The 72,089-nt window shown below is 39.8% G+C and overlaps 1 protein-coding gene and 1 long non-coding RNA gene across 4 annotated transcripts; one reads left to right on the plus strand and one right to left on the minus strand.

Moving 5' to 3' along the window:
• Positions 1-22,853: 22,853 nt before the first annotated feature.
• Positions 22,854-32,771, minus strand: nr2f2 (nuclear receptor subfamily 2, group F, member 2). Of its 3 annotated transcripts, none has more exons than XM_075469814.1 (3): positions 32,394-32,771; positions 27,561-28,088; positions 22,854-25,556 (listed from the first exon to the last, which is right to left on the minus strand). In XM_075469814.1, the coding sequence occupies exons 1-3, from the start codon at positions 32,431-32,433 to the stop codon at positions 25,282-25,284; spliced, it is 843 nt and encodes a 280-aa protein (XP_075325929.1). In that variant the 5' UTR covers positions 32,434-32,771; the 3' UTR covers positions 22,854-25,281. The 3 variants fall into 3 exon arrangements, with proteins under 3 accessions (XP_075325929.1, XP_075325927.1, XP_075325928.1); XM_075469812.1 differs by lacking the exon at positions 32,394-32,771 and adding an exon at positions 29,074-30,323 and having other exon boundaries at positions 27,561-28,106; XM_075469813.1 differs by lacking the exon at positions 32,394-32,771 and adding an exon at positions 29,074-30,322.
• LOC142383945 (uncharacterized) lies at positions 31,477-34,611 on the plus strand. The gene is made up of 2 exons (XR_012770010.1): positions 31,477-31,568; positions 31,985-34,611. It is a non-coding gene; the product is annotated as an uncharacterized LOC142383945 (long non-coding RNA).
• Positions 34,612-72,089: the final 37,478 nt, after the last annotated feature.

Consider the following 72,089-nt stretch of genomic DNA (forward strand, 5'->3'; position numbering starts at 1 on the left):
CAGGCTGTTCTTCACAAGATAATAGAGCATTATCACAAAGCAACAAAGATTTGCTTCCTTGTGGCTGACCTGGTCTGTGATAATTGAAAATAGCTTCATTTTCACTCTGCAGGTAAACAGAAAAAAGTACATTGATGGTGGAGGGTTCTTTTTTGTATATATATTCAAAACAGTGATCATTTTGAGGTGGGATGAAGTGAGTTATTATCATGATTTGAATCACTGAATAAAAAGCCTAAAATAGGTGTGCATTCATAGTTTTATATTCAAAACCGTCTTACTTACAACTTGTTGAACTCAAATTGCTGCGATTCTTTTACTCGCCTCAGTATAAAAGTGATTGTTTCGCATTAAAAGCAGATATATATGATCAGAATTTTAGCCCATGCTTTCCAATTCAAACATATTTGAAGTCAACAAAACAACAGGTGTTTTCCCCCCAAAATGCCCCCTCTGAGTAACTGTCCTTTTTTGGTCATGTGAATACCCTGCAGCTCTGTCACTGCCAAGCTGACTACCATCCAAGCCACAAAGTGCCAGCAGCATTGCAACTCATTTAGTTTGTGGCCCAGAGATGCAACACACAGCCCTGATCCTGATTACACATGATCAAAGATGAGTTCTTCAACAATTTGATTATGTTTTAGGGCTTGAATAAGATAGACATGCCTGCTGCTGCAGCATCCCTCTGAAATGACTAATTGAAAAGACTTTGGAGCGTTTGGTTGGTTTAATGCAACAATTGCCATTTCCCTCAGGTTGACCTCAATCTTTGGAATAGGACTACAGTATGTGCTGCATGTAATTACCTACAGTGAATTTGATTATCAGGAAATATGGTGCATATCAAGTGATTCTCTGCCCTAAGTAATATTATTCTGTATAGTTAGAGTTGGAAAACGATGACATGAGAACTTCAGTCAAGACAAAAGGCAGTAGCTAATGAGACTGGTTAGTGATTCAAATTTATGGAAATTTTATTAATTACAGACACCTATCTTTCATCTGTACCATTTGGTGCTGAAGTAATTAGAATCAACAATAGCAGTCCCTGCAGTGGAAAAAGCAAACAAGATCAAAGAAAGTGGAGCAGGCAGGAGAAAGTCCCACATATCCTGAACTTGGCCTGGCCGTGGGCAACGCGGCCTCATTAAAGCCGGAACATGTTGATCATCAATTAACCTGCTTTGTTTTGCTTCTGATTTGTGAAAGCTGCACAACAACACTTCTCCTCTGGCTCCTCAGTGATTAAAGTTTGCGCCGGAGGTGAACAAGATATTTCAAACGCGTTGCCTTTGTGACACAAAGGCACAACTTTTTGAATGGCTGGTTGGAAACAAAATTGACCCATCGCTGCCTTCGCTGCATAGCAAGTCATCTCCATTTTGAAAGATTTCGTGTATCCTCGTGACCCGAATCTGTTGTTATTGTTTTCAAGCCAATGAGAGAAAACAGGGGAATATGAGTCATTTGACTGTTCTGTTTGCAGATTTTTGCCACTCCAACAAACTATAGTCTGAGAAATAATGAACATATTTACAACATGTTATGGATTGCGTCACCTCTATGAAATGGAAATGATGTAAACATTACATTCGTGAATGTTGATTGACTTTGTTTGATCCGATTCCCTGGTTCAAAGGACAAAATCTTCTGTTTTCTCGTAGCAATTATTTGACTTGTTTGATGCCTTTCACGACAAAGTGTTCAAATCTTAACTGCATCACATTTTCTGTGCCCAAGCTAACTTCTTGTTTTACTTTAATCAGGCCACATCATGATTTTAAAGCTTGTCGTGAATGATGCCCCTGTATTTACGCAGTTGAAAAAGAACAAAAACGTGTTTTTCTGAATTAATCATTCATTTATGATGTGAAAGTTCTGGGTGGCTCTTCGAATGTTCAATGCAACCGCTAACCAAGATATTAAAGTTTTTTAATGACTCAAACTTTGAAGTGAAGATTAACTCAAAGCTCAGGAGCTGATCACAAAATCTCACAGCTGACAAAAAAAAACCATCAGGCAACCCCACATTCTATATAGACAACAAATAGATGGCCAGTCTTAACTTTTATTATGTGCAGTGGAGGTCATATTTAAAATGAGAGATTAGCTGCTCATCACAGTATTGGTGGATTATCAACTACCTGCAATGAAAGCAAGCCCTGGCTGTGGGTCGATAAGAGTTTGACTGCATTTCAAATTAATTTTCTTGAGCTTAGAGAGCTGCCGTCCTATCTTGTTATTGATCAAAGCGTTAATCCATAACCAAGCTCATCTTCTCCCCACGGAATGAGCAGTAAAATATAAAACCATCACTGCGGGGGGCTCTTGACTCTGTTTAAAAACTGGAACCGACCTATGAAGCGATTTAGACTTCATTATTTAAGAATTTGTTCCCAGACTGTTTCACTCGTCCATTTAGTTTGCATTGATCTGCTTGTGTTTATTGTTCCTCTCACAATTTTGGGCCAACATTTATTCAGCTCTGTATTCCTTTGGTCCGGGCCATGTTTACATGATGATAGATTGATTTCCCAGACAGCAGGAACACTTCACACCTCAGCTGCCTTCTTTGTTTGTCTTTTCCAACAGAGGGACCTCCACTGTGGATGAAATTTAGCTCGAACCCCTGACCTCTGGGTTCAGCGTTTGTCTCCAGTCCAGTGACCACAAACAACTCCTGGATTGCTGTAAATGTCAGTGCAGCGTGTCCCCGCCCTCTCCCCTGTGAACCACAGAGCTGCACTCAACCTTCACTAACAGGACACTTTCATGAGGGCTCCATTATCAGTTATACTGTGTTTGATAACCCAGATATCCTTCTTAAAATGGCTCTTTAACCTGAACAACTGTCATCAGACAACGGTGTGTCTCTTTTTTCTCTATAATGATTCAACTATTTTCTATTCAGCTCTAAAAATCACAAACACTTGAGATCCAGAAACTTTATGTCATACAAAAGTAGAAACTGTTATTTAGACGTTTTAAAGCTGGACGAGTTTTTAAAAAATAATGTAACCCATTTGGCACACAAAGTAGCCTGTACAATCTATCATAAGCCTCCAATATAATAGATTGTAATTCATGCTCTGAAGACACTGGTTGTAATGCACCCCATTTCGAAGCACTTTGGCTTGCCCTTCCCCCACCCATAAACACGCACACTCCCTTTCTCTCCACCCTGGGCCTCCTGAGGTTGGTGTCTCTGCGTTAGGACTCTATTGTTGCCTACTGCTGGATAATGCCCTTATTAATTGTACCTCTTTGTAAGGTGTCAGCTGTAGCCTCAGATTGAGATGGATGGATCTCTGGAGTCTGCTCCCTGGCCCTCCACAGACTCTGTATCTCTGCACAACACGCAGATGCAACAGTGAGCGCTGCCACATATGACTAAAAGCTGTGATAAAACAGCCGTTTTAATTATCCCACAAAAAATGGATAAATAAAAATGAAATGTCTCCAAACTGAAGGTCTTGTTTCTCTCATTGCTAAGGTGAGCTAGCATGTGATGTGCTTCAGTAATCTGACTTTCTGAGCCTATCCATAGCAGTGATGAAATATCTTTTTTTCTTATTGATTATTTCAGTGTGTGGCAGAAATGCTGCTTAATTAGGTGGATTGGAGCCTCGGTGAGATCAACTGCATTAACATCAAATCCTCTCCCTCTCATTAAAGGAAACAGAGTCAGTTTAATTAATGCATATTAATCCCCACTGATGCTCATTTTAGCTTGAAGAAAAGAGTCTGTGTTCGTCCATTTCTAAAAATGTACGTGCGATCACTTCCTGAATCGACATAAAACCTCATTTTCAACAGTTTAACATCTTTTTTCATCATATGTACATTTATTTAATTGAATTGTAAGTGAGGTAACAAGTGCGTTATGTGTTAATAAAAATGATCTTCAACATTTCTGCTGATGTTAGTCGTTAGCACTAAGGGATAAAGTGTAAAATGTGCAACAAAAAAAACCTCTATTTGTATTTGAATAAATACAAAATCTTATTGAAGACATCTGTATCAACTTTGAAACATTTATTTAATGGAAGAAACACGTGTTTGACATAAAATACAACATGTCAATATTTCTGGGAAGAAATATATATTTATAAACTGTGATCATTTTCACAACAATAATTTAATCTGTAGCTTTAATTCCCCTCCCGAGCAATTATCCATGCTGCTCGCTCTCTTAATATGGCTTTATGAATATCAGCTTTAACAGATCCAATCATCAGCGGTTGATGAAGTTAGTATAATGAGTTGATATTAAGCCTCCCTGACAGCATGTACTGTAATAATTTCCCAGAACAACATCTTCATTTCACAGAAAGGATCTTGAAGAAGCTTTTTTGAGATGTTTGAAGTATTTCTGCCAGCTTCTGCTAAATTATAAGCGTTTAAGGCTATTTAACTTATTTTACTCAGTTCCTCAGTATAATCACTCAAAAGTCCCCTTATTACAATTCAGTTGACAGTCTAAGTGCAGAAGAGCTAGACGTCTTCTTCTACTGCCACCGGAGATACCTATGTGCTCTTGAGCAGGGCGCCCCACTAAAGTCGAGCCGTCTTCATGCTGCGCCTGTAATTTGTTGACGTTCCTGAATTGCAAAGGAAATTCCAGTTCATAACATAAATTAAAGTTGGAAAATGGCTTTGGTTCTTAATGTCAAATATTGTCTTATTATTTCCACTGTGTCCACATCCTTTAAATGTTTAAAGGAAAATTTAGCAAAACAGAGCACGCTAATCTTTTTCATTGCTTCCTAATTAACAAATTCCTTGACACATTCAGATTTTTCAAAGCCCTGTATCCACTGGTTGTTTCAGAGACATTACAGTGGCTGCACAAGCAGAAGACTTAAGGAGGAGAGAGGAGGAGGAAGAAGAAGGGTGGGGGGGGGGCACGGAACAGAAAATGGAGATCCATTCCCTTCAGATCCCATTTAGAAAGGCCCTGCACATTTTTAAAGTGTCAATTGTTTTTGGCTCTTGAAGTGTAGATGGAATGTTTGAATTCCAGTATTAACTGTAGTGCCTGCTGAGTTAAATTATGGTCCCTGGGCTGCGGGGTGGGAGTAATCAATAAGAATACACGAAGCAGTGTGTAATGTGTCTGCTCCTAGCAGCAGGGACACTGTCCCCCTTACCCTGTCCCCCAGCAGGTTAGATAAATATGATACTGAAACAGGGCACACTGGATTATATGATATCAATGTGGAATCAGGGAAGTGCTATTACACTCCCCTAGCCCACTGTGAGTACTATTGACAAGGTTGGCTTTGAACACAGTAGTGTATTGCTTACTCTCCCTCTCTCTGTTTCGTTTCTTTTTCTCTCTCTGCATAATGTGAAGAACCCCAGGAGGGGAGGATCTATATTTTACTTAGCTGTGATTCAAATGGCTATGTTATGCCTGCGCTTTGAAGTTGGGTTTATTGCTTCCACAAGTTAATCTGTGATTGGCTTGCTGTGATCATAATTTCTAAATTTCCACATGGTCTTTACTTTTTTACATTGACAGCCAATAACTTAATGTACAACCAATAAGCAATTGATTTGATTGTTAATGCTCCACAATGTTATCTTCAACACATTTCCCTAATTATAGGTGGGTCTTTGTTTCTTTCCCATTTTGACCCCATCAAATGTCCAGCCAGTTAAGTAATGTGCAGATGTTATTGGTTGCCTTCTCACCAGTTGCTCATATACAGTAACCTCATTTCACCGCTCTGCAAGACTATTGATTAACTCTCCCTTCTCCGTGGTGAAAGATCAAACCTGGCATGTCTAAAAGGCCATTATCAGTGTCCACTTCAGATAACCTGCTCCGACCTGATCCAGGTCATAACCCCTATGCCCTCTCAGGCCATCCAACCCCCTCCTCCAGGCATCATTATCATCCTTGTGTTAAATGACATGCAGGTCAAGAAAACTGCACACGTGTCACATGTGAATAATCCATGTTGCTGCGAGACACCGTCTCCGAGGTGACTTGCTCCTGCTGCGCCAAGAGTAGATGCCCAACGTTTTAAACATTTGAGGATGCTGGGGTTTCTTCAAACGAATAATAAAAAATAAGATGTAAGCGCAGTTGCTGAAAGTTATACGCAAGCTGATGAATATCTATTTTTTAACAAAATGCCCTCAAAAGTGTAGTTTAAAAAAAAAGAACATAGATTGATAAAAGAAAATTCAAACTAAATGTTTATCACTCTGCTTTCATTTAAGTACTTAATTTGGAGTGTAACTGGTGTGCCTGTGTCTGGATTTGTCACACTGTTCCACATTCAGCGTTCTAAGAGGAATCTAGATATTTAAGCCTTTTAGGGTATTTGTGGCTCTGTGGTTGCTTTCACATAAAAGATTTGGCACAAGCTAATTTGCATGTAAGGTTGGAGTCAAGCTCCTGGTGGAAGTTGTGCAGCATCCTTGTCTCTTAGCAACACTCTCTCTTGTGGTGTCTGTGTTGAAATGACTGCTCATTGGCACTCATCTTTCACCAGGAAAATTCTTAATGAAATGTCACCTAACAACCCGCATCTATCTCTAACGCCAACACTCTTCACTCTGGGCCCTCCTGGGCGTCAGAACTTTTACCCTGAAATTCATAAATCACCACATTGTTTGATGACACAACAGGAAGGGATGTCACAGCTCTGTGTTCACTCAGCCCCTCAGTAACTTTCATTTTTGAGGGGCTATAAACATGTTTATGAAGAGCTGTGGCTAAATTAGCAAGTAATTGGAGACACCTGCAAAACAAAGAGGAGGATGGAGGGGTGGAACGTGTTAAAGGAAGGCCTCCACCTATTGGTGAGGATGACATTTAAAAAGAGGGGATTTGGTATATTGAGAAAATGACTTTTGTCCTGTTCCATGGCGACAGGATCCAGATGCTGCCAAGAGATGTTAATAGAGGGTCAAATTTTGGACAATGGTATCCATCATTTCTTTCACAACTGCCTCCATCCTCCAACCTGAATGCCTTCTCTGGTTAAAAGAAGAGATGTGCTCCAAATTACTGTTTTTGGCAAAGTCAGCCAGCCATAAACTATACTGTAATTACCCCTCTGATGATGATTTCTATCATCTCGGCCACCTTGGTCACATGCGGTCTTTGCCCAGCCCATTTAAACCTTCCGTGACAGGTCAGATCCGCACATCTATCGCCCACTCCTTCACATTTTCCTTGTCCTCTTTTTTTTCTTCTCCCTTTTCGTGCGCGCAGGTCTTTTTCTTCATCATCATCCCCCTCCTGCACGCCGGCAACATCCAAGTCATGGCAGGTGCTGGGCAGACATTAAACCTGCTGTTTTCTGTTTCCAAGCACGCCGTGTTTCGCGACTTATTTCCAGGCGGAATCTGGCTCAGAGGATGTCCGCCTGAGGAAATGTGTCTGCGCGCCGGGAACTGTTTCAGCTCCCACCGCTGCCTCACCGCAACACACCCTGGAACTGGCTCATATTATTGCAATTCCGAAAACAGAAATTATTATTATCAGCATTATTATTATTGTTTTTATAATAATAAGTATTATGTTTAACATCATTCATTCTGAAAATTTTGTTTCCCGATTAAAGTCTGATAGATTAGAATATGGACTTTTTTTATAATAAATTAATACATCAAATAATTAATAGAAATAAACAAAAAACAGTAAATAAAAATAAATTCTTGATTTTTTTCTTTTTTTTCTACAGAATTGTTTATATGGGGGCCATACGCACGAAGTTGACACAGTAAATTCATCCCTTCGTTTGACTCAGTTTGCATTCGGATAATTTGATTATTTTAACATTGTTTAACGCAACTAGACATCGGAGGTATGTCCCTCGAAGTTATTATTATGAGTATTATTATTTTTTAACTGATAGATTATTTTTTTAGACTGGTAAATGAATTGCTCATTTTTAAGTTTTCAAGACAGCCGATCTCGTAACAACCTTTTATCCCCGCTTGGCCGCTCTCTAACCGACATCAGCATCACCGGTGACAGAGGAAGACTCTTGCTCCTCTCCACCTCCTACTCTGCTGTTTCCAGCTGCTACAGGTCGTGCAGCTCTGTCGCGCGGTTATAATGACATCAACACAAGCAAACGACTAATTGTCACCCTTTAATTGCCCCTCAGTTTGTGCTTTCTGGGCCACGGGGCTGTGTAAAATTGTACCTATGAACTGTTGCAAATCACAAACCCGCATGTGAAGCGTATGTACTGGAGCATGAGCGTGTGAGAGACAGAGGGATAGCACCTACTCTATCTGTCCATCTCAGGATCATGAACACACCAAGTAGGTCTAATTTCTGGGACATTCAGCTGGGATATGTCTCAATTGGGACTGAGATCAGAGGCTGTGATTGTCTATTGGTTTAGATTGGGTTGCTCAGAGCAATTCTGGGAACTTTTATTGCACTCTACAGATTGCAATGATGGAGAGCCCTCGATGTGGCAGCACTGATTACATCAGCCAGTCTCAGTGTCTACCTTTCATCTCAGGTATTTATTCGTTCTGTGCGAGCCTTAAATAGCTGCGGCCTCTATACGTATTTGTCATTGTCCATATAGGGACGAACGCTCCATTACTGGCGGTAAGATTAACAATCTGATGGATTCGTTTCATCCATTTATTCATTCAGACACTGCTTTCAGGCGGAGTTGGCGTCAAAACATGATATATTTTCTCACATATTTGTTTTCACATGTTTGTCGTTTAGTAATTAGCATGTAGGCCCAGACTGTTTTATTTCCCCGAGTGGAGTTTACTGAAAATCCCCCATGCAAAGTTATACAGCCTTCAAGTAGCAGAGAAAGTATCACTTCAATCCTGCAAATGTATTTACTTTGGTGAAGCATTCATTAAAATGCACCGATGTGCATGTGTGTTAACAATCTATGACAAAAATAAAATAAAAAGTCCCCTGCGAAAGTCATATTATATATTGTATGTAGCATCATACTATAATTGGTTGTAGTGTCTTTTGCAACTCTTATTTACTTTACAAATTATCTACTACATTTTCAAAATCACATACTGTATATTCAGAGTATAAAATATGTAATTACACCCCCCACGAAATTTCAGTGAAGTACAAGTTCAAAGTATCATACGCAACTGAGTACCGTTTATAATTTCCTTAAAATTGTACTTAAACACAATACTTTTAGCAAACGTTTTTACATGTAAAAATACTTCAATCTCCTTATACTAGCAATGTATTGATAAAACAATGTCATATTTATAACATTTATAGTGTTATATTACTTCATATCCACAGTACAGTATTTGGATGTTACTGACATAATACCATAAGCACTGCATTTCCATGCTATTGCTGATTTATAATAAAGCTACTGAATATGTTTGAGTGGTTTAATCTATGAAAACTGCTAAAACAATAAAAAGCAAAGCAGCATGCAACTAGAATACTGTAAGTACTCTAAGTAAGCGAGTAAATATACTCGGTTACTTTCCCCCACTGCAGCTGATAATAAACCTCACTCGTCTCGCTGCAGGTTGTGATCACTATCAGCGTGTGATTTCCAGCATGTTCTTGTGAGAAGCCTCTCTTTGACATATGGAGATGCTTCCTCCCACAGCCGCACCTGACTGACTCTCCTCTGTCTGCACAGATGATATCACACAGCTAACTGCCACCAGATTCCCAAAAGGCCCTCCTTTGCAGTGAAACATGTCATCTGACCATGTCACCCAGCTAAACCCAAATATTGTGCATTGTTGGCAAAGAGAGGTCAGGCAACTTGCAAGTCGGGTATTTCAGGCTGTGTTCTCTAATTAAGTATTCATGAAACAGCAGTGGGTGGAAGGTATGGGTTTACATGACACTGGTGGTTGCCGACTGCAACCTCCCCCCACCTCCTCCTCCTCCTCCGGCAGACAGGCCATCATTCCTAGTGTACTTCCAGCAATGATATCAAAAAGGTTTTTTGGTCAAGCCAAAGAGAGGTCACTCTAATAATACCCAAGGTCAGTAAAGGGAGCCAGCGAGTCTCCCAGTCATTATTCATTTGTTCACAGAGTTAATGACAGTTGCAGGGGGAATTTGGAGCCAGTAGCCATGTGATGTCACCAACACATGCCAAGGGATTAGGAGGGCAGGCAGGGGACAAGAAGTGAGGATTATACAGAAACGACAACAACCTTTACGGCTCCACCACCCAACTCTGTATGTTTACTGCTGGAGTGATCACAAATGCGTGGGGAAATCGCTCAACAGCTCATACTGAAGGAGACGACACTGGCATGCAAAAAGCTAAAAATAAGCCATCATGTACACTTTTGAATGTTTCCTTGTGAGAAACTGAATATGTTTAGTGCCTTCAGATTGATGTGAGAACAAGTTTTAAAGCAAAACACCCTGACAGCTTTTGGTAAATAACAAAATATTGTGAATGTTTCATGGTGGGAGGTGATTTCAGCTTCTCTCATTTGCTCCCCTTTTACAAATCAGGCTATATTAAAGTCACAAGATTATTTGCAGTGCGGCAGTAAAGCACGGTAACAACACTGGAGCCAGTGGCTATTGCACAGACAGAGCCGACAGAGAATGAACAATGAACACACCTTATTCAGTCATTGGGCAGGCAGCACGCTGCAAACAATGAACCCCTCCCTCCTGTCTAGCACCATGTCTGATAATGACCACATCCACCACCACTGATAGCGCTCTTCTTTTATGACCTACATGAGCGTAAATACAGCTCAGATAAAACATTTCAGCGAGGATATTGAGAATATTATCATCCCTATAAGGGAAGCAGAATACATTGTTTTCTTCATGATTTATTTTCTGAAATGTCACGCGAAAAAATCCAGGCAAGTGAAGAGATGTAGTTTTACTGCACGCTGTTGTCTGAACAATATTTATTCAGGCTCTTTGTCGCAAAGTATCTGTTGTCACTCGCCTGTTCATCTACAGAATAATTAGTCAGGAAATACAGAACATTCTGACAAATTGTGTAGCAGGATTCCACCTTTGTCTCATCACCTAACATGGAGATACAGTAGATTCCATGTCTGAGCATAAGGTCAGAGAATAAATATGAACCGCGTTTTGCATTACTTTCAGATGAGTGAAGCTGTCAGGCCAATAATATGAGCTTTCAGCCCTAGTTTCTGCCACTTATCCCCCATTCTAAGACCACGGGGTCATGTGAAAATTGAAAGTGACAGTCAAACCAGCATGTTGAGCAGGCTGATTGGACTAAGTTGTCATGGCCCAGATCAGAGCTCTTTAACACCAGGCCAATGACAGGTCTCACTGTTGAAACCATTGGATCTGCATGCAGGGCTTTCAGGGAAAGAGAAGATAAACAAAACCTCAGAAAAGAAAATATTACTCTTAAGTGTTCAAGAACTGGGAATTTAGAATCTGAGAAGCTACATAACAAGAAAATGATGCAAGAGACTGGTGGAGCGGGCTCTAAACGAGCCACAAAAGCGGTTAATTGGAAGAACAAACTTTTCGTTCCATACAAAAACTTTTGCATTCACTGAGGGGGCTTTATTGTCAGAAAGGATTCAACTCTAACTTCCAGCTTCAGATGAATGAAGGCCAGTGGTTTCCCTTTGTGGTCATTTGAATGAAAATGTTTATCACCTGTTTTGTGGTTGACTTAATGAGCCCATGATGCTGTCACATAAAAGAATCCTTACTTCATTGGAAGCATCGCCTGTCAATTTATATTAAGTTCCATATGCAGCATAGCACGAAGCTCCATCCAAAGCAATGAGCTCCCCGTCACACGTTCTGATGATAATAAATCACGTCATTATCACTTTTACTGGGGAAAGACATATTTTTGTCAGGTGGAAGAATAACTTATGATCCCTTTATGTCCTGCTGAGAACCCTTGAAAATAATAATGCACCACAGCAGAAGCACATGAACAACTGAAAGGCACTGAGTGCTATAAATCTGATGGGATTTGCATATTTTGCCTCCCTCACAAGGAGCAGGCAAAAGAAATCACATGGCATATGAAAAAAAAAGTGGTTACAAAACACAGTCAGAAGTTAAGGTTCACATTGAGACAGACGTGTTTCTACAGAACTCAAAAAAAAAAATATGTGGATTTCAAAGTAAATCAGTTTTGTGTCTGGTAGACTCAAAGTCACCAAGATTATTAATCAAATAATCAGTCATAATGTGCTTATTTGAACTTGGCCCCATCTCTCTTTTACCATATCACTTTTCTTTCCTTCACTTCCCTTTTTCTTATCATCTTTAAACAGATCCAGTCATTAAATAAGATGCTTTAGCAGCAGTAATGTGCTCTGAAAACTTAGCTGTCTAATAATCTTAGTCTTTGCTTTGGGAGCACTGTCACATAGAGTAAGAATAGACATGCCACGTCTTGCTTCTCTGCTATGATGAGAGTGTTGATAGGATGGTGGGTTTCGAAGTTGTCCAATTTTTGACAATGATTAGCTGGTAAGTAATAAAGTAATAAATGTATTATTCCCATAATGTACGATGGAAAGAAGTAGTCGGAAAACCTTAAGAGGTATGAGGAATAGTAAACAACATAGCCTGGTAGAACTTTATTTGCATAGTTATGTTCATTACAATGTCACTTTGTTCCAAAGAGCTTTACAACATTTTTTTTTATTTAAAAGGAAATAACATCAAGCAAAATAAGCAAGTGTTACATAGTACACAAGTTCAGACTTTGGGAATATTTGTCGCCACAATAAAAAGGTTTTCATGAGATGTGTAACAAAGGTTGTGTTGGGAGGCGAAAGAAAGAACAAAAATGTCTTCCTTATTAACAGATTGAATTCCGTGTAAAAGTCTGAACTTAAAGAAGGCTCGCATCGCTGCTTTTAGTCCCGAGTTGTGATTGGCTAAAGTGGCTTGACTCAACACGTTGCTGTAACTTCCCTCTTGGCACCGTCCTGTTGCACGTGAGTGTGTGTGTGAGCGAGAGAAAGACACAGGAAGGTGTGTGTCCGGTCTTATGTGAGATGTATTCAGCTTCCAAATGGATTCAAATCAATGCGAGTTTCACATAATGTATATTTGATCCATTTCCAACAAAAACTCCCAAACTTTAACCACTTCAGTCCTAATGTTCAATGGTTTGATTGAAGACTTTCTTGACTTCACGTTCAAAATTAGTGCCCTCGTCGGGACATTGAGATCCCCCCTCCCCAAGCCTCTCCGGGCATCACAAATCAACAAATAGTGTTTTCAGTTCTTTATTGACTCGCTGATAACTTACCCTTCTTACTTCGCCTTCTTTCCGCAACTGCTCGTCGCTTCAAAACGTGTTTTGTACGTGATCATTTAGCCTCGGAGCTTTTGGAATCATTTGAAATCTTGCAGGGGGAAAAAAAATGCAATGTTTCATCATTCAACCAAGGCCCCCCAAGTGAGCAAATAATCTCCACGAAATACCAACCCAACTGCAGCAGGAGATCCTGTTTGGATCAGGCGTCAGAAAGGATCCCGAGTGGTACAAAATTACAGTAAAAAAGAAAAAAAAGAAGAAAAAAAAGAAGAAGGTAACATTTAGTACTCAATAAACAATGACAAGTAAAACATGATTTGCTTTCACGTCTCTAAATGGTGCCAACATTATTCTTGGGTGTTGTGCGTCGAACAGGAGCTCCACATTTGAACTATAAAGCTTCTCTAACAGCAACAAACTGAAAGTCATGAAACACTTGAGTTCAGAGTTGTTTTCCTTCACTCTTCTGTCGACACGCGTTGCAAATTAGAGGCGAGTGCAGAGCAGGTTTTGTACATTAAATTGCTTTTACACACCAACACAGACCCGATTGCTTTGCGATGTGCGTCTTGCTGCTAGGAAAAAATAATATTTATATATATATTACCGGGTTCTCCTTTTCCCTCTGAAGGATCAGGTAAAGAAAAGATGAGAAAAAAACGGGGGAGACAAGTCTCCTGCCTTCCAAAAAGCACTCCTCCCGTGTCCATCCCAACATCAGAATTCTCCAACCCATGTTCTCCTTTTTTTCTGATTCCACTGATCTGAGCTTGAAATGCGAAGACAGCAAAGCACTAAGCCTTCAAACGTGTGATTTTTTCAAAAGATCTCCAGAAGCAATCTCTGACTGACTGACCCCTGACAGCTGCAGATCTCTTTATTTCTCTCTCTGCTGGCACTTCATTTGGTAGAAAAGCTCTCAGATTCGCGCCTCTGTCAGGCAGCGCAAGTGTTTATTATGTGCATGCACACAGAAAAAAATCCCAGATACTGCACACCTCAAAGGCATGAGGTCTGCAGTATTTTAATAAACATCCTGGAAATTCGGACAAAACAACAACAATGAAACGTGCAGCTTTAATTTATGTTGCTTTTTTCCTTTTTTTTTTAACATATTCATTGAAGAAAATGTCTTTTTTTTTTTTTGCCTCAGTAAATGTCGCCTTACGTCCACGATTTTCTGGGCCTGTAGTAACCCGAACAATATATTCCTAATATAAACAAATATAGGTGTTTGCTTTCTTTTCAGGTTGGCTTTTCGGGTTTTTGTTTTTTTGTTTCTTCTCCCACTTTCTGTAATTCAGTTTCAACTTTTAATGCCAGTCAAAGTTTCCACTTGAAGATCCCACAGCTCCCCCGCAGCTCAACGCTGCTCAGATCCTGTATGATGACATGCTTGGATGCAGGTTACAAACAAATACATACTGTAAGTAGCAGTTACATTCAAATACACTCTTCCGTTCTGCTAAATTCTAAACATCGACATCACAACAAAATTACCTGAACAATAGCAAGTGTTCTCATATGCACTTGTGTTGGTTTTTATTGTGGCAGCTTTTCCACCGTCACTCGGAGTGCAGGGCTTGCTGGTGCCTCCCTCGCTGGAAATCAGACCGCAGACTCTATCATTAGATCGGATGGCAAGTCTTTATGCAAAGTGTTTTGCATAATTACATACCAAAGCCAGAATAGCCACCCTCAAATTTTATGGGTCACAAAGCATCAACAATTGCCGCATTATTGTCCACCAAAGTCCAGCCCCACCAATGACAAGCAACGAAAAGAGGAGAGGAAAGGGTGGGGGGGAAGCTCGTCTGCCTAATCTAAGCTTGGGAGATTGCATTTTCATTCTAATAAAAAGTAAAGGAGATTATTCCCGAACTGACAACTTGTTTACATATAGTTGTAAAGTTCAGAGGACTGGCCAAGGCTTCAGGGACCTTGATAACCCCATCCACAAAAGGTGTGTGCCATGAAACGGCTCCATTTCTGTCCCCTATTTCCAACCTTTCGATACTCCAGAATAACTATTCTTTTCTAAGGAAAATTAAGTTTACCAGGTGGTTTTGGGTTAATTAAAAAAAAATAATAATAATTATTGAACTTACTGAAAAGGGAAGTACACGAGTAAATAACTGTGTGTGGGCCTATGCTATAATACAGCAACTTTAACAGTAACAGCTGACGTTGCCAAATGCCTTATTATATCCATGCAGACTCATTTCAGCATCTTTTATTTCCACATGGTGAAATTTCAAATTTACCATCACACACAATGACCCAAATCAATTTAACTTTTCATTGTATCAATGGGTTATTATCACTTAAATGTCAATGTAGAAAAAAAAAATAATAATGAGTTTGAATTTTTTTAAAAAAAGGAGAATAAGAAGAATAAAACCCATGCTGGTAATCGCATTGCACGTTCTGGAGCGCAGAGGAAAACAAGGTCCCATCAGAAGTTGAAAACAGAATGTAAATCAGAGCGACCGTGTTTTATTTTGTTTTACCATGGCTCAAAACAAAAGTAATCTATTTAAATATGAACTGATAACGGCTTTGGAAATGAATCACGGGAGCGTATCATTTATCATTTATCATTTTGTGTCAAACATATATGTCCGTGGGATTCGGGCCGTTGGCAGCATCACCTCCAACAGACAGAGCAACGTCACAGTGAAAACAGTAGCTGGATTTGGTTACGGAATTTTGAATAATAAGTTAAAGTTGAGTGAGCGAAAACTTGCTCATTCAGACATTTACAATTAACACGTTTTATTTTTTATTTTTCTGTGTAAAAGAAGAAAAAACCCGAGTGGCTGGGGGAAAAAAAGGTCAAACTCGTCCGTGTTGTTTTAGAAATATTCTATTTCAATGAGCATTGAGCGTGTGGTGTAGCCTTAAAATAGGACTGTTTGAAGTGTTAAAACATTATGTGAGATGTGATATGTCAAAAAGTGAAGAAATGCAATCGAAATATCAGTGATAAGGATGACATTGGAGCCGGTAGATATTGGAAGCTCTCTTGAGCTTTCTTCCAGACACAAACTACTTCAACATTATCTCCAGGGTGCTGCGGTAAAGTGCATTGGATCGCGATGTTTAACTGTTACTCCCCCTAAAAACCTACCCCTCGTTTCTAACTTAACATTTAAAAACAAATGATAACAGGGTCATTTCTGAAAAAAAAAATACAAGAAAATGTATCTGTACACCTGTAGTTTCCGCCAATATGTTCATAAAATATGTGGAAGTCCCACACCAAAACGTCTCTTTGCAGTTGCGTGCTGTTGGTGATTGAATTTCGTTTCGATACATTTTAAACGAAACGTTTTAGAGACAAAAGGGGAAATACCCAGAAAGACATGAGACACATAATAGCCAGTAAAGGAGCAGTGGAGAACAGCTGAGGTTATACGTGCAGAGCAGCGCCATCTTGCTGCTGCAGATAGACTTTCCTCAACCTTTTTTTTTCCCCCCTCTGTGGAGGCCCTCCATGAACATTTGTCCTCTCATAATGTTGACCGATTTCTGCGTGCTTAGCCAGCAACGACAACAGCCTGCATGCCGCTGTCTTTTGGCGGCCACCAGTTCTACGTGTTATCGCTGTTGATTAGTGCCGGGAGTCCCGGAGCGGGTCCCAGGACCTGCGGGGGTTACTGAGAGAGGAAAGGGGCTCGAGCGCGTCCTCAGCAATTTGAGAACTGCTGTCATTTCATTGTAATCTAATTCAACAAAATGATCACAGTTCGACATGTACCACAGTGGTTCCCAAAGTGAGGCCCCAGGACTCAAATGGGTCACTGAGGGAGATGAAACGAGGTAATCAGAAATAAGAGAAATAGTTTAATTTCTCTTGAGGGTCAGTTTGGTTTCTTGTTGCACATTTGTATACATTTGTTGTTTCTGGTGGTTTCTGGTGATATCAGCTTCCCCACTGATATCTGCTCATCTATTACACGTTGATACTATGTGTGGAAAAAAAAACATATATCATCAAGCCCCAGAAAATGTCAGATGTGGGTCTCTGTGACAAAATCTTATCAAGCGGGGATCCAGGGGCTGTAAGGCGTATCTGCACAGAGTGTTCTTGACACGGAAAGGTCTGAGAGCTCATGAATTGGAGGCGGAAAGAGTCCGAACCGTATGGCTGTTCACACACTTATTGTCTTTATGCCATGTTGTGTGGATGAAATTAACAAGACATGGGAAGTAGCTGTGCTTTCAACGTCACACTGAGAGATTCTGTTGAGATGCATACATTTTTGCAAATAAAAGGGAGGGATAAAAGTCAGAAAATGTTCTCCACAGGCTATGTTTACACACTTACATTTCTTTCTGTTTTTTTCACTCAAAATCTGATGGAGACAGAAAACATCTCACCTGAGCGGCAATGAGGCCCAAGGGTAAAAAAAAAAAAAAGCGTAATAATGCGTAAAAACGCCAGCCTAGATGTTTGAGTGCAGGCGGGCCTTTCGGTTGTGCTCACCATGTGATGCCCACTAAGCTCCGCTGTACAAAAAAAGCAGCGGCACTTCAATAAACCGCATTGTGTAGCTGTTTGTAACGAGAACAGCAAAGGAAAAGACATGGCACAACAAGAAATAAAACTTCTCCGCTCTTGATGAGAACGGCCCTTGCTGGCGTGTAAGTTGCTGAGGATTTCTATTAATTTTCTTTTTACATCTTTTCTTTTTTTTCAGCAGCATTGTAATTCGTTTCATTTGTCCCTTTTTCACCTGTGGAATTTGTGAACGTGTGTAGGCTGCTGATCGCGGTGTTGGCGCTGGAAATGATGATGATAATAGCGGCGATAATGGCGACGAGGATGAGGAACATGATGAAGACTGGACGAGAAATAACGCTCAGGGTGTGAGTTTTATTGTTAAAGCACCTTCAGTCTACCACCACCAGCATCGACCAGAATTACGCCAAATTAATTTCACAGTTTGAGAGAGATTTGCCAAGTGCGTGATGGAAGTTTGGGCAAACACACGAGTCCATACACACACACACACACACACACACACACACGCACACGCACACGCACACACAATAGACACACTCATAATATACGCACGCAGAGAAGCTGTTCTCTAGAAGGAGTATCTACACGGACCAAAAAACAAAACACATCTCCATCACCAACGGCCAAATCAGAGCTGTAGGTGGGGTGGCGCAAGCGAAAAATGGCGGGCCTGTCCGTCTGATTAATGCAGAATTGATTAAACAGCCCTTATTTGAACAAATCATGTGGCGTTTAATGTGCGAGCGAGCTAATGTCCACTGTCCTCCTACACCATTCTAACAGGGGGAAGTTTCATCCTCATCATCACGTCTCTTCAATTGGAGACACATGCAGTGCACATATGCAACATGTGCATGTGTTAATGGAAATAATGTTTTAAGTCAACAAACAAGCATAATTGGCATTGTTGAGTCAGTCAATAACACACGCACCCAAACACGCAAGCACGTGATCTCGAAGTTATCATGTGCGTAAAAACGGAGTTTGGACCACATTCAGGCTCCTGCCCCATACTACTTGAGGGTAACGAGCCTGTAACATTAATACTGCGACCCCTGGAATACTGACAACCAGTGTGGTGTTCCTAATGGGGATCTTAATAAAGTATCTATGTACCCCAAGTAGCAGATCGATACAAGATGTAGGCCTATATGGATCAATACTTATGAAGTAGTCCTGATGAAGTAATGCGTCAGGGTTTTTGGAGGATGAGGGGGCCTGTCTAATATCCAACAGTGTTTGCGGTCTCTTCAACTCATCCCTCTGGCTCACCGCTCGTCTGGATCTTCCCCTCTGTGTGTGATCATGTATATTAAGACAAATCACATCCCATGCTTTAGAAAAAGGTGCCGTTTATCTACTGGACGTGGAGCAAAATAGGGATTTGATTCGCACCTTCTGGTCCGCTACTCCATGAAAGTTTAGCCCCACTTTCGGCTAGAAACACAGGTTTAATGTACTGTATTGTAATTTCCACTCAGGAGCCAAATAGCTTACGATTTGATTTATCTGGCGTGCAAATATTTAAACTATCGCAGGATATGTGCTGTTGGCACGGAGCTGCGCTATGAGCGCGTTTGGGTTAAAAGAAAACAAACAGTCTTCCGAAAATTCACATATTCACATCCCTGGTCTCCATCAGCTGCATTTGTCTCTACCTTCCCCGTTCAAGTCGCCACAAAGCGCTGCGCCCCTTTCAAAGTCTGGCAGTGTTTTTTTTTCATTCCATTTCTTCTTCTTTTTTTTTCTTTTTTATTCTAAATGAACTTTATCATGTTGGTGTCGACGGGCCCCTCTGCCTGAGCTTTCTTTTTGAATCGCTGATGAAAACTTCATAAAAGGAGGCGTTTTGAAGAAACCTCGTCCGAGAAAAAGGATGAAACGATCACCATGTTTCCACGTGAAATCTGTGTGCTGCAGACAAGTCTGTACACACTACACGAACTCGAGAGAGCGAAAGCAGGAACCATAAAAATCTTTAAAACAACAAACAGAGCCCCAGCCTAAACTCATTAAATATCAGTGGACAAAAAATGCGCTGATGTTGTCAGCAACATGATAATGTTGGTTTTTTTTTGGACAACGTTATAAATTACAGCCTAAAGTCACGTTTAATGTGCAACAATGGGGGGTCCAAGGCTATCCCATGATGTTATTTTATTTTTATACAAACCTCCCAAATAGATTACTTGAGTTTTCCTAAATCCCTTCTCATTCTGATGATGTGAATCTGGACTTCCCTGTAGGCACAGGAGCCCAGTGTGGCCGCAGTATACTACCTCCTCCATTCACACAGACAGACGCAGTGGGATACAGAGGAGATGACATGTGCTTAAAACACACATTACTTGTAAAGTTACAGCCTAATAGCAGTCGGCAGCTGCTGTCTTGGACGTGCGAGGAGGCGCCTGCGCGAGCAGCGGCTGGTCGCCTTTTCCATTTGTGTTAAAAGTGAGCCGAGGTCCTCGAGGTCTTGGGAAAGCTACAGTTCCACGGACAGCGGGTAGATGGCACAATTTTCTTACATTTATGAGCAGAATAGAGTCAAGGCTTGTGAACTAAGTAGAGGTGAAAGTCTGTTTATTTCAATGGCGGGAGATAAAGTGGGGAAAAGATCAGAAATAAAAGGAAACGAAGGACATTAAAACAAGAAACAACACATAGTGGCAATCGATTGAGGGTTTACCACCACTTTACAGCCGTTTTGCTGTATAGTATCACCACTACTGTCGTGATTACAAGCCTACTGCTTCCACCACCATTAATAGTAGTAGCCTATTTACCAACACGTTGAGCCTCTATAAAAATTTAAAAAGGATTTGTCTCACCTTGCTAAGCGGCTGACTTATAGGATTCGTTGTAAATGAGCTGTGATGCCTCTATTTGCACAGTATATGCAATAAAGCGCAGGCTATACGGGATCATTTATCATAGTGATAGTACCAAGGTGCAAATAATGTGCCGATTTGACGCTTAACCGCGAGCGCTTGCGTGTGCCAGCGCGTGTGAAAGAGATAGAGCAAGAGGAAGGCTGCAAACCCTGTCCTTACTGCATTAAACAAATATCTCCAATAAGATCCTGTGAGCCCACAGAAGCTCTCAGGTTCGGTGTGAAAACCCAAGCAAAAACGTCAGCTATCATCTCTGAGTCTGCAGCCTCGGCCCCGCAGCATCCTCCGCAGCCTGCAGCTTTTTATTTGCTCTCTTTAGGTTACCACCTCGTGTGTCAGAAGTTTTCACGTCACAGAGACGTAAATAAAAGTGACGTCGCAGCGAGTTACACCTCGTTAGTTTTTTTGTGCAATGCTAATAAATGAACAGAAATACAAATTATGGACTCCGGTGTACAAATCAGAGGCTGTCAACCGAAATCAGTCCGGTCTGTGTCGAGATCCGAGCCACTGGGAGCCACTCTCAGGCTTTACTTGTGATTCATGGGTGAATGCAACCTTCTTTGGGGGCAGCTGATAATTTGAAGCAAATGTTTGGGTTTCGTTTCCCTCACTCCTTTTGTGTGATTTAAAAAAAAAAAAAAGAAAAAACTTGGTCCAATTAACCGCTGATCGTGCGTGTATATGTGGTGTCCACCTTCAGTTATCAACATGGGCTCTGCTTGGCCTCTATGTGGGATATACCTCTGGGGCAGTTTGGCCGGACTGGCAGGGAAAACACCACTGTATGGATAAATAGTGCTTTCAGCAAGGCGCCCGTGATAAAAGACCGACAGCATCGCATCATAATCATCATTTTCATCATCATCAACGGCAACAAAACCGCACACACACACACACACACACACACACACACACACACACACACACACACACACATACACAGACAGACAGACAGACAGACAGAGACACACTCTCTCACACACACACACACCACCAGCAGCAGCAGAAGAGGCAGTGATAAAAGTTGGCTTCCAAAACATTCCTGATTAAACCTCTGATTCTATGCATGCAGAACTCTTAACTTAGCCAACATTAGTAATAATAATTACCGATAGGCCAAAGGGTTATAACATCACTATAACACGCGTATTGATGGCTGGCACTGGACACCATCGCACCCATTTCCTGGGATTCACACACACACACACACACACACACACACACACATATGTATATATATATATATATATATATATACATATATATGTGTGTGTGTGTGTGTGTGTGTGTGTGTGTGTGTGTGTGTGTGTGTGTGTGTGTATAGGTATAAGGTAGAAGTAAGGAGATGCTTTTTACGGTGTCGCTTTCAGACAGCTCCAGTTGAAGCTGATTTGTAAATGAAACCGGGACCATAACAAGGCAAACAACAAGTCCTGATATCAACAGTGAGCAATCGGAAATGATTTTAAATACTTTTCGCTTTCGCTGCTGCTTCTCTTACTTTGATGCTGGTATTTATGATGTTTACTGTATACTTGAGTCCATTAATATTTATGCGAGCTTGGAGAGGAGAAACTGTATTCCGCAAATAACGCGGTGGGGAAGCTGAGTTGGGTATTTCCTGCATTTTAGTCTCTATACGAGGGAGGGAGAGGGAGGGGTTGGTGGTGATAAGGTGGGGTGGGGGGTCCACTGCTATGAAATGTTATTGTCTGTTGAGGCACTGCGCCTCATTACAACTCGTCTCCTATTTCTGAAGTTTAACAGCAAGAAAACTCGAGTCCCTCATTTGCCAAACAGAATTAAAGATCTCGCTTTTCATGCGAAGACATCGTCACCTTGAAGCAAAACGTGAAGGCGTTTGAACGGCCTGTTGCCTGATTGATTAATTATTTTGTAATTCATTAATCACTTTCACAGGGCAAAAGGGCAACATCCTGCTACAGCAAATTGACTCCAGTGTCCCCCACTCTTGAACCGACCACACACACATACACAAACACACACACACACACACACACACACGCACACACACACACACACACACACACACACACACACACACACACATAAAACGACACACATAGAAGCGCACGCGCACAAGGACAACTTCACGCGTCCGCTTGAGTCAACCCAACCCCCCCACCCCCTCCCAAAAAAACATGAAAAACTGGGTTCAAATTCATAAATTATAATTTAATACCAAGAACAAATTTACAGCAGAATGCTTGTTTACAATAAGCTAACACAAACAAACAAGAATTGTGTTCAACTATAAACTTTCACACACACTCACATATATCACTTGCAATTAATAATAATAATAATAATAATCATAAAAAAAGTATCTATACGTTATCAATACCCTGCAGTCATATATTTTTATATATTTATATAAAAACGTGGGTCAGTTTAAACTGTTCATAATTACAATCATGTATCATTCTCTGGTCCATATGTGGCCACGAACAGCCAAAGATCAGTGTTCAATCAGTGATCCCTTTTAATTCAACCACAACATGGTGTTTTGTGTGTGTGTTGAAGAAAAGCCTCAAAACAAGGACAAAAATGCTAGCTTCCAAATACGCACGCACACACACCCACACAAACGTTCTCGCACGCACACGCGCACCACGGCACCTGTCAAAGACCAAAAAAGGAGCAATAACACTAAAGTTAAAATATCAGCTCCTTTTTTTTTTCTTTTCTTCCAAAAAAACCCAAACAAAACAAAAACCTGCTCACCCTGTTTAAGTCTGTAGCCTAATAATGAACGTCGTTTTCTTTTCTTTTTTCTTTTCTGTTTCTTTTTAAATACAAGGGCTAGTGTGTACTGAATGCACAGATTATATCTATACAGTCAAAAATAAACGAGAGAAAGAGAGAGAAAACATTTACATTTATATATCAAAGGTAAAATAGGTTAGCGACCTGTGGCCATGCATTCACAGTCTAAATATACATGAAAAAGAAAACATTTTGTAGTAATATGTATGTACATTAAAAACATAACTTTCAGTGCTACTAGCTAAGTCTGCCACTCAATTTTGAAGACGTTGTATTACCGAGAAAAAAAAAGAAAAAAAAGAAAACGGCAACCACAGATTTTTTTTCTTAATCACATATACTTTGTATCAAGGAAAAACTCGTTGAAATGAACTGACCTATATTTACAAGAATACTGCCTCTAATCAGCGTTTTTCAAGTGAAATACACGACTGGAGTCTAATTGTGTTCTCCCAAAATGTTGCAGGCCTACTTTAACAACGTTTTGATGAGAAATCACATCATGCTTGTCAGGCACTTAATGCTTGAAGTGAATAAAGGGTGACATTTCAGGGACGCTTTAATAATACTGCTATCAAACACTACTCTGGCTTGGACTTCAGAACTTTAATGACCCCTTAACCTTTCCAACTTTTTTTTTTTGAGAAAAAAAAAGAACAAGTCGGTTATGCATCCCAGTGCAGTTTAATGCGCATGTAACGCATTTTAGAGCAACCTGTCTCGAATGCAACCCCCCCCCCCCCTTTTTTTTTGTTTTGTTTTATCTCAACAGCAGTCCTCAACTACTTGTAGAATTATCTTTTTAGTTGTAACCAATCGCAAAACTGATGGCAGATATTCATATGTGGATGGCATGGGTGAGAGATTTCTGCCAAAGAATTTAAAAAAAACCATCACCTCTGCGAGCGTCCACATAATTCATTTCAAATTTAAGAAAGGTTGTGTAGTTTCAGTCCAAAGAAATGATAGCAGACCCTGTAACTTTGTAATAGTTGAGAGCAAAATATGTTTCAGCTGGGTCATTAAGTTGAGCATGAACTCCAAAGAAAAACACCTCCCTTTTTTCCCAGATGGTATTGGTCATCCTAATAATATAAGTGCGCTTGCAGCATTAAGCCTAGATCATAAGCCTATTCTCCTATTGCTGTGGTTTTAATTCTTTTTAGAACTTTTTTTTTCTTTACATTATTTCCGCATTTCAAAATAAATCATTGTCTTAGAAAATAACACCACCTGTACTACAGAAATCACATAGGCCGGTTTGTAACCAGAAAGGAGGAACAAAGAAAGTACAAAACACAGCTATACATGGACACAGGACAAGTCATTTGAGAAAAGAAAATTCACGTTTTTGAAGTTTCCCTTTCTCCAGTTTTTTTTTTCTTTTTTACCCAAATTTTCCATTTTAAATGCACTTAATACTTAAAATGTCCTTATAAGGATCAACAAACCCTCCTCTCTCCTTTTTTCCCCCTCTTTTTCTTCTTTAATTAAAAAAAATGGATCGAAGCAGGTTGTTCTGCATGGACACAGGGAGCTTGTATCTGCCATTTTGAAAGTTCAGTGGATGTCTCAATTTTTCTTTATCTCTTTTTTTTATTTCGGTGTGGGGGAGAGGAGGGAGGGAGGGGGGGGGGCGAGGGGGGATTCACAGTCATTTACGTCAATGTCTTTCTTCATGAAAGCCAGCCCCGTGTAACAGCCGGTTATTTTTTTTTTGTATTTTTTTTTAATTCCTTCCACAAAAGCAGCTATAATCATTGTAGTCCCCCCCCCCCCAAGCCCCACCTTTTGTTAGTTCGTCTCCTTCTTGGTTTTACTGAATTGACATGTAAGGCCAGTTAAAACTGCTCCCCGAAAGCAACATATCCCTGATGAGAGTTTCAATTGGGGTTTTACCTACCAATCGGACGAAAAATAATTGTTCTATGACCGAGGAAGAGACTGTGCGGAGGGAAGGCAAGCGGAGTAACAACTTCCCAAACCGTGTTGGCTGGTTGGGGTACTGGCTCCGGACATATTCCTCCAGGGCGCACTGGGACTTCTCTTGCAAACTTTCCACATGGGCCACATCTGAGAGGCCACAAGCATCTGAGAGGAGGGGGAAAGCAAATAAACATTAATAAAGTGCTTCTCTCACTAGGAGCTTTTTCCCACTGTGGTGATACTGCAACGAAAATTGATAGCCTGTTTCTTAAAAAAACAATTATTTTTAGACAATTAATCATGTCACCACATGTAAGAGTAGTTTACTCATCTCAAGGCATTTTTTTTAAATGTGTAATGATATTTCAATAATAATGTGTAATCATCACGATGAGTTTGTGCTTGGTGAAAATTTCTTAATTCACCAAAATTGAGAAATTAATAAATATTAATTGAAAAACATGGTTCAACATTATCATGGTAACTGATTTTCATTCAACTATTGTAGATTCTAAAAACAAAAACATGTTATTAAAAGTAATCTGACACCAAACTTGTGATCATGAAGCGACAGATCAAAAGGCTTTGCCACAGCACTGCCTCCACTCTGGGCTCCTTGTTTCATTGCTGTTATAAGTCGGTTATTTCTCTCACTGGAGCCACAGAGAACTAAATAATTAAGCATATTCATAGCTGAGGACTGTGTTTCAGATGGGTCTGTCTTTCTCAGTCGGAGGCTGAGCGAGGAGGACAGGAGGGGGCGGGAGAGAGAGGGGAAGACAGGGAGACCTACTGACCTTTAGTGAGCTGAGATTTAGCAAAGGAAAAAGGGGCCCAAAGCGTTCGGAGTAGCGGTCATGCTATACCATCTGAGAGGCAGAATCACCATATATGCTGTTGCATGTGGGCGGCAGCTGATAATGTGCCAAAAACGCTTGTACTCGCACTGGTTAAGTTTGTGAAGTTTACGCATGACAACAACCAAAGCAGCAAAGTAGCAAAGGCGTGTCATTCAAACTATAACACGCAGCTCATGTTCAAGCCTTCGGGACTCAGGTATGGAAGAGACAAATTAAGCCTTCGTGGCCCCATAAAAGCTTTATAATAAAATTCAATGACCTGAAATGGGATTTTTTTTTTTTGAAAGGGCTAACAAGCCACCAGCAGGACAATAGTAGGCTGCCATAGAACTACATGAGAAGCAGAGGCTGGTGGCTTACAGGTATAATTTCAAAGACATGCATTTGTTCGTTGCTGAAGCATTGTAAATATCTTTCGCACTTTATAGATTTTTAGCCTTATTTTCCTTAATTTTGTTACTAATGTAACAAAACAGCTGGCAAGTTTAGGTCGTGACCCGATCCTGGGGCACGTCCAGAGGCGCCTGGAGTCCAACAAGGCGCAGAGCATATTTCTGCAAATAAAAATGAAAGCCGCCCCTCCTGTCACTGCTCAATATCACACAATACTGCGAGACACTGGCATATTTGCAATTACAGAGTGTGCATGGGTGCTGCATGCTTTTTGTCTCACATGTCTGTCCATATAAATGACAAGAGAGCGTTGAAACCTGCGCTTTGCTTTTACCGTGTGCAAATGGGACATTAAGCTTGTCTTTCTTTTGCTGCACCCCTCCCCCTCGGAGTCTGACATCATTTATATCTGTCATTTCCTACAAACAAGACGTGGGGTCTACACCCAATGATAAATGGATGAAAAAAGAAAAACGGTAAAACTGTAAAAATCATATGGAGGTCATTTGATATTCCATAATATCTGGATTTTATGATGCTTGAGGTAATTATTGTAGCGTTATCAGTTTTATTTAACTTATTTTCTAATGCATCACTCAGACTATCTGTTTTGTTGTCAGTTTAATTAAAAAGAACCCTGCGTGGTCATGCCATAATTTTCACTGTATCCTTGTGTGAGGCTCTGATAAATAACTTGATTAATCAAGTGGATTTATATTTTAGAAACCCTAGGGCCTATTCAAAAGCCATTGAGCATGAAAGCAGTTAACGTTTAAGTAGAATGTTTATCTAATACAAGCAACAGCCTCAAGCCAGTGCAGATATATTTAGGTCAGCGTTGAGTGGGCCGATGTCAGTGTGCAGGTTAGTGACATTCACACACTTTGAACTTGAGTGTGACAATCTATTGTCTTACCTGTGGTGAAGAGCACAATTGCCTTTAAGCAGCTATATTCAGCAGAGTCAACGTGCAAAGCTTTGAGCTTCTCCACTTGTTCTTGGAAGATCCTAATGTGGTCCATAAAGGCCACCACTCTGTCCGCAGACATGGGGGAGGCGTGAAGGCCAGCCGCCGCCAGGAGAGGAGCCACATGCAGGGGCATGGAGCACTGCGCAGCGTTGAGCACAAATAACTCACTCCACGTCAACCTCAGCAGAGCCACCTGGTCTGTGATCTGAAGATCTGGAAAGAAGGGAATATTCCTGGCCCACTCCACGGCACTGAAGAGCATCCTGGCTGCTAGTTCACAAATGTTCTCGATACCCATGATGTTGTTGGGCTGCATGCACTGACTGCCATACCGGGACGTCGGGTAGGGCTCCGCTCTCAACAGAAGAGAGATATATCCGGATAAGTAGGAATGGCAGTGGAGTGGGTCTCCATTTGTCAAGGCGAACTGACCATGGTGTGGCTGTGTGGGTGGCACCCGTCCTCTTTGCACGGCTGCAGTAAAAAGAGAAACTACAGATATTGAAGCCTGAATTCTACAAATCACCAAACAGTCACTCTGAAAATGGAGGCTGCTGTTAATTATAACACATTTTAGAGACATGATAAAACTCAACGCCGACTATAAAGAAGATTAAAAACTCAGAATGCCTACAATTTCAGATAAACACACACGTTACTGCATACTATTTTTTTTTTTTTATAGACACACCACCTTAATGATAATATTGGGGCTGTAGTGTGACAAAATATGTAGTGAAACAAAAGAGATGTACTTTATTTTTTTTTAAAACACACACACACATTTAACCCAAGTCTTGCACATGTCTAGCTTTAAAATGCTGTTATTCAGTAACAGCAACATGAGCTGGCTGTGAAGGAACACAAAGAGGGCAAGAGAGACCTTGCATGTTTAACCCTTAACCTACTTAGCTATTCATCTCGTTTTACCATACATGCAGGCCAGTTTTAGACAGCAAAAATTAAAATTAGCTGTCGGGTTTTAACAGTTTTGAGATGCACAATGCAAGCAAATGCCCAGCTTCGGACACAGCGAACAAGATTAGCGGCATAGATGTAGCCCGAGCACGCTATCTCTTAATTCGACACTCGCCATAACAGCGCAGAAGGCTGTATTGTATCGGCTATTCAATACAAATGTATCTCTGCGCCCGTATCTTCATCTAAATATGAATTCAATAGCTCCAATCTGGCCAGAGCTCTGGTCTTATTTACGGAAATTCGGAGCTATATTGCGCTGGTGCTGGAGACAGTAATGTAAGGCTAAAAGGGAGACCCGGCCAGCCACGTCTCGACCACAACAGAGAGCGGCTCCATTGCGTGCTCCTGCCGCACACCCATGAAGGGAACAGTCGGGGGAAAGAACAGACTATGGGGGCGACATAACAGCCAAAGGTTTCATGGAAGCTTTCAAACTCACACACACATACACGGATAAGAAAACAAAAAATCCCAATACCTTCCCGTCTCATGCCGACTTTAAGGCATTTTTTGAGGCGGCAGTACTGGCACTGATTGCGGTGGTGCTGGTCGATTGGACAATTCCTGTTGGCACGGCATGTGTAAGTGAGGTTCCGTCGTACGCTCCGTTTAAAGAAGCTTTTGCACCCCTCGCAGGTAAACTGGCCATAGTGTTTGCCACTAGATTTGTCCCCACAGACCACACATTCAATGTGCTGTGGCTGTTTCTCTGACTGCGTCGTCTGGTTCGTCGGCGTGGACTGCGTGTTGTTCGGGGGTCCTTGGACCGGAGTCTGAGGGGTCGGAGGGGCGACCTGAGAGGCTGTCAGATTCAACTGGCCCGGTTGAGGGGTGGGAAGAGATAGTCCTCCTTGGGTTTGCGAGGAAAGGGTGCCTTGGGTGTCAGCCACATCGTCCTGGGAGCCTCTCCACACTACCATTGCCATATCTATCAGTCAACGTAAAGAAACTTTTTGTCTGCCGTTTTGCTGTCGCGGTGGATAATGTCTCAAGGAAACGCGGCAAACTGTGACTAACAGTCGGGCATACAAAATGTCAAATCTAGCCTACGTTGAATCCACTCTGAATCTCCCGAAAACTGTCGATTTATTGCTGTTGGAGTCGTTGTGAGGCACGTTTTCAAAACTGATGCGATGGCGAGCTGAGTCGCTGCCTTGCGCTTAAAGGCCAAGTCCAGGGGCGCTTACAGTCAGCCATCCAGTACACCCATCAATGGGAAAGGTAGGTTAAATATTAAGAAAAAAAAAACAGCCGAGGTAGCATGGACTGTTCAGTGAATGATGGAGCAGGCTGGTAAGACCGCTCCCGCAGCAGCATAAAACAACTGGTGAGCACACTGTAGCAGCTACTATCAAGTTCCAGCGCAAGTCTTGGAGAAAATCACCAACTGGGTTGAAGAAAAAAAAAAAGAAAAAAATGCGTCTTCTTCCTTTTCTCCTTGTGAGGTAGCGCCAGCAAGCGCGCAGCTGAAGCCAATGTTTTGAGAGCTTGGAAATATTAAGACAACTCTCCTCCAAAAAAGCGAAAGCACTGAAACAAAAAAACAAAGATCAAAATCTGCAAACCTCCTCCGTGCACTGAAAAATAATAGGAAAAGGAGTGGAGAATCAAAGTGATCAAATATGTTAAAAAGGCGGAGGTTAGGAAGTGATTTGCGATTGGTAGGAGCCGGGCTGGCAGAATGCTTTCTCTCTGATCAGCTCACTGAGCTCTCTATATAGTGAACTTTGACACGACTGCTGCAACTTAGCACACGTTACCATGGAGATCGGCTGCCATATAAGGAAGGAGAGTGTGTTTGACTGGTCAGAGCTCAGGGACCTCCCCCTGAACCCCATTGGCTAGTCGGCACTTGTGCTACTTGGTACCTTGCCAGAGCCAGCATGGAGGTCGAGAGGGCCGCTTGGTCCTAAAAAGAGACGTGTTTCCCCCCCCGAAAGAGGAATCATTTCTAGTCACTCAAATTGCCCAGACTATAAAATGCACTCAGATGCTGCCCGACAGAGCTTTAGCTATTACAAGAAGAAAAATTATTCCCCTCATATCTCGTTACAGTATATCCGGTAGCAATATAACGGGCTGAAATATCCAAGGATGTCCCCGAGACACAGTTGCTTCTTCTGGGCATGAACTGTATTCATTACAGTGTTGATCAAGTATGAGGATATGAAAACCGACATATTCTAAACAAATGCAAGCACACATAAGGGAAATAGAGCTCTCAGTCTGCATGAGACTCTCATCCTGATATAGAATAATTCTACGTGAAATATCATGGCTCACTCTGAATAGGATCGCACACCAGGTGAATAAAACTATTCTGATATGTCGTCTGTTTTGACGTTTTTTTCCTCCAAATCATTATCATTTGTATATCACTTATTGAAGATCAAACATTTGCCCACTTTTACGACTACAGGTGCTTCCGATCACGCCGGTATAGCCATTCATCACATTCCGTATGTCCCATAAAAATGATATGATAGCGCACTGGAATCATCCATGCACCCGCCTCTACACCCCACTGGCTACAAAATCCCCCAAATCTACTGGGTCAGAAAGGGCAAATCTTGTTCTCAAAAGTCAGAGCTTTGTCTGTGGTGAAAACCATGAAACCGCCATAGCTTTAAATAGAGAATACATTTGAAATATGTCACTTGAGGTCAAAGGCCATAGCCTTCACATTAAGGCGAAGATGAAAGGGAGACCACTTCCTGAAGAACAACACACACACAAGCCGTTTGCGGTAATGTTGATATTTTACAATCCGTCACATGCTGCCCAGAAATAAATGTCTGGATACAGTTCGTGATGATGAGAAACAAAGTGAAGGACGCCGCGCACAAAACAGAGTGTTTAATCGCTGCTCAGAGTTGGTGTCTGCATGGATAGTGCAAGTTTCAGCCTTTTGAAAGCGGAATAAAACTATTTCACTTTCTCCATAGCCGGAGGCTGTCAATAGTTGAACTGCAGGTAAAACTTCAGAGTAACAGAGATGAACTTGCAGCCAGGTCAGTGTTTTAGCCCACAGAGAGAGCAGCAGCAGCAGCAGCAGCAGCAGCAGCATTGTCTCAGGGTGTAATACAGTATATGGGTGCCCCCTAGCGTATGAATGATTCGCTTCAAATAAGATTCAATTTAGGGGATCCGACACGGAAACAGCTTCAGTCTCGTCTCTCGCATCGGCCAAACTAACGAGCACCATTTTAAACTGATGATTGTTTGTTTAAAATCTATTTTACATGACTTGGACAGCTAAGCTTTGAGAGTTACCAACGTTGGATTTACTTTTTCTCACTTCAGGCAGTCCTAGCGGTGGTATTTAGACCAATTACGCTGAAGCAAAATGTATTTTGTCTGCATTACTGTTTTGTCGGTCTCATTTACAGATCCCGCGAACGTGGAAAGTCTGTAAATAAATATCACTCCGAAAAGCATCGACTCACCAAGACAGTTTTGCCACGAATGGTGAGTATTTTCATTCCTTATCACGATCAATTCGCCGAATATCAGCGATTGATTCATCGGCTAGAAATTAAATATTTTTCTCCATATGAGGACAACATATCCGTTTTTAATAAATTACATGTTTGGCTAAAAACACACCTTTAAATATGTGCATACCGTATTCTACGATGCGAAGCGAATGCGTCTGACTTATTCATTCATTTTCGCTCATTACCCAACTGTTCATTTCTAGGTGCTCAAAACAAGCCTAATTAGTCTGCAAATACAATTCATAAAGTTATTTAATTGTCATAGTGAGGCAGGAGGCTGTGTTCTTGGTGACAAACCTACCAAATGCATACGTCGCTGATTCGTCCGTAGCGGGATGCATCTTCTCTCTTATTCAGAATATATTTTAGTCTTCTCTTTTTCGACAGAGTGCTCAGACTGAAGCGGGCAAAGCTTCTTCTCCAACAGACGAGAGCAAACACAAAAAGAAGAAAAAAAACCCCCAAAGAGCACGATGTTTATTGGAAAATGTCTGATGATCATGCAAAAACTTTTGGAGAGCCAAAACAAACAATCTGATTCACGTCATGTGTTGTTGAGCGAGAAATTGCAAATATAAGTAGACGTGTCGTCCGAGCAGAGTGTCATTTGACTGCCTCTAGAAATGACAGGGAGCCTGTAAGCTTTACAGCAAGCCGATATCCCGTGCGCCTTTTCTCTCCTACAGTAATGTGGCCAAAGCGCGCTTGTTCGCCGCTGCTTTGTGTGGGCTATTGAGGAGAGAGGGAGGGAGGAAGGGGGGGAGGTAGGGGTGCACCCAGAACAGACACCTGTCTTTAAGCGTGGCGAGAAAGCAACGTTAGATTCTGCATGTTGGAAATTTATACGGATATTGGAAGCTGGAAAATGACCTGGGCTGCAATTGCAAAAAAAGAAAAAAAAAAAAAAAAAAAAAAAAAAATGGTTTGAATGTAAATCGTAAACAATTTCTTCTAAATAGGAACTATTTGGCAGGCTATGCAGAAGCCAATAACAATAATAATAATGGTAATAGTAATTATGATAATAACAAGAACAATGATGACAATTTGATTGGTTATTAATGAATTATTTTGTCGGTTAAAAAAAAAAAAAAAAAAAAACTTATCCTTTTGCATCGTCACATTATGCACTTTGTAAAAGGGTACAATTAATCTCACGTAAATCTATACTGAATTGACATTTGCGCACTTTTTTCACGTAAACGTTTCCACACCAACGCAACTGATTTACAATACTACGCCCCCTCCCCCCATCCCTCTTTACTGTAGTTTGTTACTATATTATGTTACTATTATAGATATATCCTGAGCTATATCCCCAAGCTTTGGAAGTTCCATGCGTGTGTTGTGAACTGGTTTGCTCCCAGCAGCGGGTAAAAGCAGTATAATGCTCAGCCTGCTTGCACGCACACAACAATAGCGCTACCCAACGGGATCAGTATCGATTAGGAGGAGACAGAGGATGTCGCCTGCACTAAATATTTACTGATCGCACACAAATAGCTGGGTCTTTAACGATTTCTCATGCTCCGTCTGGGAGAAAGGACTAAATCACTTTATTATTGTTGGTATAACAAAGCACACACTCTGGGAGACAGGAGTGTAGATGTGTTGATTGGGATGATTGCAGTTAAATTAATCGATAGTGAGGCAGATAATAGTGGATTCGCGGGCATGCAAAGAAAAATATTTCACCCGTGTATCAGGGTTAAACTACAGTATGCTCCCATTAGTAACTTCCCAGTGGAAAGTCCATAGATCATAGGATAAAACTACAAGACTGGATTTTATTTGGAAATGTAATTAGCATGTGTTTAAAAACGCTCTGAGATGGACGGTGTTGGGAAGTAAATGAAAAAAGGATTTCCCTGCCGACGGCCAAAGATCCCACTCACATTTGTGTTGAATAGTCAAAACTGGAAAAAGTTGACTTTAATCTTATCTCTGCCTTCGCCGAGTCCTTCATGCAGATAGGGGGATGCTGACCTGGAGGTCTCCAAGTTCCCGGCCTGATTAACCCTTCCAGACCCGCGCAGGTGCAAAGGTTAACCAGGCAACTTCAAGAGTCTGATTGAATTAGATGACTGTGGAATCAGGACAGAAAATAAATTGTTCTACTTCAAAACACTTTGAAGAGAAACCATGGTCACTTTTAACAAGTGACACGATTTAAATTAACATAGATATGAAAAGTAGATCAATTAATTCCAAATAACACGGGAGGCAATTTTCATGTTAATAGGCAACAGGTGTAAAGGTGTAGCATCTTCTCATTGTCGGGCTTCAAAAGCCCTGTTTACATACACAAATGGTTTCTTTCTTCTAGATTCAGATCCCTTGATTGATAGCTGTGCCTAATATGTCGTGGCATTTCTATCTCTAGCATTGCATATTATCAATCAGTGCCGTTTAACTCCAAAGGTTTTATCGTTTGTTTCCTCATAGCAGTGCTTCACTGCGACATTGCCAGTATGCAAACATTGAAAAAAAAAAAGAAAAAAAAAAAAAGAAAGAATAAATCAGACCAAATAGTCCAGTGCCCGCTTGTACATTTTGGTTGCTTGCGTATTTGGTGACAAAACATAAAGTTTGAAGAGAAAAGAAAAAAAGGAGAAAAAACAAATATTTCAATCTACAAACATTTCAACAAAAAAAATGAAAGATGTAATCAATGCGCATGCAGATAATGATTTTCATCTAGTTTTTAGACTGTAGTTTTTCTTTTTTCTGACCTTCTTTGTTAATGCTTGATCTAATGCATGACTTTGACTAGGCTTTTTATTACAAAATGATTACCTGTCCTACACACACATGTAGCCTATATATATATATATATATATATGCATTACTATCATGTTCCTAATTCTAAAATATCCCGTAATATCATGTATTTCCAAAACAAATGAAATAATTTCATTATCTTTATCAATACACTTTTAAGATAAGTGTTTGTGAACAGTTTGTTGGTATGCAAATGCTGGTTGCATAGAAGCACGCTGTGTGAGAATATAAAAAAGTGTATGTTATATTTTCAAAGTGTAAGCAGACATATGCCTCATAGAGTTCATTCAGAAGTGTAGATCATTTTCTAACTGTCTGTCTCCATGCCCCAGGGCCAGCTATCTAAAAAGGCAATAGATCCCACATAGATAACTGTGTTCAATTTGTCAATGACAGATTATACTACCAATTTGAATAGATAGGGATCAATTTGTCTCAATGATCACTCTTTAGGCTGACTGCCAGCATGCTCTTAATGCATTTGCGAAAGCTCTGGATTTGAAGTGATCAAAACTGCTGAGAGAAAGATGAGTGGTGTAAACGATGTGTTGTTTTGGCTGTCAAAGACCGCATACATGACGATTACTTCAGGCAGCAGCATTGTAGCAGCAGTGGCCAGAGGGTCAATGGTTTAACTCGAAGGACTTGCTGGGAAAGTCTGGATAGGGGAATTGTGTGATAAGTGCTCTCTAACCCCCAGAAACTACTGCTGAAGTACCCTTCGGCAAAGCAGCTTAAATCCCATCTGTCCCAGTGGAGCAACACAACTACTATCACTGCAACACTGGAGTTGGACCAGGCTCTTGTGATATGTGTCTCTTTGAGACCTCTCTTTTCTTTTTCAAAGGAAGAGTGGGCAGTCCACCCGCCGCACTCTCTTTTTACATCGAGTGTGAAAAAGTTTGGGAGAAGAAATAAGAGAGAAAGCTGTGTGAGAAAGCTTCACTTCTAAGCCAGACATGCTTCACATGTGGCACCGGCAGCAGACAGGGTATTGAGTTACTGTAACTTAAGGTGTAATGCGGTAGCAGCAGAGAATATGTAAAAACTACACAAACGCATGGAGTGGCTTACTTCAGATGCATCGTACCCACAGAACTATTCAGCATTAAACTGTCTGGTCTATTTTCTTAAACCTTGATTCTAATCAGTGATAATGGCGGCCATAGTTTCTGGTGATAAAAGCAATCGGCTATCATTAGATTACTTAATGATATCAATCTGCATGAATGCATATTAAAGGATTCTAACTAAAATTGTGGATTTATTTCTTACAGGTTTGTAAAAAAGTGTTTTCATGTGATGATGTGGTGCATAACTGTGAGATCGTCGTAAAAAAGGTCAAATTGTTACTAAAGTAGCCATTTAAACAGTACTCTGTATGACTGGCAGTGCTACACCTGCCACATCTATTACTAATAAAACTTGAAGATTTGAGCTCTGTGTTGACTGCTTTTTTCTGTACACATCTTTTGTGCCTTATATAGAGTAGGCTTTTTTTCTGGTTTTGCCAGGACCGTTTACGTTAAATTGTAAATTACACATGTCAGTTTCACTGGACATACAGTTTCAACTGTGAGACAATATGCAGTTAAATTTGTTGAGGAATGGGAGTGTGACACACTATCTTCAAATGATCTCCATTTATTTCAGTCTTTGACTTTACTGATTCTGTTGCATATCTGGGAACTGTAGTGGTTTAGTGAGAGAACAAGTGCTGCGAGCGCCAGTACGTTTATGCTCCTTAAGCATAACATCATATGACTATGTGTGCATGTATTCAAAATATATTCCAGTGGGAAATGACAGAAAATGTGAAAATATACCTTTCTTGTGTTTTATTGTAATTCCATCAATGGTTGAGTACAAATGAGAAAAACAAGAATGTGTCAGCTTTGATCATTTGGTGATCAACGTACAGTCACACTCACACTAAACCACAGCTTATTACCTTTAAGTTACAAGTTATATAACTTGTAAGAGGCTTTCTGAGAAAGTGTTGCAGACATTCGTTTCATAACTATCTTGCAAAAGTACTTGAGAACTTGAGAGAACTTGCAAACACAATATGTTGTATTATAAATATTGCCATTTCAGATTTTTTCAATTTTGTTTGAGCAATGGTCCTTATGTGCTGATGGAGGGAATAAATGCAAGATGAAATGTGACCCGAATTTGGTAAGTCTTCCACGACGGCAATGACTTCATAAAGTATGAAAAACAGATAGTTTTCATGCTGTGATGCTGAACTCAAGAGGAAAATCCATTACTGCACAAATGTCACTTATTCACAAGATGTTAGTTTCTTCATTTGAGGACACACAGAAGCTTCATTTAGCTCTATTCTAAAAACAGGAGTCAGTAATAAAGTTTAGTCCTGCTCTATTTATGTCAATGTTGTATGCGATGTTTTCCAAAGCTGAGGAAAAAAAAAAAATCAGAACTTACTGTACTCTCAAATTTACAGTGACAAACAAGCATAATTTGCAGTTTCTTTAGAACGCCTTCGATAACAGTTCGATGTGCAATGTCATATTTTTGTTTTTATGCAATGCAACGTCACTATTTTGGCAAGTTTAGACTTATCAACATTTTCTAAACTAACACTTTACTGGACAGAATATTTGTAATTTGTTATATCCACTATTTTCATAAAGTGGGACAAGTGGATTAATGACTTATCAAGTTAGTAAAAGAGATCTTAAACACAAAACAGTCCTAAATATGTCCCCCTTATTATATTTGGTGCTACGAACTGTTAAAATTCTACTTTGATGAGAATCCAACATGAATAAATATCCGTGGCTGCAATACACATAAAAGCCTGATGGCATCAAAGATTAGAGTCACGGCTTTTAGTTTCCACCATCACTGATGGATCTGAGTTGGTGTATGCAAATCTGTAAGAACATGAGGAGGAGGTGTAGCTGTCTGTGCTTACTGGCATGTTAGACTGGAGCAAAACAAACACCAGATGCTGATACCTGATAGATCCAATGAGGGCTGTTACTTAAGCCGATTTAGTTATCTAAGGTGTTGTCAGCTTTTGGTTGCTAAATTTGTACCGAAGAATCAGACACTGGAATTCAGCAACTTATGTGAAAAGCATTAACTGCCGGTACTGAAACAGCCACTTTGAGAAAATGCTCATCTAATATCCTAAAGCTAAAACAATCAAGAATTTTATTATTCAGATTTCATTCACCCAGAATATCTTTACACCTAATCCACAGGCACCTTATTCAACCTTTCACATTACAACCAAAATGCATTTTCCAGCAGGGATGAAGTGGCCATACAACACAATTTCATTATCGTTTACTTTTACATATACTCTAAAATTATACAAGAGAGAATTTAATGTTCAGTATAATGAATTATGACACTAAGGAATAGAAAAAGAGCACAATTTAAAAACAAATCATGCTGATAACTGGATGATTAGAAAATGCGATGAACCCAAAGATAACACTATTGGCTTGATCATCTTTGGTGGATCACAGTCAGTGTTACATCTGTTTATGGATCAAATCTACAGCCATAGCAGAGCTGTAAACAACAATGGCGGCTGTGGAGTCTGTCTGTGCAGCCATAACGTCTGGCTGAGATAAACTGGAGAGCATTAAAGCAAACAGAGAACAAAACTCAACTTATTAGTAATGTGTAAACACCAAAAGAGACTAGAGCTGCTGGATGATCACCACAGTTTTGTACTACCATCAAATGTTAGAAACGGGTGTGATTTCCATGGAAACAGCTGGCACAGGAGCGAGTCTAAGTGCCCTCAGGCAGAAGAGAAAAAAAAAACACGGTCACACATGTGTTGTGTTGTGTGAAGTTGAGAGGCCTCATCTGGCTTGCAAAGACGAGGCATCAGCAGGAAAAAAACAACACGCATGTGTCTTATCGCCAAGAAGATGAACCCTCAGTTAGTGCCTATTAAATCACTAATTGAGAGAAGAAAGGCTTAGGCTAGTGCCGCGCTGGTGCTGAGTTGGTGGGCTCATAAGAAGCAGTAGAAAATAGACATGGTATTAACCTGAAGCCTCATTTCAATGCACAGTTTCTAGAATCCTTGGCCAAATAACAAATAGATTAACTGCATTTAACGGTTTCTTTTGAATTTGAAATACACATTATGAATTATCTAACTAAAAGGTCCAGTGAGTTGGATTTAGTAACACCTAGTGGCTCAAATGGTAAATTGCAGCAACAAATCTCCTTACCATACCCCAAAAACAAACAACAACAAAAGGAAAGAAAAACAAGAAAGGCCCATGTGAGAGTTTTTGTTTGGTTTGTCCTTCCTGAACAACTGTAGCAAAAGGATGATGAGCACAACCCATAGTATTGATAGATATAGACTGTAAAGAAAGTCAAGAAAACACACCGATACTAATTTTCATAAGATACTGCACCAATTAAAACACACCTATATTATGTTGCATGTCTGCAAAATAGATTGCCCCGAATGTTACACACTGGGATGTTCACCTTACACGTTTTTGACCAGGTAACTAAGTTAGATTTTTAACTGACCTAAAGTTTCTAAAGTTCTGACACCTTTGGACTTTGCTCTCACTGGCATTTGTTATGTTTCAGTATTAATAATAGCTGGTGAGGGTAAGAAATTAAAAAAGATAAAAAAGAAACCCGGTTGGGGGTTAGCAATCACGTCATATGTACAATACAAAACAATAGGCAAAATAAAACAGCACTTCACAATTTTAGAGCCTTTATCGTGGAACTGATAGGCTTTTGTCCCGTGGACCACCGCAGCGACTACACATTTCAAAGTGAGACTGGGCGGAATATATATTTGTTCAGTTGTTGCAAGTCAACCAGTGATACTGTGTTGCTTCAACAATGCCATCTCATCTACAGTCTTTATAAAATGCTGTTAGCCTCAATAGATTTACTAATATTCAGTTTTTGCAGCTTATTAGACAGTAGGATGTATCACTTTTCACATACACTGCTCCAGACTGTTAACTCATACCAACTCCTGGCACCTTTTCTGATCCAGATTTTTCCATATGAATGAAACATTAGTAAAGCTTAGCCTGTTTAAAATGGGTGTAACTGATCTCTTCCAGGAAATGTCCAGTGGGGGACAAATCTGTACGGTCATGTTGAATAACTGGCATGGCAACAAGTTCCCAATGTAAGGACTAGATCAAGAGGCAAGATGGAAACAATATATGTTGGTTAGAATTGACCTTGGAAACTTATCCTGAAAGTCAAAATATTTGCATCATAACAGCACGAACCAACTTATATAAACGGTTCAATTATCAATATAATTTTTTGGAGATTTGTTAAGAGGAAATATGTTTATCCAAAGAAGAAAGTTGAGGTGTATTGTATTAAATATACATTTAAATCAATAACCACTAGTAAAATCCCATACTCTACTATTGTTATTTACACTCCCTTTGCAGATTTTCAGCCAATCTAAAAACTATAGTGTGATATTTGCCACCTTCATCTCATGATATAAACACCTCTGTTTACTTCTGAACTAAAATTCAGCTGTAGCGATGAAGCAGTGGAGTACCAAGCAAATGCCACAGTTTATTTAAACACCATATTGTTTGCAGCTCAAGGTGAAAATAATATCATAAACTATGAGACTGCCCATAATATTATGGCTTCACACAACCAGGCTAAAGGAAAAGTAAGACCCATTTCATCAAGCTAATTGCCTGTTTGGGAGAGGGAGCAAACTTTTCTACCACGACTCTATTACGGAGGCTCTTTCTTAATCATAAATAGAGCCCTTGTATCCCGGAGGGACTTGCAATTCTAATTTACAATTGAACTAAAGACCAAAGCTATCAATCTTTCACAGACACTTTATATCTGCCCCCCTTCTCTCTTGTAATTGTGGTGACATAATCATAAACAACAGAGAAAAGGCTGCTGTGACTGATCTGTGGAAATGACAACATTAACACATGAGCTGCACATAAGCACTCCAGTGGACCACGCACATGTGTTGAGCACACACACAAATGAACATCAGGGAGAAGCGAGCAGTCAGTGGTACAGTAACACACAATTCAAATAGACACGATGTTATCAATACCTCTTACTGGCACATGGGCATGATAGGCCTTAATTAATTTCATCAAACAGTATCAAAGTTTTGTACAAGTTGCTAGTTTAGCTCTTTTGGTGAAGTGTTTACAATGGATTACCCGAGAATAAATATTGGCACTACTTTCCAACTTGCGCTATATAGTAATAGCATAATTAATAGAAAATATACCTTTCATTAATAATTCACAAATAAATCCATTTATAAGAAATCTGAGGTGGCTAGGCTCTTTTGGCAGTTTTACCGATTATGGTTAGAATAACGTTGTTTCTAAATTTGGAAAAACATCAGTAAATACTCACAAGTATGTCTCCTCTGCAAAAAAGCAGCATAAGTAACAAAGCTTTGTTGTTGCAAGTGATAAAGAGTCAGACTGACGATTAGTTTCTTACATTCTGACATCCATCCAGGGAACTGTTTGAAATAAGGTCTTCCTGAGTTCAGTAAGACTGAACATAACATTCTTGTTCCTATCTCTGCCAGACGAGGTGTGATCTGCACATGATTTTTTTCCTTTGAGGCCTGAAGAAGTGTGAATGTTTTCTTTCTTTTTTAATGATGTAATTGTTTTCCATAAATTTACCATAAAGGTGTCCATATGCTTACTCACAAGTTAATCGTTTTAGTTTTGGATAGTATAGGTTTACATGCTTTTTACTCATTTAATGTTTGAGGTGTACCAAATTAGAGAGAGTGATGTCTCAGGGTGATGTCATCAAGTCCAGGAAGAAAAGGCTGGACTACAAACGAGGTGTTTCAGGCCCATCTGGAGCGATGATCTGTGTGAGAAAATAACTCCTTTCGCAGTGGGCTGTGGCTTTGTGAATTTGCAAACCTGTTACATGCTAAAAAAGATACAAAACAAACATTTGGAGACAGGAAACAAAACGCAAAATAATAATTCCAGTGAAAATAACTTTACTTAATAATTAACTTGATGTGTGTAACACAGTGTGTTAATTGAATAAGGACACAAAGGGCACACAAAAACAAAATACAAAGAACAAAAGATAAAGATAGAACATTTACAAAGGATAAACGATGCCATGTTCTGATTGATCTGGGCAAGTGAGAAAAGACAGGGAGATGAAAAATTGCTCAAAGATGCTCTACGACAAAGGGTCTCAAAGTGTGATGCAGGCCTCCCCAGGGGGGCTCCAAAATAATTCATGAGCTGAGTAAATATCACATCTGTTATCAAAAGTTGAGATCTGGTTGAAGGGCTGAGACACATTAGTTCTTTTGGAATTTAACTATTTTTCTCAAAATCACAAAATAAATATATTCAGACAGACTGTTTATGTATTTCACATAATCCAGATATGTCAATATATGATTATCTTGGCTCACTTAATGAGGGTGTATGGGAATAAATATTGCGAGTATGATCCCACAGTCATTCAGGAATGTCGCTAAAGTGAAAGGGTGGAACAAATACTGTGTTTTTTCCAAACTTTATTACTGTCTCACTCTTTGAATACCTCTGCTCTACAGAAGTCAGGGCCTGTCCCTCTTATAGCAAATACAAAGGTGGCAGGATCCTCTTAAAAATCTGAAATGGGTTTTATTTCATGATTCAAGCTGTTTTTGAACATTACTCAGGTTTTGGAACGCTTTGTAGAGGCCGCTTTTCAGGATAATAGGTTATAGCTGTTCATAAATGGATTTTGTTCCAGATGCTCTGCAGATTTATATCACGGTCTGCCAACCTAAGCATTGATCTTGTTATCTTATAGCTGACATCAATAAACGTTTTATTAAACAACGCAAATACAACTTTTGCTTAAACTCTCTAAAAGGTGACTTATAGGACATTGGTGAGGAGACACAGCATATCATGTTAAACACATCATTTAAATCCACGGCACAAGACAACCTGAGTAACTTGTCCTGCTGAAATGATAGCTTTATATCATCGTCAAAGCACAGAGATGCTCTCATGCTGCCAGTGTGCAAATGCTGAGTCTTGGACACATTCCTGCTCGTGGTGGCAGAGCCATGTCACCGCTGCCGCACCCTGCCCCATGATGCCTTTAATGATGAGTCTTTTCATTAATCAGTTAATGCAAAAACTCTCAATGTCATCAGCAAAGATAAGAGGGAAGAAAGCTCTGCATTGTACACATAATAACAGGCTCTCTGCCTGCCCCTGAGATGTCACGGGTCAGCCATGTTAAGAATGTGTGTGCCCAATCATCCACTGATCTTTATCTGGTGGGCCTGCAGCTAACCATGACATGGGCCCAATCAGGGGTGCTGATGAATGGACAAAGGGGCCCTTGAATTGTTGAAGCTGCCACATGACTGCCTCTCTACTAAATCATGATGACATTAGCAATCAATACACCAATTACCGAACAAGATATTAAACATGTTCTGCAAAGCAATGATCTATACTGTACACTTCATGGATTTGCAAAGTTTTGTGCCAACGGTGGCAAGCACACTGCTGATTTACAAGTTCTACACTGCTGTTTGTGATCGAAATGAATTGTCAGCACAAAGTAACAAATTATGACACTGAACTAAAATAAGCTCCAGTGACAAAAAATGAAAAATGAAAAGTGTTTGAGAAGATTTGAGATTAGAATATTAGTTTGTGATTATGTTGTCTAAACGTAGTTATTCCTTTTAACTAAATGTGTGGTGAATGATGCAAAAAGAGGCGATTTCGGGTTTCAAATGGCTTTGGATGTCACTGCGAGGTGGAGTAAAAGGTTGAAGAGATAAATTCCAGCCATCACTAACATCATAAAACCTGACAAATTGTAATAACAGACTGTGCAATCCACACCATTGTCATTCTTAAGCTCTCCCTGAAACAGTCATCGTCTCAGATTCAAGTCTGTAGCCAGCTTTAGACAAAAAAAACCCACAACATCCGGTCCAGGGACATTTGTCTCGTACAACATTATCTGAAATCAAACGCTCTATTCCACTCCCCCTATTCCATATAGAACAATCAGTCCAGCCCTAATGTGGGAATGTCTGTAAGCCTCACAAAAGGACGCTGACATTTATACCCAGCAGAAATGAATTAGACAGGACCTGGATTCCACCAGTGGCTTTGTGCATGCTATACTACACTGGGTGGATAGATAATGACACTTTATTACAGGGTCATTATGGCAGGTAGCTCTCAATGATGAAAAGGCAGATCTAGTCAGCATGGACAGCTGTGAGACAGGTGACCCAGCATGTTAACAAATATGGCAACTAGGTATTATGGGACTAATGAATTCAGAAGAAGCTCTGGGGAAAGATCAACATAAAAGCTGGGCCCATCTACGGATTGCCAAGAAAGATAGACATCTTAAGTCTGTTTTAAGGAAGTATTCTCAATTATCACGACCTCACTTTCCCACAGTTTTGGAAGATGAAAAGGGGAAGAATGTGACAAAGAGAGTCCCTCATGCTTTATAAATAGGCTTCTTAGTTTTGATGTTTTCTTTGTGTCTGGTATCATTCTTTGCGTCTGATTCTGATTTTAAAACCATCAAGCAGCTGGTTTAATCACATAGGTTTTTTTAATTGGCACTTTATGAATTGGTCTAATATGGATTTTAATGAATTAGATTATATTGGATTATAATGGGATTATAAAGAACGTGATTGGCTTGAATTGGACTGACTTTTAAAAGTGCTTTGAGATGACACTTGTTGTTATTTGGAGCTATATAAATTAAACGGAACTGAACTAAGTTTTAACCTTCTGTTGAAAAAAGTCAATACAGCTAGAGATGTCCTGCATAACTTAGTCAGCAGAAGCTTGAACTAGCATGAACACTGCCATGTTGCACCACCTCTTCAGTCAACTGCACAAACATCTATAGATTTGTATGATTTTATAATGAGCCAATATGTTTAACAGGTGGCCAGTCTGAACTGCAGACAGGCAGAATTATTCTATTACAAAACCATGATATTGTAATATCTGGGGTTTGGCATTGGCATCCCCAACATTGCTTGCATTTTCTTTCTTCCTGAGAAAGATGTAAAGCTTTTTACAAACGTGAACCACTCTCCATTATCACAACCTCTCCAGGATGATCTTTTAATGCACAGTAGTGTTGCTGGTCTATTACTAGTTAATCTAATTGGTTGCAAGACACTCCATCATGTTATTTTTTTTCATCACTATGCAAATTATCAATCTTTTGTAGCTCCTTCAGAACTTTTCCGTTTCTCAGTGAAGGCTCAAAAATGGAAATCCCCCAATGTTTTTTGTGGGTTACAAAATCATTCTAAAGCTACATCTGCCTTTCAAATTCTTAACAAGCCAACATTTTCATTACACAAAGCTCTCGTGAATGCTCAGAAAGGATGTAATTACAAAATTTCCCAAAGCACTAAACACATTACATGATTATGTTTTCCTTTGAAAATTGAATCATGCTTACATGTGTTGATAGATGATGAACATTGCTTATAGGGAGATAGGAGGCGGTGCATAGTAATGTTGCAAAATAGACTGAACTAAGAGAATCAAGTTCAAGTCTCATAAAACTCATTTTTAATTTGACTGTCAGTAGCAGTTGGTTAGGGTTAGGAATAAAAAATAACACAGGGTTTATTGTGACATTACTACATTTTGAACGCGTGGACCAGCTCCTCATTTTCTTATTAGACTGGACTTTAAGATCCTATCTGGTTGTCAGCAGAAACAAATTAAAATTCAGTTAAATTGAAATGCATCGAGGTTATTGCACAAATTCAATTTAATTTACTGTAACATTTTCGATAACGTGGCTTCACCACAATGAGACATCCAACATTTCTTTAGTTCATTTGGCTCATAGAGGTAGATAACTGTCAAAGAAGACACTGATGTTGATGACGGTTGAGAGGGCAGACTTAAAGTCCATGAATTAATTTTGTTTGTTATATTCTAATATTTGCTGATAATTGTTCAATTCTACTGAGATACATGGTATAAAATATCTATTTTCGGAAATTTGAGGTGTTATTGCTTTTTTATTCAAACTTGAGCTTAACCTTCGGAGAAGCTCTCCCTGAAATTTCTTTCATTTTATTTCCCGCTAGAGAGTTTTTCTGTGTTTTTACCTCATCTCAGTAAAAGCTCTGAGGACAGGTATGTTTGCTGTACCGGCTAAAAAGCTTGTAAGGCTTTTTGAGACAAATTTGTGATATTGGATTACATAAATAAAATTGACTTGGCTTCACTGCACTTTTTAATAGAATGCTCTAAATCAACACAATCATATCAGTCTTTGGAATGGAGGTATTGATCATGGTCACTGCTGTAAATTACTAGCCTGGCGACGCCATCCTACGTACTTCCGCCCAAAGATTTTGGCTCCGCACATAGTCTGGCCAAATCCCCCTACCTCGGTTCGCTCAGTGTTTTGCCAATCAGCAAACAGTTGCGAGTGGTGACGCAGAACTCACGCGCGGAGTCCATTGTAGTCCATATAATTGTAGTTCAACCGCAGCGGAAATAAACATGGCGACGGAAGAACGCTAGAAGCTATCAATGAAGTTGTCTCAACTCTGGGGAGCATTACACAATTAAAACAAGAGCAAGAGGAATGCCTCGTCAATTTTGTTAGTGGCAAGGATGTCGTAGCTCTCCTTCCAACTGGCTTTGGGAAAAGTTTGATTTATCAAATGGTACCGGTATAATGAAAGCGGATGTGGGAAGCGTGATTCGCGAGCTAGAGCCTCGCGAGAGTAAGCATGAACCTCGGCGCATAACCTACGTCCTTTCTAAACGTTACTGATTGGTTAAGGGAACTCCAATGAATTTAAGTTGCTGAGTAAGGTCCCACCTTCCATGGAAACGGATTCCTCTTGGGTTTTTCCAGACTGTTTGACGGAGTCAACAGTCGGCTTTCGCCCAGGCTAGTAAATTACATGGGGCAGAGATAAAAGCCATCAGTATGAAATCAAGTAAAGTTTGCCAGACTTGACTTTACCACTGCGCAGCGTGGTTTGAGAGCATTCCATCTGGTTTCCAGTTTGTATGATCTGATCTGAAGCATTTTCCTTTTTTATGAGTGCTCCCTTCAGCAACTCAGTTTAAACCCAGAGTAAGAGAGACTATGAGTTTTAATTATGTTTCAACATTTTCCAAATTGGTCACCAAGAACAAGCAGCGAGACTAAATTAAAAAAGAACAAAAAGATTTCACAGATCAAACTCCCGCTGAAAGTTAAATGTAAAAGCAGCCACATCTGCTTCTGTGCTGGTCCCACCAGCCACAGGATCAGGTTGCCGTTGGTCTATCGACATTACCTGCTGAACTCGGATGTTCATGCTCTTCTTTTGTCACTCTGCCAAACATTTGCCCAATGAGATCAGTCTAGGTGACTGCAAATCCCATAACATGAGATTAGCCCTTTTGACTTCATGGACAAGATAATGGCATTAGCTAATGTATGAACAATAGAATACCTCTGTGTGCATTCTGATATCGCTCGAAAAGAGACACACAGGCACTTTGTTCTTGAGTCAACCACTTGCTTTGAATTCTTTGTCTCCACCTGGTAGGGTGAAGGGATTCATGCTCTTCCTGTGTAACATGCAACACCTTTATAGGCCAAAACTAAAAACAAAAGTTTGTTTGTCCTTTGTGCTGAGTCAGTGCCCTTACAGTCACTTTCGATTGAGTATTTTTTGAAGGTGTTCATCGCAGCAAGTGATTCTCATCATGCACATTTGAGTTATTATTAGGTCATACCTGATGCGCCAGTGATTTAACACGGCACCCTGTAAATAAGGGTCAAACTGACAATGGACTATTCAGATGCAAGAAAGTCTTTCATCCCCTGTTGTTGCCTGGTTACTTGAAGTAAAACTTCATGTTATATTTCTACATTGGGATGAGTGTAACGAGGCCAAATATGTTGCTTTTTTTTTCATAGATTAAAGATATGTAAATGGACTTTATTTTAGAATTTGTCCAAGATATTTGAGGTGTTGTAATTGCATTTTAAGGCTTTCGAGGCACCATGAGGACTTGAACATTTTGTCAGCTTTTAAAAGTTTTACAGCAAAGAGGCTTTTCCAGCCTTGGAGAGGGTGGCCACGTCTTTATTTGTTCGCATGAACCCACTAGTATACATAACCTTGTGTGAAAGCGAGAGAGCACTGCTTTAATATGATATTATTGCACTGAAATTATGAGAAAAGACCAGAGGGAGAGTTCAAAGTAAAACCAAGAGAGAAAGTCCCTTGGCCAGTGAACTTTATGACCTGTGGGCTTTCCATGTGACCTCACCAATAAGAAATGCCTTAGGTAATTTAAATCAAGAGGAGGTGTGTCACATTCAAACAGACTTGGCTGAACAGGCCTGCTGAGCAGCGCACTGCACCCCTGACCAGATGTGTGGGGCTTCTTTTTTATTAAAGGAGAAGGAGAAGCTGATAGTTGCAGGTGCAAGACTGACACAAGGGCCAGGTTTGCAGGCCTTCATAAAGGGGGTATCCATTGCCTGTGTTTAATCAGAGCCAGTGGGATGGGATGGGATTCATTGCTCTTTGATGGAGAGCACTGTTATGAAGATGGACAGTCACTTTGCTCTCTAAGTGAAACCATCGTTTAGCCTCAATTCCCAGAGAAAAGGCCCATTTGTTATCCACAGGGGAGTGCAGCAGGGGTGGTTTATGCTAGGTAGAGGCTGCATGCATTTTCCACTCAATTACCGTGCATAGGCATACATTTATGATCTGAGAAAAGTTACTATGCTAAAGCCAAAGTAACACACAGTATAGACTCTGAATACTCCCCTCTTTAATACCAACAAAGCAAGATGTAAAATAGTCACACACAAACGCACACACTCCACTGTATAGTCTGTATGTGTGCCTATGCATACATGCAATAAGATGGTGGCACATATTAAAACAGTGTCAGCTGTTGCAAGTCCTGTTACTATGATATAACAGCAATCTATCGAACATTTCTAGCAGACTAGAATGTAAGTAATGGACCAAACAGCAAAACTCCAAAACTAAGATCAGTAACAATATTAATTATTTTTATCAATCATTATGTTTTTAACTTTGTCTCTCTTTTAGTTTTAACAATATATTTGTATTACAAATATAGTATCTGTTTAAGCTGGTAATGATCACAGTTACTGTATGTAAACACAGATTAAGGTAGAATCATGGATTGCAATGAGAAAAGATTATGGCAATGACTAATAAAAACAGGGAGAGCTGTGATGGGACACAATCAGAAATGTCACCTGAAGGAAAGTAATTTCTGTTTTCAACAATGTTAGAGATGCTCTGAAGCATGCAGTCTTTTTCTTACCTTTCTTATCTTAGGGTTATGAAAACATCTACTAGAAATAACATTTGGAAACATGATTATATTTAACAAATAATACTAGAGAATGATAGTCTCCCTGGCTCATAAAGGACAAGAGAGCATAAATCATTTGCAAGGTAAAATTAAAATTTTGATTCAGACTACAGGACTGGTGTCCAGTCCACCTCAACTTATACTAAATGGGCTATGACCCAGATAAGGAGAGTATGTTTCTGGATCTCATTTTCCATGACTTGTATTTGAATCAGAGTTTTAAAGCTGCATTTGGGGAACTGGAGATGAACTGCTCTAATTTAGAAATTATTTTTGAAAGGGTTCCTGAGCCCATGGAGTGGTGTCCATCATAGAATAATTTCTGTAGGTAATGCTGGGCTGCAGCCCAGCTCTGGTTTTTAGCCCTGTGCTTTGTATACAGAGATTCTCTGAATCCTCTGGATCTTTTAAGGAAATATTTCCAGTAGATGATGAAATCCTCAAACTCTTGTTAAGTGTCTTAAGTAAATCTTCCCCATCCTTAGTCTAAGCTTATATGTATATATCTATATATATAAATATATATATCTATATATATCTATATATATATAGATATATATATATATTTATATATATATATAGATATATATATATCAAATAAATCTTATACCTGATCTACTATTAAATAATCAAATCAGTTATGAAATGTTTCAATAGTGTCATTTAAGCATTACACTCCTCTTTCCACTTTTTTTTTATTCAAAGTTAAATTTTAAAGTGTCTCTTTTTTTTAAAAAGTGTCTTTAAACCTCTCTGCAGAGAAAGAACACTGCTTCCTCTGTTAGCCAGGAACATTGCCACCCAACGTAAATCATTAAGTGTGAAATCATCCAGTGTGAATGTAATTCCCGTGGATACTGAGCTGAATCATCACCACTTTCTAAACTGAAACGGCAGATTAGATGCCTTTAAAAAGCCTTTCCTTTTAAAAGCCTGCCTACTACTACAGTGCTGACCTCCATGAGTCTGTTAAGATTCTGTGGAGGACAGGTTTATCATGCAGTTTATTCACTAACAGGAAAAGAATGAGCCTTGTCAAAAGAGTGGCACGACGAGGGAAACAAGTCTATGTGTAACCCTGATTCCCTACTTAGTCATCCAAGAGGATGAGAACTGCACCATGTATCATTCTGAGAAAGAAGATCCGCTCACCTTGTTCATGAATTTGGACTCCAGCTCTAATATGCTAAGTGGGAGTGTGTCTGAAAGGTTAATATATCGGAAAAAATCCCTTTGACTGGACATGAGTTATTGTTAATGATAATAACTAATTAAATTAAAGATAATTAATTTGCTAAATTGGATTTTGTGTCCCAGACCTGCACCATCCTCTCATTAACTTTACACACCATCACAGTCACAAAAAACTCAAAACGTTATCGGGTCGGCCCGATCTGGCACTGGGTCTGGCACTGGGCCACAGTATCATTGCCTTGGCTTTTTCGTGATTTTAAATCTCCCTGCTGTATCCACTTCCGTTGTTTTGTTTCTAAATAACCAAGCTTGACAGGCTGCCTTTGACTAGTGCTTTATAGTATCAGGGTATCTGTGCCTTTTCAGACACATGTTATATTTCACACTTGCATTGCCTTGTCTCAGCTATCATGCCTTTGTTGTGTTTAATGGTATCTCCAGCCTTGGACCACTGATACCAGCTGAGCGGTCAGAGTGTTAGCACTCCTCAATATCTATTACAATTAGTTTTTGATTAAGGAACCCTGTGCGGCTGTTTGAAGCCTTTAATGTTGTGTCAACTGGATGATGATGGAGAGAGCAGCATGGACGCCTCCCAGTAACAAAGCGGCCAGTAAAATGCTCAGAGTGAACCATTTTATCTTCCTAATGGAAACCAGATGACCTTTTTTTTTTCCTTTGCCTTTTTAAGTTTTCCTTGAGGTGATACTGACTCAAAGTATTCTTTCACTTCTGTAATTTATGTCAGGGGTTTTCTCAGGTTTTATCCCTTCCCTATTTTTCACTAAGACCAATGATGTTTACACTGTGTAAGTCTTGGAGGAAAGACGGATATCAGCTCAGATGTACAACAGATCACCCACATTAAAGATTATGTGCAAAGAGTCAGCATTTCCTCAAACCAAAGAAAAGTAGATATTTTTGACAAGAGGTACTTTGAGGTAGCTGGAAAGAAATGCATCTTTGGCAATTGTAACATTCAAAATCATTAACCTTCACGAGTTTAACTGACAGAACAGTTAAAAAAAAAGATAATCCTTGCCGAGACTGTGAAGTTAACAGCCTGATCTTATAGCGAATCATCATTGTGTGAACTGTTGATGGAGCAGAAGTCGTGGCCTTGGTGATCTAGAAAATGAAGCCCTCTTACATGTGGTAGATATTCTGAAAGGGTCTATCATAAACAAGCCGAGATGCTTTACTAAAACTAACCATCTGCTCTTTTAATGACCAAACCTAGCTCTACAGCCAGTGAAAGTGAAAGAAAAAAAGTGACTTAAAACTAAGTGAGGTGAAGGAACAAATGTAAATGAAAATGTATAAGTAATGGTCCTGGTTGGTAGACAGACAAGGGTTTTGTGGATGAAAGCTGTGTGTGTTATTCCATCAGCACGCCTTAGCCTTCTAAAATGAACACTAATGCTCTTTAAAACTGTAAACATTCCTAAATGTAATGTTTATGTACAAACATATTTTTGTGTTACAGGAGATGACTATATCATGAACAGCTGTGAGACCATGTTCAGTGGACTTAGAGGTTCAGGTGAGACTAGCTGCTTGTGAAGTGAACTTCTTCCACACCGTTTGTATCCAGTGTTTTTGTTGAACCAATGAAATTAGGGATTAGGGTGAGTCATGGTGGAGTTTTGGGGTTTTTTTTTGTAAAGAAGAAATGCAGAAACACAAAATAAGTGGCAGCTACTTGTTTTCTTAATGTGACTTCTATTTTGTGTGAAAGTATGACACGGACTGTACATGACTGATGACATTTAGAATCTTGAAAATGAAAAAAAAAATGTTAAGTTTTTATGAGAATGTATCGCTTTAGCAAAACAAACAAAGAAATCAAACATTTTATCTTATCAGTTATTTTTCTGAGCAGTGCTTTCGGGAACCATCATTATCAAGTTTGAAAAGTTGCTATCTAAACAATTCTTACTGCAAAATTTTTTAGTAGTCAAAGAAATTCATAAATAAACATGTCAAGAAGTCCAAAGGTCAAACAACTGCTGACTTTTTGTATTTTAAAACACTGAATAATATGCAAGATTCATGTCTGAAACACCCTGGTGGCTTCAGTGAGATCACATGTTAAAGTGAGTTTACAGAAAGTAAGCAATCCAAAAGCACTGCTTGGTTATCAGCAGAATGTGAGAAAGCAATAAAAATAGTTCCCTGCATTTCATCAAAATAAACAAAATTATCCTCATAAAAGCTTCAGTGATGTTCTGTTGAGACCGAGAATTAAAGTGCTATTTCCTGCATGACCGTAGCTGTGATTAGAGACAGTGTTTACTGTTACTCATTCTGACACTGAATAACTAGCTAGCTTGAGTTCAACACAATCTCTTTTGGTTAAAAAAAGAAAAAAGAAAAAAGAATGATATAACAGCTGGGTAATCAATCACTGATTAAGTTAAAACAATTCTCAGCCTCTGAACTGACATATCACACATACACTCCATTATGGGCTGCCCACAAATGTTAACACTGAGTTCTTCTAGTGTTCTTTATGACAAAAAGAATAAGAATTCTTGGCATACTGAGGTACTCCAATGTCTGGTGCTGCGGAAGATTGTGAGTCCTCTCTGTCGCTCTCACAAACATGAGGGGGAGATAAAAAACAAAAAAAGTCCTGGCATGCAAGCACTCTGATAAGTTGCAGCTTGTGTAGTTTTGTTTAGTTTACTTAATCCCTGAGCTGGAAATGACCTTGTGAACTTAAGTTGGGTTGAAATTTTTGTCTGCCTCTTCTTTTCCCTTCTTATTTCACCCAGTAAGCGGCTACCACTATAAAAAAAACAACCTACATTTCAATTTGGATCGTTTTCAATTATTCAGATCTCATGGGTGCACTGTAGGTGCCATCAAATGACTGCGTGCTGCTGCTGCTGCTGCTGCTGTTTCTTTCTACTGCATTCACACATCACAGGTCAAAGATCGCTGTCCTCGAACAATTACATTCACTCCTTTAGCACCAGCTTGAACCTGCTTTCATCAAACCTGCTTTTGTGCACACATGGCCTATAACCTGGCCAACCTTGGTTTAATCATTACCATGACCTGTTTATCTGATTGTCAAGCAGGTAACCATTAATACATGTTTACTTCCCGATGACCTCTGAAATGTGCTTGCCGCCTTTGCCCCACAAATGTCAGCTCTATCATACAAGTTGGTCTGCTTTATTGTTTGTTTTAGAAAATTCTACATTTACCGATTCGATTTGTGTGAAAGCTCTTCAATACAAGAAAGAAAGAAAAAAGAAAGAAAGAAAAAAGAGAGCGGGAAAGAAATCAGGCTGAGAATCATATTGGCTTTGTGAAATCCTTCCACTTCCTAGTGACCAGCCGTGTTGTCCATCTTCTCTTTAGCTGATGCAGAATGATAACTCACCAGTTGTCTTCCTCAGTGAGATGGGTAATATATAGCCGAGAGGTGTCCTGACATAGTTATATCTGTTGGTGTCCTCGAAAAGACAAGGAGAGTCAATTACAATGGCAGAGCAGAACGGATGCGTGAATGTCAACTCCCTGCGCAGACGGCTGTGATAAATAACACCTGACCTCACACCAGGCGGTGGTTTCTCTGCAGGGCCCGAGACAGACCTGCACGAGGAAATATGGAATCAAGGCAGAATGTGGGGCACTTTAGGAGAAGGGTGTAGGGCACAGCACAAGAGGACGGGGGACGTCTGAATGAGCAGCAAGACATGTCAAGAAACATAGTGCAATTGCACTACTTGTGTTTACTTATGGCAATGCTGTGAAGATATGAAACTTCACTCGGGGGGTGTTGTGGCAGGCCCTGCTGTTATTCATACCTATTTCTGACAAGAAAAACAAAGCTCCAACCCATCTTGCACATACTCTATTTGTCTGCATGAGACATAAAGCAGCAGGCTGGTCTGCCCAGGACTCCCATTGCGCTTGTCTGAGTGTAATCTTTGTTGACAGAAAGCAAGTGTGGGTATCAGGTCACTTTCTGTGGCTTCCAGTAATGCACCACTACAGTGTTCTGAATCCAGCAGAGACAGCGTGCAGATTGTTGATGCTCTAAGAGCAGAGACCTCTGAGCTTGGTCGTGAACAGACTGGATTATTGGGCCCCAGCAAAGCTGACAGTTGCAAGGTGAGGGTAGCATCAAGCACTGCAACAGTGAGTGCAGCTGAATAGTCTCATCTTCTGTATGCATGTGCATGTGCTTTGTGTATATGTATGCACACAGGCATGTATGTGAGGAGCAGAGCAGGGCAAGTGGGGGAGTCCTAGGTCCCATGGGAGACACACTGGCTGAAAGAGAGGAGGAATGAGCAACAGGCAGACACAAGGGCACAGGCAGATGTGTGGAAAGATAAATGAGGAGATAAATCACGGAGTGTCTGGGCCCAAGGCATTTGCATTCCTGAAATGAAACTCCAAGGGGAAACACTGTGGCGCACTGAGCTTCAGTGACTTTAAATAAAACGTATACAGTGTGCCTACATGTGTCGTGTTTTCTGAAGAAAAAGATATGGAAGATATTTTCCCTCCTCACAGCTTTACAGCAGACTGTATCACATTGCTTCGTCAAAGGACATTCAGAGAAGGCTGCATATCCTTTGTGCATGTCTAAAGAAGTCAAATGACTGTTACAAAGTGACAACAGCTCCTGGTTGGTTTCAACAATTATCACACAGGGCTTTTAAATGAAATTATCAACTCAAGCAAATTGGCGGTAATTTTGATAACAAGCATTCCTCAGATCTACATGCCAAAATAAAGGATGGAAGGGGTCACCCACACATGGTTTTTTTTTTAGGCGAGCCACGTTTGATCTATGGAGTCCTGGGTTGTCTCAATGCCACAAAGAAGGACACCCCTCTATTAGGATCACAGCACTCAGAACAGATAGTTTAGACAAATGTGTGCCTGATGGAGAAATAAGCATTTGTTTCAAAACCTGATTATATTATTCCTTCCATTGGCAGCTGTTACATTAGTGGGTGAAAAACTGCAAAGCAATAGCTTCTGTATTTTCCAAATAACAAAAAAAAACAAAACAATGTTATTAAGAAAATAATAGAAATATGTTATTATACAGTATAATATATTGTATTGGACCTTAGAGAATTCTTGAACTTTTGTTGATCTTACTAAGGAAAGTAGTTTTAGTCCTCCCTTTGAGTTATGTGAAAACACTGAAAAGAAAACGCTGTTTCTACATAATCACTCACCCTGGTCATAACTTTACCAGCACTGGGACTTTCCCATGAACAGAGCAGGCCGAGAACTGAGAAAACTCATGGTGGGAGGCTCTGGGTGTGTGGGAGGGAGTATGAAGGAGAGACTGTCATCACTAATTCCTTGCCAGGCAGCCCAAGAAGTGTTGACTAACTAATGACCTTGTTTAACAAGTGGAGTGTATCATGCTTGAGGAAACACAGCTGGATATGGGTCCTGTGCATTGAGTGACTCAGAGAAAACAATCCTTTGTCTTAAATGCTATCCACCCACAAACAGTTTACTCCCAGTGAGGAAAATACACACTCATGAATGAAGTAAAAAGGGAGTCAAAGTGGCGAAGGGAAACAGCTGGATTTGAAAGAAAGTGGTCGGCGGGCGTTGGGTTTCCAAAAGTATATCGCTGTGGTGCTGTGGTGGGAGTGGAGGATAGACCGTAGGGCAAGAGTTGCAAATGAAGGATTGAAGAATAAAGATGTGTGAGCAAAGGAAAGGAATGCTGCTTATCTAACGGATTGTGTTACTTAAAGGGTGAGAGAAATATTAGTTGTCTTTTGTAGATTGTCTAATAAATTGGCCTGTAAAAAAAACCCAACAGGAGCTGATTAAGAAGATAGATGTCCTCTTTGATGACAGATCAGTTCAAGTTCAGACACATTATGAGAGTAATACGAAAAAACTTAATTAATTTGGAGCAAATTAAATCACCTTTTTCCCCAGAATATACCTCCAAATTACATGGGATTCAAGCATATGTTATCAACTTGTCTGACAAATATCTAAACTCAAATTTGGCACTTGGCAGTCACACTAACATGTGTTGGGATGACGCGGTGGAGCCAAGTTAATGTTTTATATTACAACTACAGCACTCCTGGCCAGACTAAAGCTCATGCTGTTTTGTATTCCTCACAAGAGCGTGTTCATAACTCATTTCTCATGCCAACATTATGTTTCCCTATAATGAGGCAGAAAAAAAGGAGTTCTATTTTACAGCACTGACTTGCTTGAACAGTGAACTAGTGCTTCCCGAAAATTTTTCTCTAATGAGCATTTTGCTCGCTATCATTTATGACCAAGCTGCAGTTGCCTTAAACCATGCGATTTGTAAAGTGTTCCTGTGCTCATGGCCTCTCCATTACCTGATTACCTCTTCCATTCACTAAATGCAAAGTCAGCAGAGCAGATTTTACTGACTTCTTTGCTGGAATGTTACCCGCTAACTCAACCCAATATACGTGTTGGTAAGGAATATAATGCCATATGAATCACATAATTATCTTTGTGGCTTTGGGACTTTCATGGCTGAATGTACAGACATTCATGGTTCTGTGATGATTACCATTAGATTTGGTACTCACATCGAGAATCTCAGTCTGGTAGCATCAGGTAAAGATTCAAGTTTGAGTTATACTTTCCATTTAGCACTAATTTGGACATATGAACATGCTAAAGTGCAATGACGAGCATGATTAAAACTTGCAAACATCTTCTTTAGGATTCTATCAGTAGCATTTAGCACTAAGCTCTCACTTGTTCAATTTAAGTACATAAATGACCTTTTCTTACAAAACAGACCCAGAAATGCCATTATACAAGGCTGCAATGCAACTTTAGGAAACCTGGGTTTTACTCTAAGAAATGCTTCATGAGCAAGCAACAAAGTTGGAAGCAAACTGGAGGGATGACCTGGCTACGACATTGACATGTGACCACTGTTTCTTCACTTTTTGCTTTGGAAATAGAGATTTGCATCTATAGTTAAAACATATTTTTTTTATTTTGCTCTCCCTGGTTGTTTTGTTGGGTTTTTGCAACAAAAGCAACTTACTTAAGTTTAAAAGATCATGGTTAGGCTTGAAATACAACCACTCAACCTGTCATGTTGTAAAAAGCTGCCAAATATTGCATTTAGCATTGTAGCCTGACACCAAATAGGCCCTGACAGAGTGGTGTTAGTGACATACTAGCCGAGAGATGGGCTTTTTTTGTTCCATGGAAAAAAAATCTAGAATGTACATGCACTTACATGCCACAACAAAGGACACAGAAGGAAAGGCTGAAAAAAAGAAAGGGGAGGGGGGAACATAATCCTCAAAACATATAGAATTCAACAGTAGAAAATGGAGTTATTTCATGGTGAAACTGACTTTATATACATCTACTGTATATACAAGAATCAGACATAACATTATTACCACCTACCTAATACTGTGTATGTCCCCCTCATGCTCTGATCAGTAAGTGCATGGACAAAGAACATCTGAACGTGTCCTGCAGAGTCTGGTACTGGGACTTACCGGGATCTTTGTGGATTGGCCTTGCTTTCTGCAGACACTATTGGATTGTTATCTGGGGAGTTTGGAAGCTGGGTAAACACCTCAGACTCTTATGCCATATTGCCATATTCTCCTTTTTAAGAAGTTTTAGCAGGGCGCACTGCTGTCCTGCTTATGCAGAGGAGCACAGCTGCCATGCATGAATCCCAGGGTGCATCCATGCAGGTCTCATGGCAGATTGGTGGACAGGCAAAGTAATGGTTAAAACACTGGACAAACTTCTTCACTTAAACTTACACTTACTGCTCAGGATTTTCAATATTTTGAGTATTTTCTATTTTTTTAGAACAACACTGTCTACATGCAAGAAAGGGGAAAACACATATTGAACATATGGTTTTAAAAAGAGTCATTTTTTTATTTCGATTGCCTCCTTTTGCTTTGATGACAACTGTGCACACTTTTGTTTTTCCTTCAGCCAGCTAAATGAAGTTATCACCTCCAATGCTTTTAAACTATCAGATATATATATATATCTTACATAAATATATTCATTAACCTTAAATAGTTGAACACAAGTCTTCCTAATGTCATTGGAACTGGCAGTTGTGTGAAGTTGAGATAGTGTAGGTATTGAGTAAATAGGCCCACTCAACACCTTGCCACATTATGTCAGGAAACACTCAATTAAGTAACCTGCATCACAACCACAGCACTCTGTAAAGACACGTAATCCCACCTGGTCTACGGTTAGTGGGACCATCCTTTGTGTTTCAAGCGGGACAATGACCCAAAACACACCTGCAGGCTGTGTTAGAGCTGTTTAATCAAGATGGAGAGTGAGGAGATGCTCCATCAGATCACCTGGCCTCCACAAATCCCCTAAGCTAAAAGCTGCTACTTTGAAGAACCTAAATAATTAAATTTGTTTTTGGTTCCTAGTTATGATTCCATATTCTATTTCGTAGACTGGATGTCTACAGTTTTGATCAACAATTTAGAACATAGTCAAAATAAGAAACACCTATGCATAACTAAGTTTGTCCAAACTTTTGACTCGCACTGTCTTTACGTATTCACTAGAAAGAAATGTGTAACACAGTAAGAATTCTGTTTCACACGGAGAGGAGTTTGATTCAAAGCATGACATGCCAAACCAAGCCAGCCACACACACATGAACACACAAGAGCATTCTGCGAAGAAGCTGTCCTAAGCCACTTAAATCTGAGCTATTTGATAGTGTTTGTGAAACATTTACTTGTGACCTACGCTCTCAAACCCCTTAAGCCATCCACATGTCTGAGGGAAGTGAAGGGCCTTTTAAGGCCCTAAGTATTGCCAGAGTCCTCCTTATATTACTGATGATATCTGTCCTGAGGAGTTTGCTGACAAGAGTCCAGGGATCAGAAATAGCCATAAAGCAGATGGGAAATTACATCTTATCCAACACGTACTGAAATGGCCTGTCTGTTGATAGAAAAGGCTCACTACAGTCTCTTTAAGCAGGGATTTATCCTTTGACCCATTCTTCTCAAACCCATGGACATTACTACATCATGACTCAGTTGCAATAGATAGCTTTACTCTGCTCGGCAGCACACAATGTTGTAATACTATGTCTGAGTGTCAAGCAGGAGTCAGGGAAATCCTTAAGCAAACCATCTTCCAGAAATATGTAATACAGGCTTGTACAGAGTTCAACAAATAGATGTGTATTGTTAAACTGCAGTGATAAGATGTGTTTGTACAAATTGTGCTGTATGACTTCTCACAGCAGAGTTTGACTGAATATTGGAGAGACAGAGTCAAAGCACAAGACAACATTAATCCCTTAAGCCCTTCAATGATGGCCTCTGACCAGGCCATATGAGATCCACTACCCTCTACTAATCTGCTCCAAACAGTGATGAAGCCAGAAAGTGGCTCTTGCATTTAACAAACTGTTGACAGCAGGATTATCCAGTTTGTGGCACTACAAACGTCAGAAATCCCACAATAAGTAAATGTCTCTAAATGTAATGTAAACCTGTATTTTCATTTTCAACAAAAACTGTACTGAACAAAGAAAGTCATTCAGTGGAATAATGAAGACAGTTGAAATAGCAGTAGAAAGCTCCTTTGGGTGAACCAATCGCTGCTCTAAACCATTTTTGTGGTGATGATGGATGTGGAGTATTATTTACAGTAATGCAAGGCCATGACTTTCTACAACATAAGGCTTCATTCAAACATAACTGAACTTTAGGGAAGTGATAGTACTCACGACAGTTTCTTTTTGTTTGTTTTGTTCTTCAATACTAGATTTAGGCTATGATTTCAAGAAAAAGATTAATCTTTCAGCACCGTTATTCTTTAGCATTTTTCAATACTGTACACGGAAAGATTTCTACACTGTGAACACAGCAGCATTAAAAATCAATTTGTCAAGGGATTATGCATGTAACTTTTCAAAGGAAATGATGTGCTTGTCAGAAAGTCTTTAAAGCTGTATATGTTGACATTGCAACATTACCCTGAATTTCAGTGTTCCATTCAGGGTAATTCAATAATTTAATTTCTAAAAAGACAGTCATCCAAAAAATTTTACTCAATTTTGCATGCCCTTGTCATCTCACATATTTAAAATCCAGGCATAAGTGATAAAAAGCAAAGTCTCTGACACTTGGATAAATGGATAAATCTGCACCCCACCCCACCCTTTTTATTTCTTCTTAATGCCTTCAAACTGAACACACTTAACCTCAATTAAAGATCATTAAATGTGCACTTTAAGTCTGGAATGTCTTAACATGGATAAGCACATAACGGCACCATCTAGTTCATTATTTGTAATGCCCCTCATCTCATAAAAGCCTTGACTATTTGATTGACACATCCAGCCTTGTCCACACTATGCTGATTAAAATGAACTCAATACAAAAAGTCAGCTGGCTGAGGTCAAATGAGTTTCTAGTTTCTGAAGAAGAACCCTTACAGGTTAAACCTGCCAAACTAGTTTTTGTCACTGTATTCATATTGAACCTGCATTAGACACAAAAGTATAAAAAGCAGTCCATTTCATTGTTACAATTGCAGGTTCTTCAGTTTGCTGGACTAGTTTTGGAGAATAATTGACATCGAGTCAAAACTGCTCATAAACTGGATTTGTAGCAGCTTGCCTAATAGAGTATAATACTTTCATATGTGTATAGCTTTTCAAAGTAGTTTGGTTACCTATATGTCTTTTTTTGTATGTTTCTTTGTTGTTGTTTTTTGTTGTTTTTGTTTTGCTGTGAACTACCGAAGGCACAAACAAACATGGGGTGGATTTGTTTCAAATAATAACTTAACAGTCCAAGTTAGTATGTCAACGTGAAAAGCACCGATAGGTTTATGTTATTTCTGGACCGGTTTAGGTCTTGATCTATTAGGCTATCAGGTCAGAGGGGTATTCCACGAAGCTGGCTTAGCGGAAAGCCTGGCTTTTCTCGCTACTTCTGGCTAAACTTAGAGAGAGTTCCGTTCCACAAACGTGGCTTATTTGAATGCCCACTGAGTAACCATGGTGACTTATGCCGCCGAACTAGCCTGATCCTGGGCAGGCTAAAGTTGAAGCTTAGCTTAGCTGCATCTCAAAGAATGTCCGACCGGCTGGAACAGACTCCCGAAAGAAATGTTCACCAAGAATTCTGCGCTCCCGCAACGGAAACAAAAACTAAACAAAAACCATGGTTATCATATCACCACTTTCACTGTCTCGAAAAATCAATCAGTCGGTGCCAGTGCAACTAAAGAAACGCAACTGTACACACGTATTGAACATGAAATTAAATGAAAGAGAACAGTGTATTCATTAAAATTAATCAACACCTAACAAACATCGATTGTGGATGGCACGTGTACAGAAGAAATTTGACCTCTGTCCTTTCAGGCTGCTGCTCCACATTTACAGTAGCTGATAATGTAAAACAACCTACTGGCTGAAGTATTTGCATTAAGTTCATCATCTCCCTCAGCCTTCCCCAATGTTATCGGTGCACTACACTGTGCCCATGTACGTATCCAGGCCCCTGCTGGACCCGTGGAGGCTGACTATGTAAACCGAAAATTTTTCCATATCCTAAATGTACAGGTACACTTGGGGATAATTGTCCATAGACTCTGAACTGGATTTCTCATTTTGAAAAACACCACATCAACCCCGTTGAGTAATGCTGAGCAATGTTACATTTATGCCCTGTGAAACCAAGTACCTCATCATTGACTCCTATCCTCCATGCATACAGATGATCTGTGATGGTCATTTAATTTCCAACACTGAGGCTAAATGGGCAGGATCAGTTCATGATTCTTGGATCTTACGAGCATCCTCACTGGCACAGAGGTTTGCACAAGGCGTGAGAATTTTACTTACCCGAAGGAGTGTACTTTTGAAGTAAAGTGTATATAGCATAGGCATCATTTTGGTAATCTAATGAGAGGTCAGGTGTAGAGGTCATCTTAAGGAATTTAAAGTGCTCGTCATACTTTATTATAGATAGCCATATAAGGCACATATTGCATCAAATGCCAAGTCTTAACACATGTATATCCATCCAACATTTCTCTTATTCTGCAGGAGAGTTCAATGGTGTCCTGCTTGGGAACAGAGGCTATGCATGCTGGCCGTACCTCCTCACGCCATATCCTCATCCAGGAACAAGGGCGGAGAGGGCATTCCACCATGCACATGCTGAAAAAAGGGTACGGATAGAAATTACCTTTGGCCAAATGAAATCCAGGTTCATTGCTTAAAGTTCTCAGGCACCATGGCTGACTTCTGACAGAGCCATCTTAAATTTGATAGTATACTTAATATTTTATACATTTTGTCTTGTGAACAACTTTTCAGGCCCAAGTCTTTTCTTCCTTGAGTCCCTGGAGGTTCTAGTGCCTGAAAGGACTCAGTTTCTCCTGACACAGTGAGGGACCTATACAGGGACACATATTTCCTTTGATCCTTATTGTTGTGACCTTTGAGTCAGAACTTATTTTCATAATTTAGCATTGACAAAGTAGCAGTTTAAGTCAGAGCAAGTGTAAGAAGGCTGAATGGACAGAGATGATTTATAATTTTCCACACGTTTAGGTCATGGCACCCCACTGTGAATATAAATGTATAAACACATTTCTAACACTTTGCATGAACCGAACAATAATGACAGGTTTGAGTTCAAGTTGTGTTGAATTGTTTAATTATTATTACATGTTTCTCAAGCTGTGGAGAGAAAACAGAATTAAATACAGTTCACACCACGAAATTCTCCTTTATCTGAATTTATACTAACATCCATATCCAGTTTCATAATCTCTAGCTTGATCTTTTTTATTTTCAGTTTCTTGTCTCTAGTTTGGTGCTCTCTTTATTGGACAAACACATTTCTTCAAAGGCTACTTACCACTCTGAAATATGTTCCTGTAATTTACTTTCACCTGCTGCCAGGTACGCTTTTGGCTGTTAAGATAGCTCCTGTTGAGATGTAACAGTGAAAAAATCATATGTAGGTCACACACTCAGGATAATATAGTCACAAAGTATGATGATGTGTGTTGATTATTGGGTTATTAATAACCTGAGCAGTGTCAGTATATTTGTGCTGTACATCTTATACAGAGACAATTCAGCATGCTTTATGTAAACAAGTTATTACACAAAGAGGAGAGCATAAATTCATGAGGACAGTAAAATAAATGTCTAACAATTGACATTGGTATGAAACTTTCATAATTTACGCATTTAGTCTGTCAGCAGTTGTTTGCCATGCCGTTTCTTCGCTTTATTGATCACAGCTGTATTACCATTTCTGGTGATGACACTTTTAAAATCCTCATACAGCTCCATAAGCATTATTAGTTCAGCTGTCGAAAAAAATACCAGCGCTTGTCTTGCTCTCCTTTTCTGCCATCTCCGTTTTTCCACCATCCACTCGTCAGGGCTTCTTACGTTCCTCGTGCACTCGCACTTAGCTAGGTTATGGAAGCCTCGCTTGGATTAGCTTCGCTGAGATGCAGCTGAGCTGGCTTCGTGAAACGACTTGAGGCTTAATTGGGAGATGGTGTTAGTTCAAGCGACGCTTTCCGGCTACAGCCTGGCTTTCTTTAGCTACTTTCGTGGAATACCCCCCAGATGTGAAAAAAATTTGTTCTTTTGTTTTGAATCTGAACTTCTAATTAAACTAGACATGTGCAATGTTAATTAGTGATACATGTTTATCAAAACACAAAAACATTGAGGAAGACGTTTCCTGATAAACCACTTTGATGCAACACCCTCCTTTTTTATATTGTATTTTAGCACAATTTTTTCATTACATAAAGCCCTACATTATCACTGTGGTAATTGTATAACAAAGTAGTTTCAATGGCTTTTTCATAGTAACCTTAGTTAAACAAACAAAATGTATTATTTGGGTAGCTTTGCATTCATCCTTAGAAGTTATAAGTAAATTATGGCTTGTAAAACTGTGTAAAACACTTATTATATCTCACATATCATTTGCTTGGAATTAATGTAAAAAGAACCATGATCATTCAAAACAACCCCATAAACCAACAGAGAGTATCTCTGAGAGTATCCACTCTTGTTTTTATGTATCTGGAGTGTTGTGTGTATTCAACCTGTTCTCACTCCCAACTCATGAAATATGGATGTTTGGTCAGGACCCGTTGGTGTCACATTTTTGGTAAAGAGGTTGTCTTTTGTGCAATATATCAGTGTAGAGTTGTAGAATAGACTTAAAAAAGAACTCCTTCAACTTTTGAAATGATGACATGTAACCAAATGTTCTCCTCAAAATGTTTTCTGCTCGTGTTCTGTTCTTTCTGGACTCATCATCATGTTAACCTCATATATTGACTGCTCTTTTCATGGTCTTGTGAACAAGCATCATTTTGTGATAAGTTTTTGTGAATTGAGACTAAAAATGTGCTAATGCACTGATGAAATGTGGATGTAGAAAGCTGTGAGTGACATTGTCCATTTCATGCAATTCATCAAGTTTGAACAACGCCCAGAGATGTTTGAAGCCAGGACCTTTCAAATTAAGAGGGCAGGGTTTTGCCTCACATTGGAAAAAATCCCACTACTTTGGATTGAAGCTAACTGTAGTTTACTGAAAACACCAACCAGTCACTAATACCAATCCTGTGCTAACAGGACAGTTATTAAATTAAATACCTACATAACACTTTCACAAAGTTATATGTGTATTTATCATGGTAATCTAACTCTGTAACTACAAGCACAGCAGATCAACCTGTTTGGAGATGAATCACTGTTTATATTTTAACCAAGTGCTCCAATACTACAAGTCTAAGACAGGTGAGTTCATTAGCCAGTGAGAACTACAAAGCAAACTGGCTTTCTGTCTGTCTGTCAATTAATTGCCACTAAAGCTGTTGCAAATACTGGCTCAGTCCTGGGAGTACTGAATATTCCTGCCCTGACTGTTGATCCTCCATTGTTGTGCCTCAGTTTTGAGCATGATGCTGTTCATGGAGCTTTACTGTGATAAAAAACACAGCCAAGATTGTCTGTAGCTGTCCCAAACCACACCCTTCGTAGTGTAGCCCTCTCCATAAGATCTGAATCTCCTTGTCAACGGATTTTTCTAATAAAGGAGCAGCTTCATTTTCCTCCATGTGTCTCCAGTAGCTACAATAGGTGCAATGACTCAGATGTCTATTTCTTATACAAACCATAACAAACCTGTATAATACTCCAATTCCCCATTCTCAATTTTAGGTTTGTGAAATGAAGTTACAGCTAACAGAGGCCTGTCACAGAATTGTTTGGCTGACATCAGAGACCAAATCTAGGCCCAGTCTGTGAGCAGGAGGCCTAATCCTGTTTTTACCCAGGCTGGCAGCTTAAAGAAAAGTGGGGTACACCATTTGGATTCACAGATGATGGAGCTGTCTTCCCAGCTGGCCTCTAATCTAGCAGTGGGAGAGAATGCTCTGTGTAGATATGCTGCCACTCTCAAAAAGGAAAAAAAAAAGAAAAGCCCTCATCTTTACATTCAGTGAGTGGACAGGCTGATAAATGTGGAGTGAGGCTGTTACAGGCATGTTAGCAGACAGTTTACAAGAAGCCAAAGCAAAAGTCTAAGCAGGCTGCTTAGACTTTCTGTTCTTTGTAGCAAGAGGTTTTGGATTTTTTTTTTTTTGGGGGGGGGGCTTTTTACATAATTTCAGTGGCTGAACATATTAGCAGTGCAGAGATGATCCATCCTGGGCTGATGAGCCAGTGTGAGGAGTAGTGAGGATTATGACCCAATCCCACCCTGTTTATATTTGTACATGTAGTCAAACTACAAGTCCTGCACAAAGTGAGCTGATTTTACCAAGAAAAAGTGACTCAATACAGAGTTCATGAAATATTTATTCACTTACTCATAGCTTTGTGTGTCCTATACCGGTAATTTGGAGTTTTGTTTACATTACGATGCATGTTCTGATTTGGTAGATGCTTTTTTTGCAAACGGAATTTGTAATTGTAAAACTTTATTGAAAAGCACATCACATATTTTATCGGCTTCAAATAAAAAAATAAGTTAAAGGTGTCACTTCTGATGGAATACATGTTGCTGTGAGAGGAATTTAGATTTGTGAAGTTCCTTTTAATATTTAAAAAAATCAAGAAATCAAATTATTTTCCACTTGATGTGGTCAAAAAAAGATGTGTTGGGGTTTATGCAGGATGAAGACAAATTAAACAGAAACATATGGACACAGCATGTATCAATTTGCATTCTCTCACAAACAAACAAAAACACATGACTCACAGGGGGGAAGGATCGAAATTACATTTTACTCACCTCTTCTTCCCTTGAATAGTCAAACATAAAGTGCAATAGCCCAAGTGAAAGATTTAAATTGCATTTGAAGATTTAAATGTTTTACTTTACTGCACAGACACGGAGATTTATACACACAGTCCAGTGTTCTCTGGTTGGCCGGGAATCAGACACTGCTGAAAGAAAAATCCCTCCTACTCCTATCCTGATAGTCCATTGAAACGCAGACCCCACACCAAGACTAATAGCAATGGGAATCAGCTGAAAATATGTGACATAATCACATTAGTGTCTTAAAGAACACAAAGCACATAGTCAACTTCCCTTGATCAAGGCACATCTGGAGGGGCAGGGGACTTGAAACACAGTCCTGCCTTTCCCCTTGTGCAATGAAAACAAGCTGTTTCACTATGCTTCCAGGCCAAAGCAGAACAAGAACTTTGACACAGTAATGGATTGCTCCAGCAGCCGCACAGCTTAATGCGAAGATGCCAGCAAAAAAGGAGAAGAGAGAAGATCTTGAAAGGTTTCAGAATAACGCCCACTGCTTTCCCAGTGCGTTTGAACTCTGACCTGAAAGACTGAACATACAAAGCTACAATTTTTGCTTCCTCTCCTTTGAAAGTGACTGTACAGCCCTGTGTAGTGGTCTTATTCATGGTAACAATGATATAAAATTGCTTTAGTGTTGATGCCTATGATCTTTTTGTTTATTTTTTTATTTAGGAGTAAGTAATTCCAAGTAATAAAGAAAAACACAAAAACAATGCATAAACAATTTAAATTCTGGAAACCTGAAAGTATACACAGCAAAATGCCAAAATTTCCAGCTGAGCACACACAGAGAGGGGACAGTCATTATAAGGGTGTAGTGCTTTAGTCCATTGGTTCTTTTAAAATATGAATGCCAGTTAATATTTTCCAGAGGTCCTTCTACACACTTTTAATGCCCACGTTTTGTCTTCTCCCTATCCAAGGAACAAAGACTGGTTTCTGTTTCTGCTCTCAGCCTGCTGTGCGACTAAGGGCCTGGCCAGCCCATTAACACCCACCTCAACATGTTCCATTCCAGCATTGGGAGCTAATTACAAACACTGGCTAGGCTTAAAAAACCTCTTACAGAAAGCAAAGAAAGAATGAAAGGCAAAGAGTGAGGCGTTTGAGGGCGTTAGAGACAGAAAGAATGAGAAATGTGGGGGGAGAGGAGGGAGGCACAAAGAGGCTAATGAATCCATAGGCAACGCCATGGCCCTGCGACAGCGTAAATAGTTGTTCACTGCTAATGTCGCTCATCAAATTCCTCAAGAGCACAGGCGCTGAAAGGTGTGGCTGTGTTTTATTCTTATTGTTCTTCTTTTTCTTTTCACCCTTTTAGCATCTACTCCTGCATAGCGTGGAGTGTGGATTGGGGGATGGAGTCGGGGAGCAGCAATGGCCATGACCCCAAAATAAAGCTGCTCAAATCTGTGTGTTTAAGTGTGTTTGAGATAGAGAGTGAATTGTAATGATAAAATTCTTCAAGAACAACTGATCTGGAGAATTTGTTTTTTTGGCAAATGTTTCATCTCGATTAATAAGAGCTACTAAGTGTCCCCAAACAGTCAATATCAGGATTTAGGAGGAAACACAACTATACAAGTTAATCAATTTTGTGTTTGTTTTTTTGCAGTTTTAATTGAAATCCTGAAGAATAAATTGTTAAATTCCAGCTTCCAGAAAAATCCTCAAGCGCTATTTCCAACAAAACTGAAAAAAAATAAGAAAAAATAAAGAATTAGAATATTTATGATTAGAGAGCCTTTTGTTTCCAATGACCCCTGTGCCAGAGAGTATATTCAAAACCTTGAAAAATAAAGTTTGAAAAAAAATATTTTTACTTTGTAGCAGCAACTACAAAGATACCACAGTTTTCCTCTGGAGCTCTCACCTCTATATATCTTAGCATAAGACATGTGACATGCATGCGGCTGACATTTGCTCAGAGTTGCGGTTAGCGCAGTAGTTCCCACATGTAACTGTCTCTAATCAAGTCCTGTGCTTCGAAGCCTGAGGCGCAGAGATCAGACAGATCTTAAAGTGTGCCATCAACCACAAATTACAGCCCTTGATTTGAGGTTAACAGAGAGCCACTCCTCCAAGAATAACAGAGACAGTTGTAATACCTAGATTGGCAGGAACCTGTGACAGAGCTTAGAGGAGTAACACTTGGTATCAAATTTGGCATGGAATCAGGTATTGTTACAAAAAAGCAAGAATAGGGATCAGGAGATTCTCTTCCCTTAGATATTGAGTAAATCTACACGGGGTGGAATTTTTTTCCACTTTTTGGAAAACTAAAGTCCTACACAAGTTGTACCTCCTGCCAAAAATCTTCCAAGGCAACTAAAAAAATTAGGACTCCACTTCACCTCAAAAAGAGGTTTTATCATGTGTACTTTCTGGCACATAAATAAACAGAGCAGTGTTGAGTGGTACCCTTACGAGGAGCAAAACAATGACATTTTGGGTGCCAGAGTTTCACTTTTTTTTTATGTCTGGGCTTATTTTGCAGTCACTTTATTCAATGCCTTTGGTTACCACATCATAAAGCTGAGGCAGACATTTTCCCCTACTTCTGGCACCTCAAGCTCCTAAATCTACTTTTCAAGAATGCTTGAAGTCGTTTGTTAAAATGCAGGCCAAAGTAAAGTAAAACCATTTGTCATTAGTTGGCGGTAGAAGAGGGGTGCCCCAGATGTCGACCTTGTGCTGGCTCAAGTGTTTGTGTGTGTGTGTGTGTGTGTGTGTGTGTGTGTGTGTGTGTGTGCTAACCAGCACAGTTCATGTGGCTCATAGGCAAGCAGCCAAGAGAAAGTGGTCTCCTACTGTTTAATGACAATAAATTTACGGCTCCAACCTGTATTGCTCTTGTATTTAGTAAACAAAGTTAATGCTCCTTTTAATTGAGCACATTGTGAGAATATGACCCTCCACTTGATGACACCTGAAGGATCCCATCCAATCATATTCACCCAAAATATAGAAAAAAAGGTGTGCATCGGAACTGATAAATTGCTGCTTTGTCTTTACAGTGTTTACAGTTTACTTGACAGCACTGCTCTTGAACAAACTCCTATAAACTGCATGACTTTTGTGTCAGAGCAAGATGAGGACAACTTCCCCGGAGTTCCAAAAATACCTTCTTTATTACATGATAAGAAGTATGTACTTTGTGTTTCATCTAGCTCTTTTTCTATAAGTTAAAACTTAAACCCAGCTATTATCACCTCAAAAGAGGGATTATGGCTAATTGAGCATTGTAGCCAGATAATTGGGCCCGAGGACCTATCCACATGGAGAGAATAACCCTTCTAGACTGATTCCGAAAAAGAGACAAAGCCAGGGGGAGGAGTAATGTGAGTTAAGGGATTCTCACCAGCTCTTGTGAGAGCTTGTTTCACATACACATCTCAAAGTGGAGCTAATAACTTAACGCTAGTGTGTTTTCACTCTTGAGAGGTCTTTCTCCTTGGAACCTAGAACATTCTCCCAGATCCTTTAGTAAGGACTCTTGAGGGACTTTGTTAAGCTTGCCAAATTCCTTACAAAGACTTTCCCTCTCTTTATCTGCTTCTGTCTCTGGTTCTCTCACAAACACACATTAACACGCTCCTTGCATGCCACAGGAAACAAGACATGATTTTAAGCTATGAAATATTTTCATTGTGAGGTGAGTAAATTACATATGTTGTATTCTTAGCTATAATTTTGTGTCTTCATTGTTATCCGTTCAAATGAAGGCCAAAATCGTGTTTCTTTAAAATATATTATCAATTGGCAAAAAAAGAATTTTGATGTAGCTTCCACATGGGGTCCAGTGGGTAAAAATAAAAACTACAGAACTAGTTCATTTTTCATTGACTAAGCATACCTGTTCAAAGCTGAAATCTGCTTTGTAACGCTCAGATAGTGACTGAAGTTGGTACACTTACTTGAAATGGAGTGCATTAAGGTAAAATGTTTCTGCAGACGAGTGAAACTGCTCTAAAAGATCAGAGAACAAGTTAGGTTAGGTAGCTCTAATGTTATGCTAAAGCTACTATGATAGGATGGGTGACATGATGGAGAAAGACAGAACTCAGAAGCAACTGATTAAACAGTGCTGTCCTTTGCCCTCCAACTCTGAGAGGGGGAAGAGAATCGTCAAATCTGTTACAATTTTCATACCTAAGCATTTACGAGCTAATTGGATTGTAGAGAACCTAGTGGTCACCAGTTGTTGACCACCTTGGAGACAGTGTTTTCAGTAATAAATAGATCCTAGATCATTGGGTGAAAATATCAGTATCGAAATGGATGAAATTCTCATTCACAGACAAAAAAAACAACTATGCTCTGGATAAGAACGGGCCCGTGTTCAGAGGTACACGAGAATAAAAGCTTTCAGTCATTCTCACTGTTCATCCGCCCGGATACGGATGTTTTTACAGAGTATATATGATCGTTTCAGTTGGAGGATTTGTTGGATGCATCATAATGAACTGACCATCCTCAACTGGACTGATCAAAACAAACAAGCATGAACTGTTACACCACCAGTCCCTTCTCATCGCCACACTGCACAGCAAGTGTCTTATTGCTGTTTCTTTCTGTTATTAAAAATTCCTCTGAAAATTAGCATGAAACTTATTACTGAAAAAAATGGGTTAAGATTAAAACCAAATATGGCAAAGAAACCATCAAAGGATCATACTCACCAGCACCTTTCACTGTACAGTGTGCTGTGGCGTGGCTTTTCAGAGCTGTGGACCCAAACTCTACAACAAAAACATGTTTTTGGTACAACAAGTTCCTAGTATTAATTTCCCAGAACTCAAAAGACTCAAGTCAGTAACATTTTCAACCAGAAAATTGCTCTTTAAGTCAGAAGCTAAGCTAGTGGAAGTAAACGTAACTCTGCTAATGGGGTCTCAATCCTTCTGTAATGACCCTTACCCCTTCCCATCTACTTTCAAAACAAACAGTCCACAACTGCCCTTGACTCCTCCTCTGGTGCTATCGCCTGATGCCCCAGCTTTCTCCTTTAGTGACCTCTGGTTGACAGTTTCTCTCCATGCAGCAAACTTAAGCTGCCTTTTGCTAAGCCCCGCATTAGGACAGAAGCATCAACTGATCACCAGTCTCAGTACCAGAGCACGCCCTCCTGCATGAGGCTCGTTAGTTATCCTCCAATGCTTTCAGGAAAATATGTCCTTTCCTTTTTGGCTGTCCAGAAAATGTACTCTGAATCAAACA

The sequence above is a fragment of the Odontesthes bonariensis genome, chromosome 7, assembly GCF_027942865.1.
Source record: "Odontesthes bonariensis isolate fOdoBon6 chromosome 7, fOdoBon6.hap1, whole genome shotgun sequence".
Lineage (NCBI taxonomy): Eukaryota > Metazoa > Chordata > Actinopteri > Atheriniformes > Atherinopsidae > Odontesthes > Odontesthes bonariensis.

Bases quoted from the DNA above. Each gene is read 5' to 3' on its own strand.
- nr2f2 (XM_075469812.1), bottom strand. From the start codon at position 29,521: ATGGCAATGGTAGTGTGGAGAGGCTCCCAGGACGATGTGGCTGACACC. The intron at 28,107-29,073 runs GTATTGGGATTT...CAATATCTGTAG, and splicing joins AGTCGGCATGAGACGGGAAG to TTTCTCTTTTTACTGCAGCC. The intron at 25,557-27,560 runs GTAAGACAATAG...CCCTCCTCTCAG, and splicing joins AATTGTGCTCTTCACCACAG to ATGCTTGTGGCCTCTCAGAT.